The following is a 60,594-nucleotide window of genomic DNA, read 5'->3' on the forward strand; positions in this document are numbered from 1 at the left end:
TGAATCAGTTAAAATATGACACATCGATACATCAACCGGTATGATTGGAGATGATAAAAGGTAAAGATGAAAAACCATAGACCAACTTAAAAGGCATTGGCTGCAATTAAGTTTATTTATTTCCATAAACAAAAAGTGTGTGTAGTTGGCAAACATGTGACATGTGCAGCTTTTGCCTTCAACCTCAGACTTCCAAAACCACAAGTAATTAAGCCATAATCAATCATACCAAAAGCCCTTCCAGCTTAATTTGGAGTCAACCCCCACCATACCATGTAAAACAAGAACAACTTTTTGCATGTTGACATAAAATTCCACTTTTGCCCCCTTCTCAAACTATCATATGGGTTTTAAGCATTACACTTCCAACTATTCACTTTTGATTTTCTCACAAAAAGCATGCTTTTTACCATGAGTTTTTCCCTTGAAAAAAGGCCGTATCTTTTGTAGTGGACCTATTGAATTATGATAAAAGAAAAATATGTAATGTGTGGTTTTGATAATTTGAGATAAACTTTACAATCCTTGATAATTGAAGGGTACAAAGTGAGAATTATAATTTTTATTTGAGAAAGAAGATTAGAAGATCACCACGAGTAATTATTACGTAGTCTCAAAATACACATACGCATAATGATAGATATAATTTTAAGATATTCACATCCTATCACTCATTCAGGAAAAAAAATGATAGGATATTATTAAAAAAGTGATTTTCTCTCGTAAATTAATTTACTCACTTTTTTTTTTTTTTTAAAGAAACTACTTCCACACCATAAAATTAGAAATATTATTTTTCTATTATTATTATTCTTATAGGATGTCTCATTAAAACTATTTTCTTATGCAAGCAATTTAGGTTCTGCTTGGCCACTGAAAATTCTCAGATGAGAATTTTAAATTTTAAGATTAAATATTAAAATATTATATTTTAATATTATTATTGTATTGGGATTTGAAAAAGTTAAATTGTTTATTATATTTTATATGGAGATTTAAAAAAGTTGTAATGATGAGATGAGAATTTTATGTTTGAGATAAAAATTCCTTAATGTCAAGATATGCAATAATTGATCGAAAAGACCACGCTCTCTGTCTCTATACTCATGGAGCTGATCATGGAGGTATCATCTCTCTCCCCACCTCTGGACTTCGCCTAACCCAGACAAAGTATACTACTGTTGACTACCGAATAATTTTCTTGCGGATATAAGAGCGCACCATGGAGGTTAAAGATGACAAAGAGAAGACGGGGGTTGATTCATGATCGTCAAAAAGTTTTTACAGCATAGTGCGGGAACATTGAGTTGCGCAAGGCACCATACCTTTCGCTTACTTGCACTTTGGCCTTTTCCCAAAGCCCCATAGCCAACCAATTTTACCCATCACCGAGCCAGCTGACAGCGGCTGACACGCTCTCTCTCTCTTTCTCTCTCTCCTTGATTTCCTTGAAAAAACGATGCGGTGGAAGATACAGTCATGGTCCCAGTTAGTTCTTATGTAGCTGTACACACGTACAATTCCCGCTGTTTCGCATCTTCCAAGGTCGTATAGCTCGAAATCTTGGCCATTTGTTATCCGGGGTATGCTCTGCTTGCTTTACTTCGCTGTAAACGAGGAATGCAGGGATCAGAGTGATTGTTGCCATTTACTCCTGTTCTTTAGGATGGCACTCAGCTCGTACTCGTTCAAGTTTTTTCGTTTTGTTATGGGAATTGATTCTTTGATAAAGTTCTGATTTTCTTTCCTTTTAAGCAATTCAATCAGGGGTACTTTCTTGGAATGGCGTGCTTTGAATTTCTATTTCTTCCCGAGTATTGCTGTTCTTTTAATATTGAATTGGTTTGGGGGATGGTCTTGCAGATTTGGCAGAATTCAATAATGAATGCCAGAGTCAGAACAAAGCTTCAGTCCATGAAATCTCCTCTCAAGTATGAAAAAGTAATCAGCTAAACATCTTTAATTGTTCATAGTATGAACTGTCCAATTCGTACTGTTGGTATTTAATTCTATATTATATTATGTATATATTTGTTTTTCGAAAAACGGTTTCTACAGGAGAAGTTCCAACCTCTAAACTATGAACTCTGTAATTATTCGCACATGGGGAAACTGTTCTCATCTGAAAATAGGGCTTCAGTTTCAGTAAGGACGCTCCTAGCTCCCAGAAATTTCCCAAAAATAGAAATTTTTTATGAGAATCCGAGAAGCGTGTTTCTTGGAAGTAATTCAAGTTTGTCTTTTTAAAGTTATATGAATTGGGTTTTGAATCCTGTTCCCTCAAAACACTTTCCCGAGAAAATAGACCATTCCCTTTGTTTTGGAGTTTCCTATTTATCCACCACGAGCGGTAAAAGTTGGCTTCTCGATCAGTGTCCTAGATTTCGATAGATATATCCCTTTGCTTTCTTTTCCTTCCGTTTTTCCCCTGATGATAAGTAGTAATTATGACGTTGCCTTCTGAAGAAACTAGCTAGATTCATCTGAATTTAGCATTTCAAGATCATCAGCATGAGGCCGATTGATCAGGAAAATTATACAATAATATTGGAAAAATATATATATTGTAATTCTAAATTAATAAGTACTCATGATCGATCATCGATTAGTGGATCATCGGTCAGTTGAGTAGCCATATATAATCTGCCATTATTGACTTAATTTGTTGACTGATCACTATCTCAAAGTTTAAAGCACATGCGCGCGCGCGCACATATATATATATATATATATATATATATATGTGTGTGTGTGTGTGTGGGGATGATATTCAAGCTGTATCAGTAGTAGTACTCTGTCCAATGAACAGTATTTACTCACTTTTGTAACTATAATGACCGCATTCAAATATATATTAAACATTACAAGAATATATATATATATATATATTTATGATCAATTACTAGCTAGCTAGGAACACATGATGAATATCTTTGAGAACATGATGACTATATACCCATAGAAATGATCAGAAACATGCATAACTTATTTAGAAGTTATAGATTAAAATATGAAGGAAACATATATGTGTTCACATATGTTTTTAATGAACACATATATACTGTGGCTGTGAGTTGCTCTTATTTTTGCAATGATAACATAGAAATTTCTCATTGTGTTCATATCTTGTCCCCTTGTTGCATCCAATGCAAGACATAAAAAAAGACTTGATGGAGGTCGACTACAAAGATTTTTTCTCAAATCCAAAAGTTTGGTTTCTATATGAAAATGGAAAGAAATATGTGTGTAAAGTTGATGCAAATATTAGGAAAATTTGAAAGAAAATTATATTAGAACATAAAGTAGATAGCGTATTATATTTATATGTTTTTACATAAGTGTAATAATTTAATGGTAAAAGCATAATCTTACTGTCATGGATTGTAAACTCCTAAGGAAGCTAGCGACATCATCAATCTTGATTATGGAGTGAATACTAACAGTTGAAGCTGATGCTGATGGATCATGTAATCTTTTTTCAACAATTTCTTCAAGCGGTGAATCATTACCTTGTTCACTTGCAGAAAACTCTCATCTCATCTCATCTCATCTCATCTTAATCATTACAACTTTTTCAATTTTCCATACAAAATAAAATAAATAATTCAACTTTTTCAAATTCCAATATAAAAATAATATTAAAACAATATATTTTAATAATATTTTATTCAACTTTTAATTTTAATCTCTGAAAATAGTGTCGTCTTTAAATTTTGTATAGAAATTGGTCAGAATAGAGAGTACTAATAAAAAAATAATGTTATTATAGGATATGTATTTTGATATATGTTAATAGATTACCATTGCTGCAATGACATTGTAGCAGGACTAAGAGGTTCAATGATAAAAACACTTGTTGGTCGTGATGAAAGAGTGAGTCCTATATTGTAATGATATATTAGTAATGTTAAAGTATATAATATAGAACAAATGAAACTATTGTTGCTTATTGAAGATATCATTATAAGAACCAACTTTCAGACATGTTGCAAGAATTAATGGCTTAGCTCCAATAATGTTTGAATTTCAGGATGGACAAACCGGCCCCACATTGTAACAGGTCTAAGGCTGTAAAATTTAAATAAGAATATGTAAAACTTTAATATTGGGACGTAATATATGAAATATTCAAGTAAAGCGTTCAAAATGTTGCGAAATAGTTTTACCTTTGATCGATTATATATATTACTTGAATCAACAAGTTGGCAAGCTTATTCAACAAGTTGAGATAATGGCAGCAACCCATAGGTGCAAAAGTCTGTAGCTTATTCAAACTTTTGCAAGCAGCATAGCAGAAAGTGCAAGATCGTTGACACGCTGAAGAGACTATATCTGATTGGCAAAGCTTTCTTTTGTATTTAATCAATAGGATATCTGGATGATCTCCCAATGAAGAAAGCTTTCCATTTTCATATTAAAGCGAACACCAGGTGCACAACTCTGTCGACAATGAGTTTGTTTTTATACTGCACGGAACTTTGACCGAGTTTATATTGTCTTTAGGATAAAGTGGCAACTATTATCTTTGTCCACAAATTGTGCTATATCATGCTTTTTTGCATTGAAATTTTTTGTACATAAGTTATCAGAAAAGAAGCCTTTTATGCTCACGATCATATGCATTATTCTGTGACTTGCTTAGTTTTGCTGTCCACAAACTTGAATGTCAATTGTGGTCCCACAGATGACCTTTCTTTACAAGGACTCAATTAGAATCTTTCTAGGTTTTTTCTAGATTACATAAAAGAAAAAGAAAATCGCTCTATATGTTTGGATCTTGGTAGGTTTTGGCTGGAATTGAAGAAAAACAAATGTGTCTGATTTGATTCCCCCTGCCTAAACACTGGCAATATTTTTGACATTTCTTGTTATGCAAGGACAAAGGAATATTTGATTGATACAATAACCTTAAATTGCACCTTCATCCTCCCATAAGAATGTGATAGTAAGTGAGGTCACAGTTCCATGTCTCATATACTAATTTAAAAAATAAAAAATAAAAATAATTAATCTACACAAGGTGGTATCTGAAAATGGAGTTTGATCTTTTCAATAAATCTGATTGCAGCAGGGGTATATAATTGGTCTTTATTTTTAATGAAGTATTTTTTAATTGTTTAAGCGGCCTTATTAGTTGTTGCTGAACATTTGGAATATGGAAATTTTGCATAAGTACCTAAAGATGCTGCAGCAAAATAGATGCATCATTAAGAATTAGTTTATAGTTGAAAGAACTAGTTGTTGCTCATCTAATTTTGATAGGTTTACATTTTGGCATGGGAGCCAGAAGTTAGATCTTGACCTAAGGGTTTGAGATTTTGGTGATGTATCTTGGCGGCTTGTAGAGTGAGGTTGAATGCAGTTTTGGTGTTGCAATTGCATACCTGTTTTACACGCTAAAATATCAGAGGTTGATGGAGAGTGGTTTACATTAATTTTGTAAGAGGTCCTGGCTGAGTTTGATTCCGAAGAAATGGTTTTTCTTAATTCTTGGGAGCCAACGGCTAATTTAGTGCAGTAGAATCTACAGAGCATATACTTTGAAATCATCCCCATACCAGCAGTCAAGAAATGAGAGGTTTCTCAGTAATTTATCTGATTCTTTTTTTGTAAGAGAAGCTCAATCGTCTGCAGTTGCTGATGTAGTCTTGCTTCCCTTATTTTTATAGATGTTTTTTTAGTAAAACTCCTTATTCTCAATCATTTCCTGTGTTTTTTGGTTTTATATAAATGGTACATAAAGAAAATCCTATGCTCCACTCCTTTGGCCCCAAAGATAAAAAGAAACATAGTATTCTATGAATTGTATCTTATTTTGAGATTCTACTCTCTGGTAGGAAATGATGGGTGGGTGTTGCAGACACCCTTTTAGCTTACTTATGTTACATACAAATGGATTGTTATGCTTATAAGAGAATTACTGTATTTTGGAGGACTGCTCCCTCAGGATGGAGGAGGGAGTTTCCCTTGAAGGAAAGATGAGATCATGGTTAGTGCCCGTTCTGGTTGGTAGCTTGGAACTGTATGCCCAGCTTCCCTTACAGTGGTGAATGTCACTCCTTTGTACCCAATAACATATCCTCCAACCTGCCATCATCACCATGTGCAAAATATTTAGCCTTTTTATATGGTGTGTAATTTAGAGTTGCAAATGACCAGGATATGTTTACCTCATCACCAGAATACCACGGGCGCCAGTCGGTGCTGACCGGTAGCTTTAGTTTTTTTATTGCATACCTAGAGGAGGTTACTGGAACTCGTGCATCTGTGTCCCCACTGCAGGTTCATTTAACAGAATGTTTAAGGTGCTAGCTTTGCAGTTGGTTGCTTTTATTTTCTCTGGTAGTCCAATACATGAGAATATTATTTGCTCTATATTTTGAACTTGCCTATTGCTTTGGTTCATTTATGAATACAGAAATTCTAAGTGGGTTTTCTTTGGAATAAGAGTTCTTAGAGGGATTTACTAGAAAGCTCATTTAAAGATGAGGGCTTACCTGTATATCCATAAACTAACTCCACTAGATGTGAGCCACTTGATAATGGGTAGAATTGTGGTTGGCCCGTCCTTCCAACCAAGGAAACTGTAGCTAGTGTAGAAGCAAAATTTGTTAGGTTACACCGGGTTATATTTTTAGTCCAAGACAGTTTGTTTCTTTTATTTGCATTCATGCCTTGAAACAGAACCATGATTGCCAATGTTTATAGTCAATAGGTAAAAATACTTATATAGATAAAGTCACGCATACCTGCAAGCTTCCCATTTTGTATTTATTGCATGAAGAGCTGTTTGCACCTTGGCAAGATTTAGGTATGTATTGACATATTGGTCAGAGCAAGGATCAAAATTCTTGACCTATTTTGCAAGATCAAATATCATGTTATGCAGAAACCACTTTATTTCTCATGTTTTTAAAATGTTGTGAACCAATTTTTTTTCCTTTGGACCCACCTTTGGTTAGTAATGCAACTCTAGATGCATGACCCCACCCTCTAGAACTGGTAAATATGAGTAACTCAGGTCTAAGGTGGTATGGTTTCCTCAAATCTAAGGTTCAAATCTCTAAGGGCCATCAGACTGAGATATTTTTTTCTTAAATTACTCGAAGTGCACTTATAGAAAACTTTTTACCTAGGGCCTGTATATCCCTGGGATTAGTCGGGATGTTGTTCTTGAACATCCCGTGACAGTCAAAAAAAAAAAAGAAAAGACTACTGTGTGGAATCGAATTTGTAACTCCTCCTAAGCCCCTTCTTTTTGACAACCCTGATGGGTAATTATTTTAAAATTAACTCATAGGTAGTGTCAATTGTGACCAAACTTAGTGATGTTATTCTATTGAGATATGATGTTAGTTGTAAGAAACTACTAGTTTTATGGGACTTACCGAACCACTTGATCCGGAGTTGGGTGCAGATCCATTGCATAAAGGAGCATAGATGTTATATATATTGAGCTCACCGACCTCTTCGTTTCCCCGGCCTTGATATTGCTCACACTTGCTGGAAAAGTTACCGGTATTGAAATCGCAATACCTGTGAATTCCAGCATTGGTGTCGTCGGAGTTCAAAGCATGTGTCCAGAAATAATCATATATGCCCAATATACCTGTGTTATCATCTATCCAAGCATTCCCAATCTGCAATCCATTCAAATATTGCAGAGAAGCATTGGTGAGTCTTTTATGCTTGGACTACGAGATTCAATGCTAGATAGACATACAAACTGACGTGACATTGTCATGTGATGGTGACCCATCAATCAAGTACTTGATTGATGTGACACTAACACTATCAAGTTGTATATCCTTTAATGAAATAGATGAAACAAAACCCTATATGCATCGAGTCATCGTAACATGTCATAAACCCAAGGTAAAACTTCACAAGGAACTCACTGCAATCCCTTTGAGGTTGATTAATGTTTGATTTGTGATCTTATTCTTTATGAGAATGGTATAAGCAAGCTGAGGCACGTAATGACCAGCATAGCTTTCTCCTGTTATAAAGAAGTCTCTGTTCTTATACTGGGGAAATCTCTCAAGCCAGTTTAGAAGAAAAGTGTAGGAGTCCTTTGCTGTGCTTTTGTCACCGACATTGCTGTAGTCGGCGGAAGTGTTTGAATATGAAAACCCAACTCCAGCTGGGGATTCCAGAAAGATAACATTTGCCACTGCTAATTCAGAGGGAGCATTAGTTACAATTCCTAGTTCACAATCCTATGAATGAAGATTTGAGAGAGAATAGTGAATGCTTTTAGGTGGAAAGTGGAAACAGAATTTGCTCACCTTTGTTCCATGCATATGGATTTAGGTAAAGTGTTTTCCCATTTCCATGGACTCTGAAAGGTCCCAGTTCTTCCATGGCTCCATATCCGAGAGAGGAGCATCCAGGGCCTGCATATATTGATTTTCTCGTAACTTCTGCATTTGAATGATAAAAGAAAATGGGAGCTAGATGCTGGAAATTGTGGCTTTCTCCAGTTAATTGCCAAAATTGGTTTGCGGCTTTCAAGTTTTGGATTTGAATAAAAAAAATAAAAAATTAAAAAAATTAATTTAAAAAAAAAAGATTTAATGAATTCTTGATTTTTGCATAAATTAATCTCTTTCTCCATCTCATGTTAAATTTTTATTATGAGAAAATTCTCTCAAATACGTGACCTTTCACGTTCATTGTCATTTCATTACAAACAATAATAAAATTCATAAATTGACCTGGCTACATGTTTGGCTACAAATACGAGTGAGGCTGCTACCCACGGGGTAGCCACCGGTTGGACAGCTCGATTTGGACTGCCCGAGGGAATCCTAGTGGCGTGGCCACCAATGGTTGACTTTTTTTTTCTGTTCTTTTCTTGTCTTTTCTTAATTTTTTTTTTTTTTTTTTTTAATAAGGTAGTAAGGTCCAATGAAAGTATTCTTGTAAATAAGGATTCTTACGTAGTTTAAGTCTTTTTAGATTTTTGTAAAGAAATGTTTATCTTTTTGCGCTTCTTTTTATGAAAATTGAGAAAAATGATTAGATGGTTTTTTTTTAAGTCAGAATTATGCTATTATTATATAAATATTAAATAATTATTTTGACCAATCACATTAATTAAGTATATAAAAAGTACACAAAATGATTATAAATGTAATTTTTATTAAAAAATTTAAGATAAATTTTTTTCAAAACAACTGCATAAATCATCATAAAGCAAGCCAAATTTAATCTTAAAAAATGAAAAATATTGGACGGTGGCCAAATCAATCTAAGAACAGTCATTTTCGACCTAGTATTAATTTGGGGAATATTATATATGAAAAATAATAAACATACAATTCTTTTTACAATAATTTATACAATTATATTTTAAATATGAGACATTTTTATAAAGGAAGTTATAAAAACAATATTACTTTGCATAAATCAAGTTAATTAAATTATAATTCTTAAAAAATTAAAAAAAAAAAACAATTATGTCTGTATTATGTCCTATCATATGGGTAAGAGAATAATGTATATAGCACTCAAATTCACACTATTCGCAGTAGTAATCATGATGATGTTTGGGTCTGTGGGAGCTTTGAGGGAAAAGCATTAATATTGGTGACAAAGAGAGAATATGTTGGAAGTGGGGGGACCATATTCTCTACTTTTTTGCATTTTCTGTCTATAATTCCACTTTACTTTTCCCTGCAGAGGCTCTTTGTGTTTGTTAAAGCACATGGAAAATGTCAGTCTTCGTTGCAATGAAATCATTTTGAAATCAGTTTTGGTACGTACAGTTGTCACGTGTAGTCGGCGTACAGTCAGCTGTACGGAATGAATTATAAAAAATTATAAAAATAATTTTTTTTTTCATGTAAGTCCCTTATTAATTTTTTTTTATAGCTGACTGCACGCCGATTGCATCTCCTGACTGTAAAAAGTATTTCTCTTTTAAAATTAATATATATATATATTTATGAGATTGTGGGGGGAATGATGGGATAAGGCCATTATGACTTATAATTATTCTTTTACCATTTTAGAATAAAATAAAGATTAAAAAAAATCAATTTACACTCTTTTTTTACTCGAGTAATACTACTTTTTATCGTAAACTATATTATCTCTAGTCATACCTTCTATTGCAGTATATTTTAAGTAAATTTATATGGTTATCACTTAAATAAATAATCACTTAAAATATGTCGTATCATCTTGTGTGATTTAAGATGATAATATATTATAATATTATATATATAATATAATATAATAATATATATATATATAATATCTAAAGTTTTATATTTTTCATTTTAAAGAAGAAAAAGGTCTGGAGAAATTCCTGCATATATATGCAGATTGCTCGCCAGGGAGAATATCCAGCAATAGCATCTAATAGCATTTCCCAAGATCCTTTCCCTTTAATATATCATGTACAGATCATGATGATATATCACACGTAACATGATATTTGTAGAGCCCCATGTATTGTGGTTGTTTTCCATATTTGCTCTGTACATGGGCTATGACGATGATATATATAGAAAATGATAAACTTACGGCCAGTCTTTTACAACTATTTTATAATTCTATTTTAAATAAAAATTAGTTTTGAAAATTTGGTATGCATGATCTTTAATGAATAACTGCACTTATATCAGTTTATTGTAAAATAGATTATAAAAGAGCTGTAAGCGTATCGCTATCGAGTTATATATGCATATTAGTTGATACGAACATGCATCTGGATATGTATAAGTTTACCTCCATTTAACCATAGGAGGAGAGGTTTTGTTGCAGAGTTTTGAGAGGACTCCACAAAGTAATAGAACAGTGCTCTCCCAGCTTTAGGATCCACCGTTACATAGCCTGAATACTGATCAAAATCTACTCCTTTTGGTTGTCCTGGCAAGGCATCAATCTTGTCAGCTTGCATCAACCCGTCTTGGGGTCCGACGTACTCCGGCAAAAACTTTCCGGCATCATCATCTAATCCATCCCAGAATTCAGTATGAGGAGGATTTTGGGATTTTCGAGCTTTGATCAACTTGTAAAGGTTGTCTACCTGGCTGCCGTTGCAGGTGATGGGAAAAACTAAATGGTGGAAGGAAAGAAGCAGAAGCACGCTGCAGAGAAGTGAAAGCCTCATCTTCTGATCTTATTGCTTGAATACAATTACTTGGATCTTTAAAGGGTTTTTGGTATTTCTTTATATATAGGCAAAGTGAATGACTGTGGAAGCTGAGAATATGGACAACATACCGTTCTTTAGGGGGACCACTTTCGTCAAAATTTTGGATAATATGGACAAGATATGATTAGAAGTCAGAATGAATTCGATTCATGTGAAACACTAACACTCTTCAATTGGTATTTACAGTTTGGAATAGCCATATTATATAAAAAGAGAAATTGATTCAAATCAGATCTTAACTCATTTTTACAGTTTTCATAAGTAGAAGAGTGAGTTCATTTGCATGCATTTTCTCAATATTAATTACATGAGCGTGTAGGATAACATCACGAATCCCATGTTTGATCACCACAGAATAAAAATCCCCACAAAAGCAAGCAGAAAATATAAGGCCCATGGACTTCAATATACCAAAACTTTTAGCTCAGCTTCGTTGTGGATAAAGAACTTGGGAAGTACTATAGATTCCAAGGTCCTAGCCCAAAAGCTAGGTACACCAAGAATATGGGCATCTCTTCCCATAGTTTGTCCATACTGGATAATGAGATGTTTTTGCAATTGAATGCATGATGCAAGTTTTGGGTGTGCAAATTTAATGTCACTACAAGAATATCACTTATTTACGATAAATAATTTTTAGCAAAATGAGTATTTTTAGATAAAATGAGTTTGTTTTAATTGTAAATATACAGTCATTTTCATTGTAAAAAATTAGTCACAAATACTATTTTTCTTGTAATGTGTGTACAATCTTTTTGAAAAAAAAAACTAAATTTTACTTTAAAATTTTGAATTTTTCCATGCATCCTACGTTTTTATCAAAGAGATTGAAATAGACCTACATGCCCTAAACTTAAACAAATCATTTTCCCTTTGCAAAAGTTGTCGTACCAATAGTACTTTCCACTGCAGATTAATCTAAGGTCTCATTTGGATAATGAGATGAAATGAGATAATCTGTAAATAGTAATGAAATAATTTGTGAATAATAGTGAAATTCTTTTAGTTGAGATGTTTTATAGAGTTTTGGAAAATGTAAGAAAAAACAGTTGAATTAAAATATTATAAAGTTAAAATGTTATTATAATCCTATTTTTAAATATATTTTTTTATATTTAAAAAAGTTGAATTATTTTTTATGTTGTGGTTGAAAGTTTGGAAAAATTATAATGATTAGGTAATGATTAGATGAAAATGTTGAATATTTGAAATTGAAAAATATTTGTATTTATAGTATTTGGATATTAGATCGAGTCAGACACTGCATGATAGAATTTAGAAAAAATAAAAACACAATTTATTAGTAGTATGCATATATGTAAACACCAAAGATATTTATGAAATTTTATAGACAATATCCATCTCTGTTTAAACTAATTCTTAGTGAAACTCGTGTTGAGAATTGATGTAAACTCAATCTTATGAACGGAATTATATATTATAATATTTGTTTTTTGTGAAGGTTGGAACATGAAAATTATCTACTACAATTCTTTGTCTTTTGATTTAATCAACGTACATACGTACGAGAATGGACATTAGTTTCTATATATATATATATATATATATAATTCGTTCAATAGTACTACATTAATCTATTGTGCACAACTGTTTTTCCCCGGCCCCTAATTAATAAAAGCTTAAAAAAATTAAATATAATTTGAAACATCGTATAACTACAGGGACATTAGATTGCATGCATGCAACAAAGATCAATCGAGTTCTCAACAAAGGGAAAAAAAAAAAAACAATTAGGGTTTATCTTGATAGTTATAATTAAGTTTAACTGGAGTACTGTGGACTATGATTGCATGTTTGGAGAACCGGAAAAAAGAAAAAGAAGAGATGGATCGAGTAAAAACTAAAGGCATTATCGAAGGAATATATATATATATATATACACACGTACAATACGTGTGTACGTTGAAGAACACAAAGATACGAGGACGATTTTCCCGGTCATGGGAAAAGCTGGCAAAAACAAAGATTCAAGAACCGACAACGTCTATTGAATAGTCTGTCCCCCGCCCCCCGATCTCCAGTTTATCGATCTAACCTTTCATGTAATTGTTCTTTCTGTGGAGATGTCTCAATATTGCCTGTCTTTTATACTCAAGGAGTTTTTGGACTCTTCTTCCCGGACCTGGCCTCTTTGAGAAACCAAATCATCTTGGTCGATCTGTAATTCTTCGAGAATCATGCAGTCATGATCTATCTGTACGTGGTAGATTTCAATATTGTTATGTATGGAAGAGGTTAATTTGTAACTACTGCAGGGTCAACTTTTATTTTTTTAGCTATTTTTCTTGTTACTACCAATTACTCTTTTTTATTTGGGGAAGGTGAGGGCTGAATATTATGGTCCCCCTCGATCTATTTTTTTTTATCAATGTTATATGTATGTACATGTACATGGAGGCCTTCTAACCTCGACTTAACTATTTTATATATGAGTACTTCTCCTATTTGTGAGTCGATATATAATAAACACTCTACTTATTGTATGACCCATTAATTACAATTGTATTAATAAACATTACAAAAAAGATATGATCATTTGTGACGGATTATACGCGACAAAACTGGTTATTTGCGATCAAAACATACTCATTTAATAGAAAATAACTAGGTACAAATGAACAATTTTCTTATAGTGAAAATCTAAATACAAAATACATACGTACGGCACTGATATTCAAGTTAATTAAGTACGCTGCATGTTGTGTTTAATCTGAGTCTTTTTTTTAAACTCATGTAAAGAGTCTTGAGTACATCGTGTGTAAGTAATTATTTGTTTATATACTGACTTACAAGTAGTAGAACTTTAGATAGAGGATATGATGTAAAAATGTATTAGTGGGTTTCCCTATATATTATGGTATAATATAATCAATAACATATTGCAAGTGTGTAACTCTGGACATGCAAAAGTTAGGTCAAAAGATTAATGCCCAGCAAATTATTTATTCTGGAGGCACATTGATTAGAAAAGGTACTGGAGAGCTAGCTGGCGAACTTATTGTCATGTCTTATGGTCAGCTAACCAGGGACACTAAAATATTCTGCCCACCCAACTCAAAAAATATTTGTACCCAAAAAGATGATTCTTGCTTTCCTTTTTCCATTGTACCACCCAATTACTTTTTTTACATTACTTCAAAAAAAGAGTGACTTTTTTTAGTAGAGAATTAAGTAATATTTACAATTTTAAGATTTGTAATCCGATGAAAAAAAGTGATAAATTTGATATTCACGTTAAAAAAATTATTTTTTAACGGTCGATATCACTTTTTTAAAAAAGTGCATAAAACTTATAAACCCTAGAACTATATATGGCATTCCGATCCTCTTCTACATGTTAATAAATCCAACTATTATTCTCATTTCAGTGTATTTTCAGGTAGTAATGTTACTCAACATTTCAAAAGTGACCAAAAAATGTATTGAATCTTTTTTTTTTCTTTCATTTTTTCATTATTTATTATTCATTTAAAATTCAAAAACTTAAAAAAAAATCGGTAACAATTGTAATATTTATCATTCTAAGTAGACTTTAATTAATTTTGTGTATTTCTACAAATTAATGACCCAAAAGCTAGGGTACTGAATGATCATCTGCATGAACGTACAACCGACCAAGCTTCAGGATCGACTTTTGGAACCTCAATGCATGCGCATCATGTGCAGCTGCTTTTTTATTTTTACCTCTTAACTGTAAAAGACAGAGACTTTTCAGGACGTGGCTGCTTTTGCCCTTTTTTCAGGTTTGCATGCACCAAAGTTGAAATGTTTCCATTTGCTATATTGTCCTGAGACCCCACATGATAAAGTGATGCAGGGGGCATCAGAAAGCCGTGTTCCATCATCTTTGACGTATAATGCATCATTATTTGCTCAAATTGTTGGAATTTTTATAGATTTCAGCTTGGACGCACGTGATCATATACAAGTATCATGTACGTATCTTAATTAGCATGTTGATCGATGCAATATTTATGCAGGATCTACATTCATTTTAGTTCTTTTATCCTTTTACTTCTAGTGTAATTATCGCATTCATTAATCAGAATAAAGAGAATGTTATCAGTGTCTATTATGAGCATCAAGATCTTCCGAAGTTTCTTGTTCGGATTTGAAGATCTCAATTAAGTGTTTGAAATATATAGACACACAAAGTGTGCCATACAACGTCTCTCTTATATATGTGTTTAGAATTCTAATTTCAAAGTTCCCAATTAGATTGTGAAATGAGAATCTACCCCAAACACATGATGATATATATATATATACTGTCTCCCAATTCTCATCATTTACTTCATCATGCATGGTACTTTTCATTGCCATTTGATCATGCTGGCTAGCTAGGGTCTACATTGCCAACTTTTTGACATTTCTTGATCAGCAATTCATCAATGGTGTGTATATATATATATATTTGCATGGCACCCTCTACTACCAACAGTACTGATTGAGATCAAAGCATATGCATGCACGGATGTAAATCATTTCTTGATCTACTTGAAAAGTGTAATTAATTGGATGTGACATGAGGAGCATGCTAAGATATGGAAATTGGAAAGGAAGAAAAAGAAAGAGATCAGAAAAGAGGAATGATAGCAACTGTCGACAAGCTTTAGCCTTTAGCCAACTTTAGCAAAAAGGGTCATGAAATGATTGTAGTGGCATGCATGAGATCTACTTGGTTTCATTATCGATCACAAGGATCCACATACTGAAAAGGAGTTTTAGGTTATAAACGATGATATTAGGCTTTTGAAAGCCTTAAAAGGTAATATAAATTTTGCACTTTACAAAAGATCACATGCATATATAGATTATGAATAAATGCTTTTGGAGTAATGATTAGGTAATTTCGATGCATAAACATGTGGCCGCCGGTATTTCAGAATATAAATTCATAATATTATAAGAGAAACGATTCCCAGCGGTTGGGCTAAAAATCCCACAAAAGCAGCCCTACATTCAGCTAAATCCACGTAAGAAAATTCACTGTAAAAAAAAAAAAATACACTCACCACAGAGAATCACGGTCGTATATAGCCTTTTTGTCTTCTCATTTGCACCGCCCACCCCTCTCTTCCTCACTGCACCCCTTTGCACTGTCCTCAATCCGCTGGTTCTCCTCCTATTACTACTTCGACATCACCGAGATCAACGGAGTCAACATCAACGAGCTCTACAATGCCGTCCAGCTTTACCTCAGCTCTGGAAATGGATTAAATTGAGTAAATTAACTTTTTTGGTCCATTTTCATGGCTTCCCAGCCACAGATTCTATCAACTTTAATTCGATTTTTGTTTTCAATGCAAATTGAAGTTCTGGGTTTGAGTTCGAATCAGTCTTGAGAACTCTACCCAGTAGAACCAAAATAAAATCTAGAAAAATGAAAACGAAACCGAATAGTCTCACCCAAGAAAAATAAAACTAAGCCTGAAAGAAAAGTCTAGAATGAAGAAGAAGGAAAAACGGTGAAAGCCAAAAAAAATATAATATAAAACTGGAGCCAAATCATCAAAGCAAGGAAAAAAAAAAAAACATCTAAAGAGTTACCCAGCGTCCACCCAACAAGAAACTAACACTGAAAGGAAAGTCTCCGGCTAAAAAACTGAAAACCGAAAGAAAAGGCTAATGAAAGAAAATGAAAATTGGAAAAAAAATGAAGCCACCGCACCAATACACGAAAAGAAATAAAACTAAGGAAAACTAAAACTAATAAAACCAAAAAGAAAGTGAATAGAATGAAAATAAAACTCTACCCCAGCAGAATGAAAAAAAAAAAAAAAAAAAACTACCCAATGAAAAAGAAAAAAAGAAGAGAAGACGAAAAATGAGTTTGTCCTTTTTTGGTGTAGTGCTGCTTCAGAATAATTGTGGTGAAAGACCTAAATGTTAGCATATGATTGGCAGGCTATTATTTGGCTAATAGCAGCCGGACCGATCCTAAAGATTTCCCATATTATAATTATCTTAATATCATGTAATGTGATCGATTCAAATTGTTTACTCTGAGAATATCTAATAATTTTCCGTATGGCGGCCTACGTGCCAGAAATGGCTTGTGGGGTATAGGTCCAAAGGCCAGGAATACCTTTGATCAGAACAACCTTTTGTGAGTAGTCGAGATTAAGCTGATTCCAGCCCAGGTGATGGGTTTATACATAGTGAGGGGTCATACACTCATGAGTCACCACTCATTAATGATTCCTTTGGTTGCTCTATAGAGGTAAACCTTATTCAAATTTTTCTGAGTTTTTGAACTGATCGAACATGGACCTACCTAAACTTTTTGCCATCCCTTAATATGTTTCTAGCTATTTTCTTCTGCCATAACCCCACAAAAAGGAGACTCTCTCTCTCTCTCTCTCTCTCTCTCTCTCAAACACACACAAAATCAATACAGATTTTTATGCGGGAAAGGACAAGTACCTTGCTCTGTAGACTTTTATGAAAAATAATGGAGTTGCATGCAATTTGCAGACTAGCTTTTGCCATCCAAAAGAAGGCATATATGCATAATGCATGACCTTTTATTGATCTGCATGGAGTATACATATTCGGGAATATGAATGCTAGAGCTGCTAAAGTATTTACAGCATTACTATAAATTTACAAAATGGTCATGCATCATGTGTTACCAATTAAAAAATCAAAATTAAAAAATTAAATTAAATTAACAATTATATTTACAGTACTGGTAACGAGTGCACGACGTCGGTAAGATTTTTTTACTAAAATTTGTAAAAGTATCGAGTACTGCCAATAGATTACAGACAGCAATTATATATATATATAAATATATATATATATATATATATATATATATATATATATATAAATATATATATCTTGATGATCATACTTAAATGCAATAAAATATAGTCTTATAATAAAAATATTATTGTAAAGGTCAAACGTCGTCGTTTACTACTTTGTTCCTTTGTTTGGCTTCTGATTATTATTCATAATTAAGAGAGAGCTTAAACATAGTAAATGGACCACCTCATAGTCTTAAAGTTTGCCAAACTCTGAGAATATTCACCTTCCATGTCCTTATAGGTGAACTATTGAAGCTAACTGGAAATTACAAGGCCATAATCGTTGCTACAAGAAAAATTTTTATTCATTGCAACGTCGTAAATAAACTTATTTTCGTAATAAATTATCATTTCCGTCACAAATATTCATAACTAAGTATTACGAATAAGCATTTTTCTTACGAATATAGTTGAGCAATATGCCCTAAACCAACATATCAATATAAGAATGACAACATAAATTGAAACAAAATAGTTGCACAATTGATGGGGCAAGAAAAATGTCTGTGTAATTGGCCTATCGAGTTACGGTTTTGGAGTATTATTAATTAGTTTGCGAGAGTTTTTACTAAGACTTTGTGTAAGGTTTTAAATAGATCAGAGGCTCAAATCACATTTGAATCTATACTTTAAAATAACTAGTCAATGATATAATTATAGCCCCATTAATATAGCTATTATAAAAAAATAAAAATTTCTCACTTTCAAATAATATTATGAAATACTATATTGACACAAAAAAATTTATCGAAATTTTTTCAATTATTTTGCTCGATCATGCGTGTGTGTATATGTATGTATGTATGTATGTGTGGTTGAATATGCACGTAATATATAGAGTAATCAACTTTGTGAAAACTCCACATAATTGCCAACAAATCTAGCTGGCTGATTATGTCTCTCATTTTCACCATCAAAGGACAAAAGTACCCTTAATTTAGCTAGCTGCTAGCTGAACAATTAACTAACTTATAAAATTAAGGCATTAGGTTATACAATGAAAGTCATTGTCTGTCTATCTGTCAGTACTTGATCATTATAACGTGGTTGTGGGTGGCCTGTCCATTCCCTTCATATACTCGCATATTGTTTAAAAAAAAAAAAAAAAAAAAAACTCATTTTCATGCTAGCTTGCCCTTTCAACACGTGTCAATTTGTGAATATATATAGTGTGTGCATGAGATTATAAGATTCTCCAACATGCATGTCGATTATAAGATTCTGCATGAATGATTTGTTTTTGAAAAATTCTCTTTGTAATTAGAATAATATTAGATACAGTTATACAGTATGCAAATACTGTATAGTATATTTGAAAAAGATCAATAAGATTTATTACTAAAAAAATAATTTTTTTATATAGATTTATTATTTATCTAGTTTTTTCAACGGGAGTGTGCAGCGCTTACACATAACTTTATGAATATATCTAATAGTCTTCACTTATAATTTATGTTCACATAACAACACGTACTGATGTATGATCACTTATATATATCGATACGCTAAAATTACGAAATTTGAAATTTAAAAATTGAATTAAAAGCTTAAAAAATGGGTCTATTTTGTTTTTAGTGGTATGAAATGAATCCTGCAATATTTATTATTGTTAATTTTTCTTTTAATATTATTTTACGTGTTCATCTTTTTATCAGTTTGTGAACTTAAATACGAATTAATAATAGAGAATCTTAATCCAATGACATGCATTCATCACTTACTAAGAAATAAAATTACTAAAAAAATGATCAAACACCCACTGCATGCGCGTGGTTGCATCCTCTCCATTTCAAAGAGATTCTATAAATCTATATATATATATATATATAATATTATTTCCCCTATTTATGGAAGGATATGGGAATGAGAGGAGGGGAGGAAAAGGAAAGCTCAAAGGGAACGTCGGCAGACAATGCAGGCCATGTGGGGTTTAAAATACTCAGATTCCATACTTGAAAAGTTCAACCTTTTAACCTTTGGCCTTTCGAAAATACTTCTTCTATGGATATGAGTGAATGCATTAATTGCCTATCAAAAGACATGAGTCCTTTGATTCCATTTCTGTAGATGGGTTCCTTTAATTTTATCGTTATGTATTATTATTAATGATTATTTGGAGTATTTTTCACTCCAAATATTGCTTCTCTTAAAAGATATTGATGTAACTTAAAATACAACTCGTCAACTGGTATGCCTGCTTTGTAGATCAGTCAGATCAAAGGAAATGAGATTATTGATTCTTGTGGGGGGGGGGGGGGGGGGGGGGGGGGGGGGAGGGGGGGGGGGGTGGAATAAAAGATGATTGGGTTTCTTAAGAATTAGGAAACCTACGATAATAAAAGTTGAAAAAGAACGTACAAGATGAATCAGTTAAAATACGACGCATCGATACATCAACTGGTATGATTGGTGATGATAAAATGTAAAGGAGCAAAACCCATAAACCAACTTAGAAGGCATTGGCTGCAATTAAGTTTATTTATTTCCATAAACAAAAAGTGTGTGTAGTTGGCAAGCATGTGATATGTGCAGCTTTTGCCTTCAACCTCATACTTCCAAAGCCACAAGTAATTAAGCCATAATCATTAATCATACCAAAGCCCTTCCAGTTTGGAGTCAACCCCTACCATACCATGTAAAACAAGAACAACTTTTTGCATGTTGACATAAAAATCCACTTTTGCCCCCCCAAACCCTCAAACTATCGTTTTAAGCATTACACTTCCAACTATACGCTTTTGATTCTCTCACAAAGAGTCTGCTTTTTACCATGAATTTTCCCTTTGGAAAAAGGCCGTATCTCTTGCAGTGGGCCTATTGAATTATGATAAAAGAAACATATGTAATGTGTGGTTTTGATCATTTGAGATAAGCTTTACAATCCTTGATAATTGAAGGGTACAAAGTGAGAATTATAATTTTCATTTGAGAAAGAAAATTATTATTATTAAAACTATATTCTTATAGGACGTAATCTCATTAAAACTATATTCTTACGCAAGCAATTAATGTCAAGACATGCAATAATTGATCGAAAAGACCACGCTCTCTGTCTCTGTACTCATGGAGCTGGTCATGGAGGTATCATCTCTATCCCCACCTCTGGACTTCGCCTAACCCAGACAAAGTATACTACTGTTGACTACCGAATAATTTTCTTGCGGATATAAAAGCGCACCATGGAGGTTAAAGATGACAAAGAGAAGACGGGGGTTGATTCATGATCGTCAAAAAGGTTTTACAGCATAGTGCGGGAACATTGAGTTGCGCAAGGCACCATACCTTTCGCTTACTTGCACTTTGGCCTTTTCCCAAAGCCCCATAGCCAACCAATTTTACCCATCACCGAGCCAGCTGACAGTGGCTGACACGCTCTCTCTCTCTTTCTCTCTCTCCTTGATTTCCTTGAAATAACGATGCGGTGGAAGATACAGCCATGGTCCCAGTTAGTTCTTATGTAGCTGTACACACGTACAATTCCCGCTGTTTCGCATCTTCCAAGGTCGTATAGCTCGAAATCTTGGCCATTTGTTATCCGGGGTATGCTCTGCTTGCTTTACTTCGCTGTAAACAAGGAATGCAGGGATCAGAGTGATTGTTGCCATTTACTGCTATTCTTTAGAATGGCACTCAGCTCGTACTCGTTCAAGTTTTTTCGTTTAGTTATGGGAATTGATTCTTTGATAAAGTTCTGATTTTCTTTCCTTTTAAGCAATTCAATCAGGGGTACTTTCTTGGAATGGCGTGCTTTGAATTTCTATTTCTTCCCGAGTATTGCTGTTCTTTTAATATTGAATTGGTTTGGGGGATGGTCTTGCAGATTTGGCAGAATTCAATAATGAATGCCAGAGTCAGAACAAAGCTTCAGTCCATGCAATCTCCTCTCAAGTATGAAAAAGTAATCAGCTAAACATCTTTAATTGTTCATAGTATGAACTGTCCAATTCGTACCGTTGGTATTTAATTCTATATTATATTATGTATATATTTGTTTTTCGAAAAACGGTTTCTACAGGAGAAGTTCCAACCTCTAAACTATGAACTCTGTAATTATTCGCACATGGGGAAACTGTTATCACCTGAAAATAGGGCTTCAGTTTCAGTAAGGACGCTCCTAGCTCCCAGAAATTTCGCAAAAATAGAAATTTTTTATGAGAATCCGAGAAGCGTGTTTCTTGGAAGTAATTCAAGTTTGTCTTTTTAAAGTTATATGAATTGGGTTTTGAATCCTGTTCCCTCAAAACACTTTCCCGAGAAAATAGACCATTCCCTTTGTTTTGGAGTTTCCTATTTATCCACCACGAGCGGTAAAAGTTGGCTTCTTGATCAGTGTCCTAGATTTCGATATATATATCCCTTTGCTTTCTTTTCCTTCCGTTTTTTGTTTCGAAAAAGTTTGTTTATTTCAATTCTATCTGCATCTTGTTCTCTTTTCTTGTGGAAGCTGATTGATGTCTCTCTCTGTATTTTTTTCTTTTTAGCTGGATATGCAGGGGAGCAAGGTAAACGATGCTGCAAAAGCAACCGCGAGTCAACGACCCTCCAGCAAAGAGAGAAAAGTTGCCTTGCAGCAAGACGTATGGCTACAATTTTCTCACAGGCAGCCCCACTTTTATGTGGATATCATTTCTTTTTCTCTATTGCGAAAAATTCAGTTTGAAGTTGACTTTCAGGTCGATAAACTCAAGAAAAAGCTCAGACACGAAGAGAACATTCACAGAGCTTTGGATAGGGCTTTCAGCAGACCTTTGGGAGCTCTACCTCGTCTTCCCCCTTATCTCCCTGCTTATGTCAGTAAATTCTGTACCTCTGTGGATTCTCTGTCATTTTTGACAGACTTACTTACAATGTTCATAACATAGAGTTCAATTCAAGTCAACCAGTTCACTAATAGTTAGAATCTATGCTTGTAGTGGCAACACTATAGTTCAAGAAAGTAGTCCAAGTGGAAGTTATTTTCCTTAATGTTGGATTTTGATTTCATAGACATTGGAGCTTCTTGCTGAGGTGGCTGTTCTGGAAGAGGAAGTGGTTCGGCTCGAACAGCAAGTTGTGCATTTTAGACAGGATCTGTACCAGGAAGCTGTCTATATATCATCCTCCAAAAGGGGCGCAGAAAATTCAGCCGATTCATATGCCCCATACCCGGTTAAGAATCACAAACCAGAGCGACGCAAATTTTCAACCCTAAATGGGTGTGATTCATCAGTGTCCACAAGGAGGCATAAACCTTCTCTTTCTGGTAAAACTTTGCAGCTCAATTGGGAATGTGTATCGTGTATGGAAATAGGCTTTGAAACGTTGTTTTCATCTTTGATTCACAGATGATGTTCGGGGACAAGAGGATCAATCATGTACAAAGTCAGTAAAGAATGTAAAGGGATCCTCTATCCATAAACCCCAATCAGTAAAAACTCCAGTTAAGAGACCTCTCATATGCCATAGATCAGCAGAGAAGCGTTTAGATCATCAGAATTTACAGGTATGTAATAATATCAATTATTTATTTTGCATTATGTACAGTTGTTCCTATTCTAAAATGATTATGAGTTTTCAAAATTTCCAGGTAGAATGCAGATTGAAAGACCAACACAGTCTAGAAGCAAGAACCCCTGATGAAGGGCCAGGAGATGATGGCCCAAACAGAATTTCTGAAAATATAGTGGAATGCTTATCTAGCATTCTACTAAGAATGAGTTTGAAGAAGAATCAAAGTACTGCAGAAAATTTACCCTCCATATTGACCTCTTCAACTCGAGAAAGCAGTGAAGAAACAAATTATTGGGATCCTTATGGTGTTTGTTCAGTATATGGAAAGAGAGATATTGGTCCATATAAGAAATTGTGTCGCATTGAAGCTGGCTCAATCAATCCAAACCGAACAGCAAATTCTGTGTTTCTACTTCGTAGATTAAAGTAAGTTTGTTTAGGATAGTTTCTTGCTTTATCCATGATGGTAATTATAAATACGCTAGAAAGTCACAGCAAATTGTTTTTCTGAATTCTCAGACTCTTCCTGGAGAAACTTGCCTCTGTCAACTTAGAAAGCCTCATCCATCAGGAGAAGCTAGCATTCTGGATAAACATTTACAATTCCTGCATGATGAATGTATGTACATAAGTTTCAATATCTTTGCCTTTCATTTGGGAATAATATATATATACATATATATGTATGTATGTATATATATCAAGGTCCAAATGGACGTTAGTTACCTGATTTTGCTTAAATTAGTGATAGATTGTGTTTTGTACTCTCATTTCCTGTTCCCTTGCCAAGTGCAAAGAAAGAGCCATTCACTATCTCGTATTCTACAGGCATTCCTAGAACACGGAATACCAGAGAGCCCTGAGATGGTTGTTGCTTTGATGCAGAAGGTATGTAATATCCAGGAACTCCTCTTCTTGCTAGGATAAGGATATATTGTAATTTCATTTGCAATACTTTTATCAAATGTTTGAAGACCTCTATTTAAAATATGACTTAGCTGCAAACCAACTCGTAGCTTTTAACATGAAATGGATATAGGCAGTCATTTATGCACTTCCATTACTTGTTACTCAGGCAACAATAAATGTTGGGGGACACTTGCTAAATGCAATAACTATAGAACATTTCATCTTGAGATTGCCTTACCGCTCAAAATATGTAAGTAGTGTCCATCTCATGTCTACCACAAGAATGTTTCACCTTTAAGATAAAATCCTTTTTTCAAATCTCTTACTTTTAGTTGCACCAGACATTTGTAAAGGGTGCGAAAAATGATGAGAAGACTAGGAGAAGCATATTTGGATTGGAGTTTTCTGAACCCTTGGTGACATTTGCCCTATGCTGTGGAAGCTGGTCCTCCCCTGCTGTAAGTTAACCCAGACTAGTAAGCTTTGATTCAATTATCAGCCATTGTCCCACATCCATGATGAGCAAATCAAGTGAAGCTCTTCAGTGTAGTCCCACGTTCAACGAAACATTATAATTAAAAAGATATTCCCAAACACTAGATTATATTCAGTGGCACAGTTTTTCTTGACAGCTTAATGTGCTGCACATATTTCTTAATATATGATTGCTCCTGGGATTTATCTTGATACTTTCTGTGAGAATTATAGTTTGTTCCTGTAACTCATTCAGGTCTAAATCAAGACTCTTTTAAGTGCCCACAGTTGCTAGTGTCTTAGGGATTCCATGCAGTTACGCCATTGTTGATTTATTAACTCTTCCTTATGAAAGGTGAGGGTGTACACAGCTTCTCAGGTTGAGAAAGAACTGGAAGTGGCTAAAAGGGAGTACTTACAGGCTGCAGTTGGAATTTCAACTACCAAGTTTGCTATCCCAAAGCTTTTGGATTGGTATTTGCTCGACTTTGCCAAGGACTTGGAATCGTTGCTTGATTGGATCTGTCTTCAGTTACCAAGTGAACTTGCCAAAGAAGCAATTGGGTGTGTTGAGAGAGGCAAAAAGGAACCTCTTTCACAGTTTGTCCAAATTATTCCATACGAGTTTAGTTTTAGGTACCTTTTATACTCTCAATAAACTTTGCAATTTTCTTGTATACACAGCTATAGAATGCATAAGGAAGGTAGTTGTATATGATACCTTGTAAGTATTCGTGAGATGAATGGTCTCTTCACCTTGAGATTCAGCATGTATTATGCTCTGGAAAGAGTTTCAACTTCCAAATAAAAAGGAAACTGATTGAATCTTGTCCTTTTGCACTTCATGTTTGTGTGAAAGTCTTGTTATATGGAACAAGTTCCCATAAATGAACACCACAACAAACAACTCTGTCGAACTTGGCCATTTCTTACCAAAAAGTTAAAAACAACTCTACTTACATGGATTCTTCAACTATAAAAAATTCATTTGCCAGCCCGCGTACTAATACACCACTGATGTGTGAGCTTTTTTAACTATAGCAATGAGTTTAACTGTGTAAATAGTATGTTTACGCACCGCTTATAAGTAGAAGAATTTCTTCTTAAACATGAATTCTTCTACACATTAACTCAATTGCAAAAAGGGGGCTTGTGAACAAGGAGACAATGTTGCATCTCCACATAGTTTAGAAAAGGGACCAAAAAAATTAAAAAAAAAAAAATCAAGAATTGTAATTCAGAAGTTATGCTGCTTCAAGTTTAGGTGAGACTACCATTGAGCTCCCTTAGTATTGATTCTGATTAGTTTCTAAGCAATTGAGGGATGTCCAACTATATCCACAATTCAAACAAAAGCTAGTAATGAAAGTTCCATTAAAGAGCGTAAGCTCAAAACAATGACAGACCATTACTCCATCTTGCATGTTGATGGAAGATATCAAAAGGACAAAGCTTCTATGTGAAGTTATCCACTCCAGAATCAAAGAATGTCATTGATGTCGAAATGCGAAATGCCCAAGTCATGGTTCATATTCTGACTTCTGGCCTGTGGTCCTTGTATCATGAGCTATTTTATCTCCAGGAAAAAGCCCATTAGAATCAATTCTCGATACAGTTTCGTGTCGTCTTTTCGTCTACATATAGTTTTTCAATCATTTAATACCACATAAAAAAAATTATGAAAGAATGATGAATGCAATTCTCATGTTCATACAGAAATCTCAGGTTGGTTATCTTAAATAATTATTACAACATCGCTAAACTTAAACTCAACCTACTAAAATGTGCCCAAAGAGTACAATCCAAGACGAAGGTCCCTTATTGACAGAATAAAAATAGACAAGAATGGAAGGGAAAGCTTTTGGTAGCTTGGAATCTAAGCTTGTCTTTGTACCATGGTGAAATGGGCTATCTACAAGGTACAATTAATGAGAGCTAAACTCGATGTTTCACATTCTTCACTGCTTAAATGCAGCTTTATACCTACTTTTGAACCACTAGCAGTAATGAAGGTTTTTATTGACGAGCTCTAATAACTGCCACACATTAAATGGCTATGGGTAGTAGTGTTGGCGCATAGCTCTTTCAGATACAACAGAGTATCAGCCTGACTTTTAGGGTTTCGGTGACGGCGGTGGCGACCCTTTATTTTTGTGTGCATGTTATATAATAGGAAAACACAAAGGCCACCGCTGGTGGCTCCGCTGGCTTAAAATTTTTTTTTTTAATTTTTTTTTTTAATGATTAAGAAATTTTTTTTAATATTATTATAATTTTTTGATATTTTTTTAAAATGTTTAAAACTATTAAACAATGATTTGAAAAAAAAATAAAAAAACAAAATTTTTTTTTCTTTTTACCAAACGGTTGCACCGTCCTATATCATATCAATTTATAATAATTTTGTGAAGACCAAACATTTCTTTATTCTTCTTAATTAAATGTATAAATGGTAAGTAAATACTTCGAAAAGAGTGAGTTTATGTCAAGATCATATGTTATACAATTTTTTTTTTTAAGATCATATGTAATACAATTATTAAAACCTTTAATAAACTCAACATCAAAGTAATAAAATTATTTATATTATTAGGACATGTTTGGACACTACGAGAATTCTCAAGACTTCTCGTAATCTCATTTTCAAACTTCATTCAAATACAAAATACTTTTCAATTTTGAATTTTTAACTTTCTTATTTAATTATTATATAATCACTATTCAAACATAAATAAATACAACTTTTTTATATATTTATATTCAAATAATATTAAAAAATAATATTCAAATAATTGTTTAACTTTATAATATTTATATTCAACTTTTTTTCCTCATTTTTCAAAATCCAATCAAACATCTTCACTCAAACTATTTTACTATTATTTACAAAATTCTAAAATATTCCGAATATTCAAACATGCTATTTAACAATTGGACCGATGGATTTTGCTGTTAACCTCCTTTCTGCCTTTTGCACTCGAGGGTCAATCTGGTGTAAGAAAAAGTTTACATACATCCATTAGACCTTGTGGTTGATGATACGATTCTCACCATGCCACAGCAATTTGTCAATGACGATAAGTGCTTAAGTTATACGCAAAGAAAACCACACCAACCTGGGGGTCGTTTTGTTGTTTCTAGATAGGATAAAAACGCATCGTGACCATCACTCAAGACTTGATCATCCCAATCCGGCAAACTGTTTGGGGTTTTAAATTGGAATCCTGTAATTACTATATTTGCTTTCAGATCAAATAATTTTATACACTATACTACTATCTTATTATGTAAGATGTTACATATTTATAATTAATAGATGATCCTTAATTTTTTTATCATTCAATAATGATAAATATGCAATATCTTATATAATCAGATGAAAGTAGGATGAGAGTGTGGTGTATAACATTACTCTTTCAGATCAAGAATAGCATTACAGGCAACCAAATAGATCAAAATATATTATTTAAGTATGAAAATCTTCAAATATATACTACATTATCATCTCACATAAATCTCACTATAATGAGGTGTCATCACCCAACAACTTTTGAATTTCCTTTTTATTGGATAAAAAGATGATCCAAGAATGATAAAAAGTATCCCATTTATAAAATAGAATCAAAATATGATAGGAGTATGATATGTAACGTTATTTTATAAGTATAAATTCATAAATCTTTCTTTAGATGATCTTAAAAGAACCCACAAGGGGTTTGCTAGTTCCATGCTTCATTTTCACAAATCAATACATAATTTCAAAATCTTTATATTTTAGGCATCTATTCATATTTTAGATTACATATTATTTTCAAATTTGAGTCTTACAATTTTTTTTTTAAGTTTTTGTTTATCATTTTTAAAACCATCTAAAGGGATATTTCCCCTTGGGCCGGAGGCCCAGTGTGTAAGCTCAAATACGAAGGGGACCCAAGTCAATCAGGTAGCTCATCGGCCCATCAAAGGACACCGACCTTGGAGCAGAAGCCAGCCGACGACCTCAAACACGCAAGAAACCTACCATAATGTAAAGGAAGAAGGAACACGCCACCTTAGCATCTCTCTATAAAGCACAACCCCATATAGCCCTGAGTAAACAAGTGGGCGCAAATCACAGGGGGTCCATGATCTTCTAACAAATGGGGAAGAAAGAGTCTAACGGCGTGCATCCATAAGATGAACAGGGCAGAGAGCCACGTCGTATTAATTGTGCTATCCAAAATCCACGCTGCATTAAAAGAACTTGATTGAAGTAACTGTTGAGGGAACAAATTCTCCTAACATAGGGCATGAGCGTTTAACATAAAAATTGTGTATAAAAGGCAATCTCCATGTACTAGAAACTCTCTATAAACTCTTTATTCACTTGCACTAAACTTCAAGACGATACTAACTTTAGTATCAGAGACCCACTGACCACTACCACGGCTACCGTTTCACAGTGTTTTCTTTGTATTCACAGGCCCAAGACCAAAAACCTGAGTTGCTGAGAGTCCAGCTCAAAGACATGCAAAACACGACGTTAACACTATTATTATTTAAACATTTTTTAATGTGACATTAAATGATTGGTACATGAGTAAAATATTAGAAATAATTTTCGATTATTTAACACTATATTATGAGATTATAAGAAAATGATATATGAAAGGATAAGTTAGCATTACTCTATTTATGGACTCTTGTAAAGGAAATAAAAACCCAACAATATAGATAGAATATTAAGATTGATTGTCAAGATAAATAAAAGAAATATAGATAATTTAGAGTACAAATTAAAAAGTATTAATAGTTTGATGAGAACAGGGCTGGGCAACAGGGAACCGGACCGGGTATCCGGGTATACCCGGCCCGGAACCCGAATTCCAAATCCGGGCCGGGACTCCGGCCCGGATACACCCGGGTTATGACCCGGGCTGGAACCCGGATTGATCCGGGTTTTTACAACCCGGAAATCCGGGTTCCGACCTATACCCGGGTTTTTTTTTTTTTTTTTTACACAGCCTGATTATTAAATTTTTTTTAGCAAAAATATATTGTGGCACTCTTTTTTCTTTTTCAGATCTTGCACATAACATTCCTTCAAAATATTGTGGCACATACGTTTCTTTTTTTTTTTCAGATCTTGCACATAATCAGTGCGTGTGCTAGCAGGATATCAAAAAATGTCAAGGGTCTCGTGTACTCTACCATTGTTAGTCAAACCCAAAATCATGGTGTTCCAGGATATCAAATCCCGTACACCCAAATCAGCAAACATCTTCATGGCATAATTAACTGACCCAAATTTAGCATACATTTCCATGAGTGAATTAGCAACAATTGGATCTGACTCAAAACCCGATTTAACCAAAGCATGAATTTGACCACCCTGCTCTGCTGGGGGGAGTGTACAAAAAGAACTTAGAACAATACTGAGTGTGAACTCAGTTAGCCTGAAATTCTTCCTCAAGCTCCACTCAAAGAGTTGCAAAGCATCCTCAACACAACCATGTGCTGCATAGCCTGAAATCATGGATCTGATTCAAAACCCGATTTAACAACCAAAACAGATCAATAACAGCACTTGCTACAATGCTATTAGAATTAAATGGTTAAATATATAAACAACAGCACATAATTATATTCTGTGCATGCAAAAGCATTACCAAATGTATAATGCATGCATGGTTTAGGCATATAATTATATTCTTTCCAGTCAAAGATGAATGAGAATGGTCCTTCTAAACTAATTAGGCATACAAGTACACGACTACTTGTTCTTCTTTTCTCATTCACTACTCAGAGCTAACAGGCAAGCAGCATTGCTAATGAAGTGATAACTAGTAACAATATATGTGCTTTAATCAAAGGATAGAAATTAATTGCCAAAATGTAAGTTAGGAAACTTCATGATAGATCAAATCAGAATACCATGCTATATGAAAAAATCAAGAAAGAGAGAACTCAAGATGTACCTCTTTCATTTATTTGCAAAAAAACAACAAATTAATATGGATGGGAAAAACAACAAAAAAAATTTCAAATTACACGTGTTTAACACGCTTGGAGAAAAATTGCATGTTTGATGCATGCATCTACATGCAACATATCTTCGTCAGATCTCCAACATTAATTAAGACTAATGTTAAATTATAAATTTAGTTTTCATTTGAGCAAAAATAAAATTTACAATTAAAAGATAATTTTTTTTTTATATAAATCATAAATCATCTATTTACTTTTTTTCAAATGAAATATGTAAAGTTACACTCTTTAAAAATGTATAAACCATTTTTTATTGATCAATGACATTTATTTTTACATAATTTTTTTTACTAACTCGTTTAATAATTGATTAATCAAAATAAAAAATAGAAAATTAATTTGTTGTTTTCTTTCTAGATTTCATGTTTCCCATCCAACTTAAAGAACATGATGCAAAAAAATCTACATCCAATTTATTTGCAAGTAGCCCTGCTTATCTATTCTTTATTTGCAAGTCAATAATTTAGGAGTTTCTTACATCCAATTTATCTTGGAGATTGTAACACTCCTAATTATTTTAAATTTCGTTGAACTTAATTAAAAGTGGATGTAGATTTTCTTAGGGCATTATGCGGTAAAATCATATTTAGATGCAATACCATAACAATTAAAATCAAAGCCATTCTAAACCATTGTGGAATGAAAAATTAACAACCAAAAAAATGGAGAACGGGATTAGAAGCTTAAAACAAACTAGCCATAAGCTTAAAAGAAAAACAGAAACAAACCACCACTTTATACATGTTTAACAAAATAACAAAAAAAACCCAGATCTACCAAAGGTTCTTCCCCTTTTCATTTTCTACACAAATGTTACGAATAAATTTTTTTTTTTTCCTGGTTCAAAGAGTTCGATTCATACCTTTTTCTTATCGTAATAAAACAGACCCAAATCTAAAACATACCCAAATCACAGAGAACAAACCTTGAGGTCGAGGATGATAGCGAGTTGGCGACGATGATGATGGGTCACGGGATGACGGGGTTTCTTCGACCGGCACTGAGGAAGGGAGGCTAGGGTTTCTTCGATCGGCACTGAGGGAGGAAAGGAGAGCTATCTTTACTTCGATCGGCCGACGACAGTGAGAGAGGGAGGCTAGGGTTTCTTCGGATTGAGAGAGAGAGAGAGAGAGAGAGAGAGAGAGAGAGAGAGAGAGAGAGAGAGTCAGATTGTGGGGGAGGGGGAATCGGGATGCAGGGTGCCAGGGGCATATAACCCAGTGCCAAAACGGCGTCGTTTTGGCACTGGGTTTGAGTTTTAAAAGAATCCGGTACCCAACCCGGGTGTACCCGGGTTTTAGAAACCGGGTACCGGCCCGGGTGTTTTCCGGGCCGGTGCCCGTAACCGAAACCCGGTTATCCGGGTTCTGGACCGGGCTGGAAAAAAATCCGGCCCGGTTGCCCAGCCCTAGATGAGAAATGTTATAACCACAAAAATAAATCAACAAATTAACGTGGTTTCATATGAAACATTATATTTATTTTATAATAAAAATAATTTTATAATCTAATATATCATATCAAGTTACGCTTTGCGAGTTTTCTTTTATATAATCTTTTTTCTCTAATTTGATATATAAAATAATAATTAATTTACAGTAATTTGTTGGTGAAAAGTATAATTCTCACTCCCAAAATCAAATAAAGATACGCAAAGTTGTTGTTATTGTCTGATAATGTGGGTGGATGCATGACCAAACTCAGCCTAAAACAATTGAAGTCAAAGAATCCAGAAGTAATATTGAATTAGTATTAGGTCAATTCTTATTTTAAGCACATGCATGGCTCTATTTTCCACGATGATCAGTGCCATCGTCGACCCATACGTGGGAGCCAACTACGTACACATTTTTGGTAATTATCTGATAATTATGGGCAATCGTAGGGCCACAGCTGGTACATACTGTTGAGAGCTGTAGTTAGTTATTTTGATATTTTTTAAATTATATATATTTAACATTTTTAAATATATTTAAAAAAAATTCGTATCATTATTAAAAAACACTTCTTTAACCATAAAGTTAAAAAAAATTAAATAAAAAAAGGTCAAAAAAGTATAAAATATGCCCAGCAGTGACACCAACATTATTTAAGAATTATTTATCTATTAAGGACTTGTTCATGATATTACTCTATTTAAGAACTTTTTTTTATTCTATAGTAATATATTGAGGTGAAATAATATTTAAGAGATATTACTATAACTTTTTTCATACTTGATGTGACGCTCCCAAATCCTCACGCCTGGACACGGAGAAATCGAGACGTCCGGATGGTAACAACCCAGGTCACCATCCTATCGACGGGCGCCAAGTGTGTGCAAAGGCAATAAATGTGCACGAAAGAACACGCAGCGGATAACGAAAATCATAACTAAGTACCAGAATTTTTCTTAACGTAATACAAGCTGTTTAAAATGTACATAGATAAAATATTACAAAAACACAAATACAGTTTTAAACAAATATAAAACATAGCATCAGCAGCCCGGCAGAGCCGCATCCTCGGGCTCAGCCTCCTCCTCTTCGTCCTCTAACTCTGCACCAAAAGCTACGGAACCAAGAATGGTACCGCAGGTAAGTAAAACCCAAACACTACCAGATAAAAACACATAAAACTCAAACAAGATGCATGAAACATGCCCAATGCACAAAGCCCATAAAACACAAGTTTTCCACACACGCCAAAAACCCATTTGGCCCAAAAACACACAACCTTTCTAACTAACACGCCAAAAGTCACATTTGGCCCAATATCTCTCCAAAAGTCCATTTGGCCCAATACCACGCCAAAAGTCCCATTTGGCCTCTCAAACCATTATCCAATTTTAACCGCATGCACCATGACCTCCCCTAGGGGTCATCCGCACACCCTGACTCCAGTGCCACACCGCAGAGTACCACCACGCGTGTGACACCTAACAAGCGATGCCCAGTTCCGCGCCCCGCGCGTGCGTAGCCAAGCAGCCTCTAGCCCTCACCAGCGAAGGGCCACGGAGTCGGTGCGTAGGGCGATGCCCGGTTCCGCGCCCGGCGCGTTCGTAGCCAAGCAACCCCTAGCCCCCGCTCCCGTCGTCTAGCGACAACTCAGGGGACATCACTCAGTTTATTCCGCTCCCGAGTGACCAGAGGAGCTCCACCGGGATAATATCCCATCCCGGCTTGGGGTCGTGATACACATGCACTCGTAAAACCACTCACGCCAATACACAGGCCTTTCACACAATTCCACAAACACACATGCATGCACCATGCAATGACATAACAATGCATAATAAAATAATCAAACAACATAAATCAATTAAACAGACAACTCCGTCCTCCATCCATCCGACCCCCGAAACTCCTCGGACTCAGTCCGGAATCAACAACCAACAACAATAAATAAATTGAATGAGCGATACATATTTAAATCTGAAAATAGGGTTTGGAAAATACTTACAGCGCTATACGGTAATTTTAGAAAACAAGCAGCGTTGCAAACGGCGGCGGAAAAGCAACGTCACAGTGAAAATTCACTGCGGCCGTGGGTTTGAAAAATCCACTTTTGAACGGGGACAAGCTAGGACACGAAATTGATAGGGAATAATCTAAGGATGGTTGTGAAGCTATTGGAAGTGGCGAACGGCCGTGGGTGGCGGCGGAATCGCCGGAAATGGCCGGAAAGTGCAAATCGGAAACTAAGCTCGTAAGAGCTGTTCCGATGGTCGTTGGAGGCCGGAAATGGGTGGGTTAGGACAGCAAGGAGTCGGTGATGAAGTGGTGAAGAAATGGTGGCCGGAGGTGGAGCGACGGCGGCGGATCGGAGCAAAATCCGTGGAGGCTTTGGAGAGCTTTTTCGGCCAAACAGCCGGCCGGTTGGGGGTGGGCTTTGGAGGGGTGCTGCGCCGGAGGGAGGGGAAGAGTTTGGGACCGGTGGGGGGCCAAACAGTGGCCGGACGGCGGTGGGCCGGTAGAGAGAAGGCTCTGGCCGTGAGGGAGAGAGAAGAGAGAAAGAGAGCCGATCGGGGGGGTTCGGACGCGGGGAGAGAGAAAAGAAAAAAGAAAAAGAAGAAAAAAAGAAAAAGAAAGGAAAAAGAAAAGAAGAAGGAAAAAGAAAAAAAGAAAAAAGGAAAAAGAGAAAAGGAAAAAGATGTGAAAGGAAGTGAGGTCCAATCCTCACTCCGGGAAAACAAAACTAAACCGCCAAAAAGATTAAAAACCACAAAACAACTTAAAGAAATAAAACACAACATCAAATAAATTAAAAACCAATTTTAAAACGCAAATAAATTAAAATAAATAACTGATATATTAATTAAAATAAAAACAATTATTTCAGCGAAAATACACTCAAAAGCGGGTCATCACACTTGAAGTGGACAAATTTTGGAAAAATCACCCTTTTATCTCTTCATCTTTACCACTCATTTTTTAATGACCACCAAAATTATCAAAGAAAAATGATTTATAGATTCCTAAATATGTAAGTCTCGCACACTTGTTTGTTTTTTTTTTTAAAGGACAGTTATAAAATCCACATAAAAAATCTACTTTTTTTTTTAACGATAGATCCAATTTTTTTAAAAAAAAAAGATGTGCGAGATTTAAGCTTAATTTATCAAAATCTCAAATCATAATCTAACCCGTTAAGCTTAATCTATCAAAGTTTCAAATTCTAACACGACTTATTATATAACCTGTTAATATAACGGATCGTGTCGTGTCAACCTGTTTTGACCTATTAGTAAATATTACGAAATAAGTTAATATGACACAATACAACCTATTTCAAATTGTTTATATAAATTGGTTGAATAGGTGTAAAATTAATCTGTTTGACTTGATTAAATTTAATAGAATTTTATATAAATGTTAAAATCACAATATCTTTAAAAATTATAAAATTAACTACAAGTCTAAAATTACAATCCAAATAATAAAAAATTGAATTTAAAATTCTAATAATTTTTCTTTTAGGTATAATTGTAATTTTAATTTTCTTAACATGTCATAACGGGTCAAAACGGTTTGACCCGTTATTAACTCGTTAAGTAATCGTGTCTTAACGTGTCAACTTATTTTAATTCGAACCTATTAAAATTAAATCCTAACTCACTATTATCGTGTCTTGTTTATTTTAAATTAACACATCATGTAATATATTAGTACCTCTAAATTTGACAATCAAAATATGAAAAGAGTGGTAGCTAGAGACTAGAGGTTACGTGAAGTGTGGTTTTCAGTAGCTAATGCTTTTTTTCTAACTTTTTCATATATTATTACAAAATTCAAACGCTAGCTGTTTGAAAGGACTAATTGGACATTCAATTTCGTGCCTATCATGTCACCTTAAAAAATGAGGATTATGTATTTTATGCCCACGTTTATCAACGTGTTTAGACTTTAGAAGCTTAAACTAATGACACTTTGAGGTTAACAAACATTAAATAGACTAATCACAATAAAAACAGACATCAAGTGGTTTTAATTTTTTTTTTTTTTAAATAAAAGGCGGAGGCAACCAACATAGTAATCCTCCGTAGATGTGATCATAAGAGTCTCTTCCTGCTACATAATATTCATTATAAATCATAACTACTGGCCTAAAGGCGAATCCATCACTAGATTACTTTCAAAGTATTCAACTAGTCTAAAGTGGTTTAACTTATGTTCTAATTTAAATTCCGATTTCAAAACCATAAAATATATACAACTATATTTTTGTAACCATTTCTTGACATTATATCGTGGGTAATTAAAAATAATGATTAAAATAATAATAAATTTCATTTTCATGAAAAAAAAAAAAACAAATTAGAAAGATATGCTTAAAATCATATTAAAATTTCAATTTTTTTTAAAAAAAATAAAAGAATAAATCCTAAAACATAAGAATAAAAATAAATAAATAAAAGCTCAAAGCATTTTACAACAAATTAAACATGATTAAGAAGCATAAGCAAGATAAAGACAAAGGTTATCTGTTAAAATCAAGTGCATGTACGTGGTGAGCAAGAAAGGCAATCCTTATTACTATTTTCCATCGCTCTCATACCTCTGACTCTCTTCCCTTTCCACAAATATTCAAAGGTACGGTGGTTGGAGCCCCCAACTCTTAAAATTAATTAATTATCAATATCGTTGTATATGTCAAATGAAGCCTAGTAATTTTATAACAAGGTTAGAATGAGCTGTAAATTCACGTATCCTAAATTCTAAAATTGCGTCTTCTATTAATATAAACATTGTTATACCCATCAAGGTGAAGCCTAGACATCAAAAACAAACTTAATATGATTTGATTTCGTATTAACAATTGAGAACTATTAGATCTACATAGAGATCTTATAAAAAAAACAAGTGATATATTATATCTATTTTACAATCTAATATATAGTATCAAGTTATGCCAGTTTGTAATATTTTTTGTAAAATCTCTATGTAGAAGGCCAAGTGTTTCTCTTAGGAGTTAATCCGAGTCCTAAAACTATACTCTTAATGAATTATCTCCTATAATCAAGAGTGTTGTATTGCAAGGGGAAGCCTAGAAATAAAAGAATGAACTTGGAATTAATATGAACTTTGATATTCTAGATTTCATTCTGTATCAGAGTATTTCTAAGTGCTAATAGGTAGGATCATGTATTCGAAGGTGATTGGAACCTACAAGTCCTAAAACATCATTACCAAAACATCGTTTTAGTAACGAATTTTTTTTTTTTTTAAAGGGATACAATGTGTAGGGATACAATGTGTTTTTTTTTTTTTTTTGGGAAAGGGAAAGGGGGGGATAATTTTAACCTAACCCCCCCTCCCCTCGGCAGTCTCTCTTCCTCTCCTCTCTCTCTTTCCTCTCTATGGTGCTATCCTCTTTCCGTCTCGCACATCGCCGCAGTGGAGCGGTCTGCGTCCTCTTCTTCCCTTCATCCTCCTCTTCTTCTCATACCCTTTCTCCATTTCTCAATTGCCATGAGCCTGTGGTGGTGGGTTTGCGATATCTTTTCTACTAGTTTAGGTTTTTTTTTTTTTATGTTGTGGATTTTCATTTTTCTTTGATATTTTTTTTTTTTTTTTTTTTTTGGTTATGACCACTGTGAGTGGGCAGTGGATAGGGGCTAGATGGACGAGGGGTCCGGCCCCACACCCTGGCACATGGATGGAGACCCCAACCCTAGGGGTGCTGTGGCAGATTCCGAGGAACAAAAACCGCCTGCCTCCCATGCAGAGCTAGGGTGCGGGAAGCGAGGTTGTGGTGCAGGTAACATCCCTAATAACTATCACGGCAAAATCTAGTTGCCAACTAACAAAGTTATTATGAGTTGTAAACTCCTACATCCTAGCTTCGATTCCATAAACACCTGGAGTCATATATTCCAAGGTAGTAGAAATGCACACATTCTAAGACTAAACTCTTACTTCCAATTATCAACATTCTTATACTCACTAACATGGAAATTTGTATTCGTGAGTCATATTCATGTCGTGTCAAGTTATGAATATTAGACTAAATGAAAACTAGAACCTAACTCATTTAATCAATATTAATATCACATAATTTTCATTAATAAAAATAGATATATAAGACTAAACATTTATAAAATCTAAAAATAGAATATAATCGTGTTATATGGATTGACGGTGGATTTCACAAGTTGTCTTGCATACGACCCGATTATTAATTGTCTTATTAGATCAATCCATTTTAATCCAAACTCATTCATATCAAACCCAAACTCACTTATTTCATATCGTACTCGTGTTCGGTTCATGAATTTTTTTATAGGAAAATGATACTTTATTCAAAACAGAAATTTCAATTACATCATAGAATAGACCAAACAATTTGTGAAATACAAGTTGGAATTGAATTCCACCAAACTGAAATGTCTTCTAGACTCCATGCATGCTTAGCCAATTTATGTGCAGCCTCATCAGCTATGCGAACTGTATGCTGTATTGAGCATCTTGGTATCTTCTTCATCAACTCCTTAACATTATAGATCAGATTCTCAAGTAAAAACAGATGCCCAGTAGCAAGCAGTTCATTAACAATAAGAAGTGAGTCACTCTCAACCACAAGATCATGTAATCCCAAAGGAAAGCATAACTGTAATTCCCTTAAAATGGCTATCAGCTCGATTCCCATGGGATCATTCACCTCTACTTCTTTCTTACTTGCAGCCATTAAAACCGTTCTCTCAAAATAATCCCAACTCTTGGCTCTGCATTGGTCAGTGAAGATTGCTCCATCAACAAAGATATTCTGAATTGTATCATATACTTTCATTTCTAAGGTCTAATAACAAACATATAAGCCGTTATTCGTTAACTTGGATATTCTGAATTCGAATTCATACTAGGAGTTGCTCACAATTACAATTCTGACAGATGGAATCGTGTATTCGAAATTTAATATAATAATAATAATAATAATAATAATAACACCTGAATTAAAAATAAGAATCAAACTGACGAGAAAAATAATAATAAGAAGAATCAAACGGTCAAGAAATCGAAAAGAAAGTATGAAAAGGCGGCTCCTAACGTCGTGTCTTTTTATTAATATTAAGTACGAATAATGAATGAGACGAAACGGTCAACAATCTCTGCAACTGTCTCACTTCTTCCCTCCTTCCTACCATATGCTCTGCCGTTTTAATCCTCATCTTCGTTATACTTTTCAAGCTGTCCCAGCTTCTCCTACCAAACTCCCAACAATCACTCAAGTACAAAAAGCATTCGCGAGGTACCCGATAATGGAGATCGTTATTCCACCGACTACCATGGATTTCGAGTTCAACAACAGCAATTCACGTCCTTCTTCGCTTTACATGAGCGCTCCTTCTACCCCTAAACGTTTTGGCGAGTTCTACTTCAGTGCTCCGACCAGCCCGTCGCGTGGCGTCTCCGAGTTTTACCGGGATGAGTTTCCGATGCGGAATGAAAGCAGAGCTGGTGGCACGAGGGACGAGGCGGCGGCGGAATTCGCGTTTGATTTTTGTGAAGAATTAGAGAGGAGCTCGTTGCCGGCTGATGAGCTCTTTGATGGTGGCAAAATCCGGCCTTTCAAGCCTCCTTCTCGGCTGCAAATCGGCAGAAAAGCGGAGGCGTACACCACTCCGAGCAGTCCTCTTTTGCTGTCTCCCAAATCGCCCAGATCACAGGGGAAGAAGACATTTCTGGGTGTGTTCTCGCCTAGACGTAAGAAAGACTCCGACACGTTTGCGATGGAAGTGGAGAACACTCGCAGGAAAACAGAGCATGAAAGAGGAAGAGAAAGAAGTACAGACATATCATCTTCAAATTCAGGGCACAGGGTTTCTAGGTCGCTCTCTCCTTTCAGGGTCTCCGAGTCTCCATGGGAGGAACAAGAAAAGACCCAGCAAAACACCAAACAGCCATCACTGAACTCGAAGGCTTCATTTTCATCAACTGCTGTTTTGTCTTCTTCTTCTTCTTCTTCTTCTTCAAAGAGTTCTTCTAAGAAATGGAGTCTGAAGGACTTTCTGCTGTTTCGGAGCGCATCGGAAGGAAGAGCAACAGACAAAAAAGATCCTTTCCGCAAGTTCTCGCCGGCTTTGCACAAGAGGCATGAAGATTTCAAGAACTCGAGCTTCCTGTCACCGGACACTTCTGGTTCAGTGGGCAGATCGAGAAGAGGACCAGTTTCAGCCCACGAACTGCATTACACCGTGAACAAAGCGGTGTCGGAGGACTTGAAGAAGAAAACCTTCTTGCCATACAAACAGGGAATTCTGGGCAGACTGGCATTCAATCCGGCAGTCCATGCACTCGCCAATGGCTTTGGGTCATTCACACGTCATGAACCTAGATAGATTCTTCATAGATTTTCCTAATTTTTCACTTTTTTGTTGTAAAAAATAGTTACTTGTTCCTACAAATGTAGAGACTCACATGAACAACTGAATTTGTGGTTCATAAATACCATGCAGAGAAAAAAAACAAACTGTAATTTTACCAATGTTCATTAGTTTTAGAGGATAATCGATGGAAACAAACACAATCAAAACTTGTGTCTCCATCTTGATCATGTTTTACCATTTCCCACCGGCTTGTTCTTACACTAATGTGTGTACAGAGTGGCTAAAGTCTTTGTTTTTTATTTTTTTGAATTACTGTAAAATAATTATGGGAAATAAAAACATAGATCTTCAATAGTCCTACTTACAATTTTCTACCAGCTTGTTCTTAAGCCATCAGCACCAACAATCATCCTATAATTTTGTTCAGATGGAACTCAAATATTCTCAGCAGATGTGTTGGAATGAAGACAATGTGGTAGTTACTAGTTACCCATTTTTTCCATCATAATTTGCTGATTTATACATTCTTGATTAAGAACCAAGATTTTAACGGTTAAGATTGATGCAAATTTGATGGTATAAAATAAAGATTGGGTGATAAGTTGTGGGTTAAACGGATATTTCCCCAAAAATAGTTATAGAAAAAGGTGGAAAAATAATTCAATAATGTTGGCTCTTATTGACCATTTACTTGCTCAGCCAACACCAACCATCTAGAAAGTCAAAAGATGTCATAACATGAGACAAGTACGCAGCAATCTTTGGAGTAAATTTCTTGGCTTATAATTTATGTTTAGTAAAGAAAAGGAGCACATTATATAAGAAATAAAATAGTCAAAGATAATACATTTGGATATAAGAAATATTCTATTTATAAGCCAATGTAAATAACACACAACATAAGTTGATTTAAAAGAAAAACTTGTAAATTTAAATTTTATAAATCAAATCTTATCTTATATAAATAGTTCACTCTATGTACCTCCTTGAGAATAAAATAACCCTAAATATAAATAGAATTTTATTAATAGGGTTGTCATGTTCCAATAAAAACAGCTAGTCCAAGAAAAGATTTGTCAACTTCTAGAAGTGAGAAGGCTACAACTACTAAGCCTAGTTGAATGAGGCCCATGAGGGTATACCAATGCCACACCTTCCACACCTCAAATGCAACTGGGAAGGGAAGGCTACCAACCCTCCTCCCTCCCTCAGAAATCATTAAAAAAATTACACCAATAAGGATCTTGTCCATTTTAAGTAAACTGAATAATATCCCTTTCATCTAAAAGATATTTTGGTCATTTTACTGAGTTTTGCTACTTGCAAGACTAGAGCATCAACATACCACTTCTTCTGACCCCATTTATTGTTATTTAAAAAAAGTTATAACACCAATATTTTTCATCATATGAGACCTATTTTAGCTGTGTATAAAGAAAAACTTGTAAATAGATTTTTTTTTTTATCTTACTTGTAAACATAATGTGAAAGCACTAAAATATCTCATATTTTACATTAAGTCTAGTTTGGATTCGGAAAGCGTTTTATCTTATCTCATCATTATAATTTTTCCAAACTTTCACATAAAATATAATAAACAATTTGACTTTTTCAAATCTCAATTCTAACTTTTTCAAATCCCCAAAACAATAATAATATTCTAACAATATTTTATTCAACATTCATCTTTCATCTAAAACCATCTCTTTTCATCAATCTAAAACCATTTCAAATTAATACAATCCATTTGAAATGAAATGAAGAGAATAGAGGATCTTGTTCTAAACATACTTCTCCTGGCATGGATGTAAAGTATGTGATAATAGGTTATTAAACTCACGTGAACAGTGGGTAGAAGAGCAAAACTCTAATTGTTCAAGAATGCTAAGACATTTGGCTATGGAATAATGATATTGGAACCAAATTGTGACCCTACTAGCTGCATTTCAGGTCCTAGGGGGAAAAAAGGCCAAATTGTATGGACTGGCAAGGGCGTAGGTAAAAGAATCGCTAAGGAAACTCCCACATCAGAGAAAATTTAGAAGTATTGAAGGTTTTTAGCTTGCTTAAAATTTTGCAACAATCAACATCTAAATTCAATCCCACATGACCTAAGATACGGTAGAAAAAACCTTGCTGGATCTGCTAGGGTTCTGCATAATTGCGCTTCTGGCAAGTCTGAGCTGTCTTTTCTTTTCTTTTTTGATCGGTTATCTGAGCTGTCTTTTCTAATAACAAGTCATATAATAATGTCATATGTTTGAAATGAACATCGAATCAAAGGAAAAAAAAAAAAAAAAAATCCTTCATTAGAAACTCAATCAAATATATCATATAATTGACCAGGAACAATAATCTCTACGCTTATTTGAAAGATAAAATTATACAGAACGTGATGCGTAGTCATTTTTCAGGTTTCTGGAACAACTGGTTAACAAGATAAGGGGATTGAGCACGCCTGTACTCACTTTCAAGACCCAAAGCTTCAGCTTGTTTGGTGTAGTAAAAAATTCAAGCAGATGAAAGCTTATTGAAACCAACAGATTGATTGCTCCTGTCAGATTGCAAATATTAGACTCTTGGCCAGTAAATTTATGAAATAGGGATGCAAATACCAGATATTCTGGAATGCTGTACCTTTTCACTCACAGCTCAGTCAAAGTTATCAATTTTAATTGGATTAATCTCGTCTGCAACATCGAAGTGTCCAACCAATCGTGCAAAGAAAACCATTTGTTGTTCCAGTGTGAACTTAATGTTCTCAGCCTGTACACAGCAGTAGATCAATCTTACTGTTTCCCTGACAGTTTCTTGTTGGGTAACAAATAATATTACATTATGTACCTTGCGAAAACCATGTTGTTCTCCTTCATACTCTACAAGAGCAACCGGTAGACCCTTTTCTTTCAATGCCTGGTAAATTTTACGGGCTTGGTCAGGAGCTACAACCTGCAAATGAGAACATATGTTCAATTCATCTTATCCCAAGTTTGTCCATTGTTTGAGCATGAGGACTTTGGATGCCAGTCTTTAACTCATCTATCACAAGTTTGTCAATCATAACAACAAAAAACAAAATAAAAGAAATGCGAAGGAAAATATTTATGTACTTTGTCCTCCAATCCTTGGAATAATATTATAGGGCAGGAAAATTTATCAACAAAATTAATTGGAGACCTCTCGAAGTAATCCTTTTCACTTCCTGCAACCAGTTAAGAACCGCCTCAACATAAATGAGGTAAATAAAATCAATGAACAAAAGGTGTCAAATGTAATCTTTTAACTTACCTACAAGATTATCAATATAATGAGATTCAAATTTGTGTGTTTCTGCTCTCAACAAGCTCAAGTCAGCTACCTGTTCATAGAGCAAGAAGACATTAGAAACCTGTCAGTTTCCTATTTCAGGTAGAGCTCTTTATATTTTTATTATTGCCTTTCATTTCATGAACTAATTGCTTTATTTCCTAATTCAACATTAAATAACAAACAATTTTTTATTAGTAAACCAATCACTCAGTGAGAATTGAGCAATGATAATATCAAGCAAACGAACACTGATCTAATATCATCAAACAAGCCATATATTTAAAATGGTTATTGTTTCATACTAAAAATGTAAGAGGGAAAAATTCATACAGGAAACAAAGTTTCTTCCACCGAAACACATTTGATTACAATGTAACACTTCCATAAAAAAATCTTGAACTGAAAACAGCTTCTGGTATTCGTAGGAAATAAGAAACACAATACAGACAGGATCCTTCAGCAAAAACTTATAGAAGTGCATCGCATGGTAAACCAAAGAAACCAATGAGTTGATACAGAGCTGTGTTGACCAGTGGCACAATCTTGCTAACGGCTGTTTGTAAAACTACCAGAAAACAATATCACAGTCTGTCAACACAACACTTACACCATACAAGGAAGCTCCAGCCTTAAAAGTTTCTTTAAAGGCAAGAGCTGCTAAGGTTGTATATCCACCAGCAGAGCCCCCAGTTATACATAGTCGTTCCCCATCTACCTTTCCAGAGTCCACCTAAACAAAAATGCATGTTACCATAAGCTGATAGGTACACATGAATCTCATTCTAGAGAGGAAATTAATTATAGAACATAATTACCAAAAATCTAGCACAACTACAACAGTCATTAACATCAACAATTCCCCACTGCCCCAAAAGCCGATCTCGATAGTCTCTGCCATAACCTTCAAAATAAAGTCCATTCACCTTAGCAACAGGTATGCATATTTGTAAGGCAACAAAAAGTTGAAGATTGAGCAGAATTAATCCAAACCTAGAGCTAAAATCCATTGTTTAATAGTGAAATCACATAGATATGGAATCCAAAATTTAATAATGATAGATTAGGAAGGACAAACCAGTGCTTCCACCATAGTTGACATCAACAAATGCCCAACCTCTACTAGTCCAGTACTGAATGTTCAGATTTAACGACCCATGTGTTTCAGATGTGGGGCCTCCTGCAATATTTCATGACATTTATGATAGATATATATACATAGTTGGATGAGTATCAAGTTGCACTTGGAGTAACACTTATACAGGCTAACACCATTCAATAACTTCTCATTCAATCGATGTTTTGACAGTCCTGCCATTAGTTACATGATCTCTACATGTTGATCTTGCTCCATAACAACAAAATGATTAAGTATACTTTCTTATATTTTACAAAATCTGCCAAACTAATGAGTTTCAGATGGGATAATAAATGACATCTGATGCAGTTTTTTCAGTTGTCAATGTTTCGCTAAACCCACCATTGGTTACCTGATCTCTACATATTCATCATACTTCACTGATATCAATACATAAGAAAATTTAGAATAATCTCATCTAAAAAAGTATGTGAATTTACTTATATTTGAGAAAACTTAAAAGCGTGTTTCAGACAAGGCATGCAATCCTTTTTTTTTTTTTGTTTTTTTTTTATTTATTGGTAATGCAAAACTCTATTGAATCAAAGTAAATAAGCATTGCCAAAGTACATAGGAAGTATGTGAAAGAGAACACCTAGTTACAAGTTAGTTGCTAGAAAATTATACAAGAAAGTCATGAACTCTTGTTTCATTGAGTACAATAACAGAACCACTAAGAAATAAAGTGATCTTTGATACGACTCATGAATCCGACACAAATACAACTTAAAATAAAAGAGTTAGAATGAAACTTAATAGGGTTTAGTTTGACAGGAATTGACCTGGTTAATTATCTGGCTCTATTTTTGTCATATTGTTGGCAAACATTCACAATTCTCGTGTTTTTTTCTTTTCAAAACCTAATCCTTTCATGCCTAGCGTTCTATGGTTTTATATTCCTTTCATATCGACACTACATTGTACTGATGTATACAAAAGAATGTCAAAGCAAATGAGGAAAGATGTTGTGAAGAAGTAAATGCTAATGATATGGTTGAAGTAGATTAAAAAAATGTGTCTTTGTAAGATCCAAAAAGGAGTTGGCTCAAGTGATAAAGTCCTTGGACTTGGGGGTATGCTCCCCACAGGTCTGATGTTCAAATCCCCTTGGGAGCAAACAATCTCTAGGGCTATCGGACTGTAGGATTTTCCCTTTGAATTACTAGAGGTGCACTTGCAAGAAACTCTTTGCCAAGAGCCTGCGCACCCCCCAGGATTAGTCGGGACACTGTTCCTAGACACCCAGAGCCAATCAAAAAAAAAAAAAAAAGACCCAAAGAGGGCTCAAGCCACATCTAGGTTATACTCCAAATCGATCAGTCAATGGTACAATTGGAGCTCATTGGAATCATTATAAAAAGCAAGAACTTCTCACTCACAAACGATGTGGGATCTCATTCACACCCTATAATCACTCAATATGGGGTATCACATTCCTCCCTTCAATTCCCAATGTCCTCGTCAGACCATTCCATCATAGGTGACATAGCTCAAATCCCACATTTATGATTGGGATAGGCTCCAATATATTTGTAACAACCCAAGGAAGACCCAAGCCATATATGGGTCATACTCCAAAATGACTAGTTAATGGTACAATTAGACCCCATTGGAATCATTATAAAGAGCAAGAACTTCTCCCTCCCAAGTCATGTGAGATCCTGCTCACCACCCATATCACAAGTATGGAGAGTGATAAAATGGACTAATTTGACATAAATCCAACTAGACCGTTTAGTTATCTAGGTCGGATATGAGTTTACTCATTTATGATCTAAACCCAACTAACCTAACATGAAACTCAATGACTCAACACGAATTGTCATCCCAAGTTCCAGATTCAATAGTAAATGGCATATGATGAAAAGTATTGTAAAGAACGACATTACAAAGAGTTACACTGTATAACTTGAACTCAACCTTGTGTGCACACGTAAGTGCAAGATTTTGGGTACAAAATAAAGTCCCCATTTTTTACATACAAGTTTTAAGTGGAAACATTAGATAGTATGGATTTTGAAAGCCAATCCTAGCTTCTTCTTCTTCTTCTTCTTCCTTTTCTTTTTTTTTTTTTTTAAAGAAAAGATTAACCATAACGTACCATGGCTTTTCAATAGCAATGGGGGCTTTTCTCCCGAACTACCTTGGAACTCAGCATTAGATGGTGGATAGAAGTATGCATATGCATTTTGACCAGGCACTTCTGTTGGGAATTCTATGAACTCAGGCACGCTAAAGTACGACTTGTACTTTAAAACATCAGATGAAGAACACCAAATAATCTCAAATTCAGCTGCTTTTGTTTTATGTTCATCTAGAGTCACCTGAAAGACAAAAAAAAGTGAATATTACTAGACATTGAATTAACTAATCATTTTAATCCATTGACAATTGCCTTTGCTGGTAGGTATTGAAAAAACAATAGCCTTCGAGTATTTCTAGCTATTAAGTAGCAGAAACCACAATAGAGGGTACAGGAAGCAAAAGTAAGAGGCATTCCTTAGCTACTGATGGCAGATGAAATGCAGATGCTCCCTCCACATACAAGCATTGTTTCCCTGAACTCTGCATTCACAAATAGGCACATTTTACAAAACCATCACCTTCTTAACAAATTTTCTCATCTCAGCAACATATTGAGGATCAGGATTTGGAAAGTACGATATTATCTATATCTGTGAAAGGAATATCAAGCAGAGATAATGAACTCTGAGCATCATCCAGAATTGCAAGATATGATGTCCCATTCTGCCTACATGCACAATATTTTGATCAAAATACAGGAAAGAAATCATAAATTACAACCAAAAGCAAGATAAATCCATAAAATTAATCATGTTAACCAGTAGCTATGTCAGGGTTACCTATAGCTGCAAGCAATTAAATTTTTCTGTTCATTGCTCTGAATGAATTCATAAGAATTCATGCCAAATACCCATAATGGTCTGGCAAACTCGGCATCCAAAGAATAAACTGCTACTACCTTATTCTCAGACTCAACCTGCCCTCAAGGAGGAAAATATAAGATAATCAGTACCATACAATGCCATCTGACCAAAAGACACAGCCGAGCAATGTAAATCTGCATGAGGAAAAACTACGCTCGAGATTTTGTAGACAAAGAATCGTTTAGGGAAAATGAAAATAACTAATCACAGTACAATTGTGTTTGCACCGTAGAGTTGTTCATTGTATTGCATAGCAGTCTTCTCTACTGTGCAGTTGTACAGTTGTCCTTTTTAACTTCGTGTTCTCTACCATGCAGTTATACAGTTGTCCTTTTTAACTTCTGTCATTTTTCCTTTTGCGCTTTGTTGTACTTTATCTCGCTTTTGTACTGTATACAGCCCTTTAAATACATTCTATGAGATTATATCAGATTATTGAACTCCATTTTTTGACTATCCACACAATTTTATTTGCTTTCAAACTACCTGTCATAGTATCAGAGATTTTTAGCTCTCAATAATCAGTTCAAAATTATAAAAAAAAAAATAATCAGTTCAAATTGAAAGGTACGTGGTTTAAGTTCAAATTATCATTTTGAAGAGTAATGTGGCTGTGTATGATCACTTTTGATCCTAGATTTGGGAAGATCATTCAGCTTTCATCTGAATGGTTGATCAAAGTTGTGGTCTCACATTTGGGAGCAAGTCATTGGGATTGCTGATGCATTCATAGATTTGAGTTCAATGGCATTAGAGAAAGCAAACACATCTCAGCCAAATTCAATGCATCTAATTATTTTGCATGAAGTTTCACTTTCAGTTCTTCTCCAAATGTACTATGAACTTACTAACCTAATGATATATACTATTCAATGTAAGAAATTTACCCATTTGTAGATATTCCAGAAGCCACTTTTTCTATCAGTAATAAAAAATAGTTCCCCTGCAGAGATTCAAACACAACAGATTATTTTAAGCAATCAAAGCCACTAAAAATTTAAAAATTAGGTAACTTATAAATATTTCATAGCAACCATTGATCATATATATGAACCATTTTGTTCTATAAGCCAGCACAAGACCCAAGGAAAAAAAAAACAAGCCAAGAGAATGGAAGAGGAACTCGAAGGCATTTCATAGCACAAAGTAGTTTTTCATAAGTAATTTTTTTATAGGTAGTTTTTTATAAGTAATTAGTAAAAACATTGCACAAAACAAGTAGCAACCAATATACACGGTATGTGTACAAGAAAAACAACCAAAAGAAATTCCCTTGCAAAAAGTAGGCCAGGAATTTGCCTTAGAACGAGGAATTATATATTGATATCATAGAATTTATTAAATGGTTGTGCAAGCTCATCAACATCAATCCAGTGAAACCATACACAAATACATCCATGAAGTTCAGTCCCATAGGTGGAACATGTGTCCACATCATGAATGGCCAAGACCATAAAATTCCTCAGATGAATGGTAGGGGATACATTCAAACTGTTGTTGATTCCATAAAAATTATCTGAATAAAATGGAATTTATTTGGGAAAGATAAAAGGATGCAAGTGCAACCTTGCCCATGATAAAAGTGGGTTTGAGGAATTTTGTTTGTACATATATAATGAGATTTACTAAATAGAAAACTTTAACATGAAATTTGGCAATTTAGTTTGTTCATCAACCAAGGTGATCGGTAGAGTACCATTAGGGGACCACTTAGGTTCAGTTGGAGACTCCACAAGCGTAGAATCCGAGCCAGCAACACAGATGCGCTTGTAGACCTCTCTACATGACAGCATACAGAAAGTTAATAGTAACAATCTAATGATAATAAGATTTATGTTAATATGATATGCAAAAATAATTTCAACACAGAAGTGTTGATAAAACTAATACATTGAGCTGTCGGTAAAACTAACTAACTAATGGTACTGCAGAGTGTGTGGGAGTGGGACTGCAGAGAATTAGGCTCTACGCATACAGCTGGGGAAAGAAAGTTCCTGTCTACATATAAATGCAATGTTTACATCATATGTGGAAAAATATCTCCAACCATGAAGCCTAATTATTCTCTTCTATAAACTTAATGTTTTGAATGCGTATACATAATCAATGTAACTTGAGATGTTGAAAAAACATCCAACGATTTTCAACAACTGATCTCGATGCCATTTAGTTTTGCCTCTACAGATCTTCTGACTTTCTGCATGACAACAAACAAGTGGAAATTCCTGCAAGCGCCTACCAGCAGGTTTACACATAAAGTCCATGTGATCAAGAAGGGAAATTTAACACCTAGCACAAAGATATTTACTGAGATATTAACCTATGAAGGGAATTGTGCTCACCCATTTTCAGAAATATAACCAACCCAGAGTTCTGATTTATCCCATGGCATGTTAGGTTGACACCATTCAATCCATGCCATTTTTTCACCCCTGGAATCCAAGCGTGGAAAAGCATAGAAATCGTTCCCGCCTACTAATACTTCTGGCTCTGAATATAATACGATCCATTAATAGAATGCAATAAGCATCAAATATTGAAAACAATAGATAATAAAAGATTGAATGAAAAAAATAAAAATCAACAATTCTAAACCTCTCGCAGACTTGGTAGCATAGGACATAATCTGCAGCATCTTAATTATTTAATCATTTTCAATACATAGACACACAAATGAAAATTAAACCGTTAGTTGTGCCCCTGCTGGTGCAGTTTCATCTTACCCTGAATATCCTTGCCACCAATCCCCATTGTCACAATTGTCGTGGTTGGATTCAAACTACTTTCACGATGGTCTGCCAAGTGATTAACCAGCATATAGATTAAATACTTAGTGCTGTTTATAGAAAATGGTGGTCTACTAGAACAATAGCAACTCCCAATTTACCTTCCTGTACAGTGATATAACGATTAAAGCGTGCATCAAAGACTCCATCTGCATAACTGACTAATGGTCCGCCATAATCTGGGGTAAGTGGTAGAGGAGTAGAATCTGCTTGGAACCAGTTAATAACATCAGTGACTTGCAATTGAACATTTAAATCAGCAGTCTGTTTTCTCAGAACTTAGAAGACAGGTTTTAGTGCCCTCATAAAAATAACAAAAATATAAGGGAGATTACTTACTCTTTGCAGGGTCAACTAAGGATTAATAATCAACTCCCTTTCCAAACTAGCAAGATAATACTTTGTATGATTACCAAGAAAACGCATGAACTAGAAACCCATTAAAAGTGTCGTTTGACGATCAAATCCGCAGTAATGCTATTCTTTACAACAAGAATGACATTGTTAAATAACAATTCCATACCCAACCCATATAACATATACATCTGCTCAGGTATGTGCTCACATGGAGCGAACAGGTGAAAGAAAATAGAAAGAAGACTTTAAGGTTCGGCAGAGTATATGCTAGTGATCAAATATACCTTTAGAATTTAATGACTGCTTGTATAGTCGTTGATCCTTGTAATTCGAAAATATGACCGTATCACCAGAAACCCTGAAAGCTCCACCACCATATTCTTGAGCAACTGTCCTTACCCCAAACTCCTTAGGCGTGATATCAACAGGTTCATCCCCCGGTTTCCCCGGCTCCTTCACCAGAACCCCTCGTCTGAATACATTACAAGAATACCCCAACTCAATTACTTGATTCCAGTTTAAGAAATGACTCTAGAGTTTAGGAAGGAAATGAGAGATAAAAGAATCGCGCGCACACAGATGCATGTATAGTTCACTATATTTCACATGTACGCACCCGGCTTCAGTGGGGCGCGATTCAAGCCAGATGAGGCTGCCGCGGGCGTCAACGGCAGTGCCTCCGAGTCGCTTGGAGGAGCCAGAAACGACGTCTGCGGTGATGGGGGACTTCCAAGAGCCGTAAGGAGCAGGGATTTTGTCTTGCTGGGGGAGTGAAGAAGCCGCCATTCTCTTACAGCTGCAGTGATGCCTTCTAGTGGAGACAGCCGCTATAAGTCTAAGACCGATTTGGTTCAAGCGGAAAGCGGAGTAAGAAGATGAAGAGGAGGCAGAAGTGACGTAGAAGCGAGCGATGAGACTGACCGCCATGACTCGGAAGATTGTATATATTATCTTTATTCGAGGACACTGATAAGCTCAATTGACCAATTTTTGCTGATCATCATTCCACGTGTCATACATTACATTTATCTTTTAATTTTTATTTTTATTTTTCATAAATTACTTGAATTTCCTTCACTCATCACCTATAGACTAATTAAAAATAATGATTATAATTTTACTTTCTCAAATTAGATCTAGCGAGGTAACGTTCATCTCTTGATGATAAAATGTTTGCCCGTTATATGTATAAAATAAGGAAAAATTTAATTATAAGTACAACTACGAATTAATATATATACTAATCTAATGTGATTAGTTAAAAAATAAATTTTATTAAAAATAATATTAATTTAAATTTTAAATATAAAAAAATTAGTATTAATATACAGATTAGTACGCGACTTTACTTATACATAATAAAACTCATAAAATAAACAAGTGGCGTGCTGAACAAAACATCTTGTTATGATCAAAAAAACATTGCATAAAATATATGTACAAAACAAATGGGCAATAGAATCAAAATATTGGTATACGCCCGTATTGTTGGCTAGGGTTGAGAATAGACTAAAGTCGGAATCGGATTCGACTTTTCCGACTCCGCTAATTAAGTCGGAATCCGATTTTGATATCTAACTTCGCATCTAATTAGTGCAAAATCCAATCTACTTGACTCCATTAAAACGGAGTGGATGTCTGATGTTAAGTTTGGGCCTCTATATTGAGCCATATATGTTTTGGGTTATTTTTTAGTTGGCTTTGTTTTAAACTATGATTCAACGGAATTTTTAACTCCAATTTATTGGTCAATGAGATGGGCTCCTTACAAAGCCCAAACTAACTTTTGAAAACCTACATAATTTTGAAGCCCATGCTGTTGGGCTCATACAATGGGCTCTATATAGTTTTGGGCTTAAGCCTTAGGAAGACAAATGAATAATAATAAATTTTGCAAAAACGATCAAGAAAATATTTTGGGTTCACGTCGACGTATAAAATCTGAAAATAAATACTTTTTAAATACAAATAAAATAAGTATGATTAAAAATACAAATTCCTTATCAAATTTCAACGTAAAAATCGAAATTAAACTAAAGTCTCCAATTACAAAAGAAAATACTAAAATGCTTAACAAAATTACATTAACGAACCAAAAAAAAAGACCATCTAAGCATTCAATAAATAACATAAAAAAGAACCATAAACATTAAAAATACATTAGATGAACAAAACAAAACATACCAACAAAGCTACACTATGTAGGCATTCAATACATAACAAAGCAAAATTTCAAAAAAAACACATAATTTCCAACAAGTACCAAAGGCCTAAAGCAACACAGCTCCAAACACATTCCACAATAATAACACAAATGCAACATGTTCCCAACTCAATTCTAACGAAATATCAACACAACACAACTCTAATAAGGACAAGCACAATGAAAATGTTGTTTCCAAAGATAAGAATGAATAAAGAAATAATCAAATGTGACTGACGATATGTAGAAATCTTGCTAGTTGATGCCTCCGAATTGCTTCTCTCCACGTGTTCCCTTCTAAGTTGTAGTTGTTAGAAGTGAGAAGAGAACAAAATTAATGACAAAACAAGAAGATGCCACTAAAAAAACATGACAATATATAAAATCATCAAAGGTGAAAAACTTGACTAATGCAGCTTATTCACGTCACCGAGTATACTCACTATATTGGTCATTAATTATACAATTGAAAAGGTTAAAATACATTTCATGGTATAAAAAATGACGAAATAGAAATATATATATATATATGAGGTGCTAATGATTTCAATAGTATTACCATAGCCTAACTTATAGTTGTTCACATCATCAAGTTTATTCGAATAATTTTGACTCAGACATATGGATGTAGATTTTAACCAATTTTGAGTGCACATAAGAGCCTCCACCATTCTAAGAGCCAATGAACTACTTTGAAACAAATCCAACACGCGAACTCTTATACTAATTACTAACTCATAAACTACAATAGTGATGGATACAATTAAGGTATATCTTGCCATTTGAGCAGTGATTGGGTATTTGTTAGTGTTAATCCTACACCAAATTAATATATCAAATGTATCTGTGGAAATCTCAATATCCTCTAATAAATACCGCTTTAGCTCTAATTTACAATCCATCAAATATGCTGATTTTCACTCTTAATGGAAATTTCTCAAAAACGTTGAAGGATCAACTAAACAACTACCATCCTTCAATGTATTACCCTCACTATAAGAGTGAGAGATAGCTTAACTAAACCTCCAAGAGTGCCCACCACCAAATCTACAATATTGGTCATTCAATAGTTCAAAGTCCCTCTTGAGGATTTTAACAAATTATTTATCTTTTTAGGTGTCCAATTTTTTATTAGGCCCCATTTTGATAGTAAAAATGATTCATCTCATTTCATTATTACAAATTTTCTAAATTTCGACACAAAATATAATAAATAATTCAATTTTTTCAAATCTCAAAATAATAATAATATTAAAAAAGAATATTCTAATAATATTTTATTCAACTTTCATTTCAACCCATCTCATTTTAACTCACTATCCAAATGACACCTAAACCAATATGCTTGAGTAATCAAGTTATAAAGGAGATTATGAATAGTAACAATAAACAACAACCTATTGATTTTGTGATATTATCCAAATTCACAAAATCAGGAGAGCCTAAACCCTTCTTTCCTAGGTCATCCTCAGACAAGTAATGATTAGGTATAGATCCTCATTAACTATAAGTTAGAAGGCTTTATAATACTTCTCAGTCACATCCAACATAAGATAAGTCAAGTTCTATCTAGTAAGTACATCAAGACACAAAAAACAAAAATATGAAACTTTTGACCTATGATGCTAGACTTGAAAGTGGCAAGTCTTTGGAGAAACAATCATTCATATACCGAATCAAATTGTGGACCCTTATGATTGAGTCATCAATATCTTTGAATCCCTTACTAATAATAAGGTTCAAAATATGTGCTCTACAGTTCATTTATATGAATTTATGGTCTCTAACACAATATGCACTTCTAATTTTCCTTTTTCTCAACCAATCAACTACATAGTTATTAGAGATAGTATTATCTACTGTGATTGTAAGAATTGTATTAGTATCAATGCCCCAATCAAGTAGACACTCCTTCAATCTCCCTCCCAATTATTGCACTTTTTTTTGTATCGATAATCCGAGTAAATGAAATGATTCGTTTATACAATATCCAACCACTATCAATAAAGTAAGTTATAATACAGATGTAATTAATATTTTAGATAGGCATCCAAGTGTCGATGGCCAAACACTCCTTGCCTAGTAGTCAACAATATTTTATTCAATCTTTCATTCTTTGTCAAGAATAGCTTCAGACAGGACCTCATCACTGTAAAATAAGAAAGAATAGAAAAACCAAGATCAAGGGTTTTAGTGTAGTCTCAAAACCCTTGGCCATCAACAATTATAAATGGCAACTCATCCCCTATCATCATCCTAACAGTGATAGCCCTTATTTTTTTTCTCATTATACTTTGTCATCCTAAGATTCCTCTCATCTTCCCTTCCTCCACATTTTGCTACCGGGATGGCATTTTCACAACCTCCCATGATGGTTACAAGTTCCTTAGGTTCATCGGGATCACTATCAGGCACTCTTATGAAAAGGATCTCATACCCCAAACCTATTCTTAGAGTTTTTACTACCTCATGGAGGGAAATGATAGAACAAAAGGTAGTGGGAGTGCCTATCACAGATGTAGAGAATTCTCATTGTTTCTTTGTCATAAATATTACCAACACCCTAGCTGCATAAAGTCTCGATTTTTTCTTTGTTATAAGTATTACTAAAACCCAAGTTGTCTAATAGAGAATTCGTGTATATATTTCTTATCAAATTAATTAGATAATATGATCATAATGGATTATGCATCATCAAATATCCATTACTAAAAACTAATAGTTAAGGTAATGCAACACCTCATATATAGATCGATGCTTAATCATATATACAAATCAAAACCAAGCTTAAAACAATCTTCTATTAAAAAACTAGAGTCACTAGACCTGAGACCATCACTAAAGATAAGTTTACAAGCTAACCTAATATAAAATAGAGAGAGAGAGAGAGAGAGAGAGAGAGAGAGAGAGAGAGAAATTTATTCAAATCCAACATTTGGCAAAAGAGATGTTACCGAGAGGGGAGAGATGACATTGCAATGCATGGATAAGGAGGAACTGACGACAAGGGGGCAGTGGAGGCCGTCGAGTGAAGGTTGAGGACAACCTGGACAAGACACAAGAAAGGAGCTGCAGACACATCAAGGGATAAGAGAAAGGGAGAAGGGAAAGATAGGTAGTCTAAGGTTGCGGGGCTTGGGGTTAGCTTTTAGGATCCCATATCTAAACGAGTCTATTGAATTTTAGGGGGCGGGGGGGACACAATTTTGGTCAAAATGGCATGGAGCACCAAAATTTTTATTAAGGCAATGCCTTTTTTTCAAATCCAAATGATGTCATTTTGTTTGAAATGAACTGGGTAGTGGATATACTAATCAAAATAGCGCCATTTTAACCCTAAATTTGGGCTTTGACTAGGTTGATTCGGTTTTGAACTTCATTTATTTTCTAAACTCTACGTTTCTTCTATGCTTTTTTAAACCCTAAATTTAATCTTTGTTTTAACCTTCCTAAAGTTTTTATTTATTTATGAATTTTATAATTTTTTTAAACATTGAGTTTAATTGTTTGTATTGATTATTAACAATGACTAATTTACTAATGTCTAGTATTGAGATATGAGTATATCCAATTACTAATTATGTGTAATTTATAACTATTAAAAATTGCTCTATATATAAAAGTAACACCATTTTTCTAATTACATACTATTATACATAATAAATTGCTACTATTACAATATAAATGGTACATGATTAACTATTGGCTATGTATGCTAGTGAAATAATATACTTGACTGTGTATGTTAGTGATAAGTATGATGTGTACATGTACTAGACTATTAGTCTATTAACATTAAATACTGAATACTATAAGTATATTACTATAAAATAATTATCACATACTAGTATAGTATTGAATATTATAACTATATAAGCTATAAAATTTCAAAATGAGTATATATGATCATTATATAAATAATACATATTTTTCTTGTCAGAAAAATAAATATAATACATATTTTTATAACCTATGCATACTAATATCAGAGTCAGAGGTATAAGTCAGAGGCAAATTTTGGTGTGAAGTCGAAGTCTAAACTCGAAGTTGAAGTTTGTCAAAAAATAGATTCAGGTCTGACTCTGACTCCTTCAAAAAATACAATAAAACCACCATGTCTAACTTTGTTTTCTCATATTGAAGAGATGATCGCTAAACTGCATTATTTGATGTTGTGGCTTTATAAGGTAATAGTAGATAAAACTATAACATAGTGGACCACTTCAAGGACATTCCACATCCTAACCTTCCATGGAAGAAAAATGTTAATCTCTTCTTTTAACATAATAGAAACCAGAAATTTTTTTAGAAAGGCAAGAAAAAATCAGGAAAAATTATTGAAATGGGTGGTGCGTGGATCCCATGTACTGCCTCAAGCCCTACAAGCCATGTGGTGAAAGAAGGTAGTTTAGTGAGCCTCTAGTCTACAATCAGGTGCGTGCCCGTGGTTGGTGAAAGTAATAGGACAAAAGATTGAGGAAGAACCCTACAAAAACACAAAAAGGATCAAACAAGGCGTAGGGGCATTGTGGGTGGGCAACATGTAAGGGACATATGCTGGTGGACTGGTTTTTTCAATGGCAGGGTGTGGTGAAGATCATGATTCATGAAAGAGATCCTCTATGATAGAGCCTGTGCTTAGCTAACATGGATGAAAGATAGTAAATCTAGCCTCCAAAGTTTGAACCAAGATATTGAAAATAAGCTAAAACCCAAAACGAGAAAAAAAAAAAAAAAAAAAAAAAAAAAAAAAAAAAAAAAAAAAAAAAAAAAAACAAGGAGGAGTAGCGTAATTGTTGAAGATGAAGTAGAGGGAAAATTTGAGGAAGACAAATGGTGTAGAGGACATGGAGTACTAAAGGGGCAAGGAAGGGATAAGAGCTCTTCTCCCCTCCTCTCCCATTTCAAACCATCAAGGGAGTTTAGAGAGAGGGAGAAGGACCTTCTACACAATGAGAAAGAACGTGATACTAAAATAGATGCCTAACTTGTTAGCCAATTGCATCTCAGTGAATCATGGTTTTTTAAAATTTTCTATCGTAACAAGTTTTAATTTATAAATTTACTTTTATAAAATTCTTTTGTGCATCTAACACTTCTCATCGGTATATATACATGGGGAAATTCTTCTTTCTTAGCATGTGCGATTGCTAAAAAGAGGGAAATAGTATATAAGTTTATAACTAAAAAAAGTGAAGTGCGATTCACAACCACAATATATATACACATGTACACAAACACACATAATTCCAAGGCAAAGACGTTGAAGCTGCCTAAAAAATAATTTCGAACTTAAAAAACTATGCACACACTACATTATCCTCCATTGATCAAGTTTTGCTAGCCAATCTCTACTTGTCTACTATGATCACCAATTGATTTATAGTCCCATTCCACTTGATCGACGTCTCACTTGAAATGAAACTTCAAGCATAGCCTTCTTTTTTTCCTTTTTGATGAAAATTTATGTCATTGACTCATTAAACATATTTGATTTGTTTATGTGTCTCGAATATATTGTGATACTTAATTGAGTAATGCTAGATAAAATCCAAACATTACTCAATCTTTTTATATAAATGTGGGGTTCAGTATTGAATTTTTTTTTTTTTTTTTTTACATGAGTATCGTATTTACTTACTTTTGCTAAAGAGATTTCATGATATTTGTGCACTTTACGACTACAAATACCATTTTTCTACTTAATTTATGGGAAAAGTATGTATGTATGTATTGCACCCTCCAACTACATGCTAGGAGTTTTACAATTTGTATCTTGGATTTTTTTACTACTAACACCTCCAACTACCAAAAGTTTACAGGTCACAATTCACACCCCAGTTGAATTATGTTTTCTGATCGATAGAGAAGAAAAAATACATCATGTCACACAATCTTGACCGTCGGATCTCAATGAATGGTGCAAATGTCAAATTTTTATAGTTTGAGGTTACCATGTATCAATTTTTGGTAATTTGGGATGTAAAATGCTAAATCCAGAAAAGTTTGAGGGTGCAAATAATTGTATTTTTTTTCCTAATTATCTTATTTAATTTGAACGGTCGTGACTCATAGATCAAGTACTTTGAGATATTTAAATGATCACCTTGTCATGAATACCTATTTGCTAGTAGCTTTGGTGCATGCTTCATTTGGCAGTAAAAGGGTAAAGCCAAGCTGTAAAGGCAATACTGCTCGGCCCACGTGTCCCAACCAGACCATGAATGATTCCATAATATATATATATATATATATATATATATATATATATATATATATAATAAAAAAAGTAATGTTATATATAATTATAGAATGTATAAGTGTTGTATAATTATTTTAAAAATGAATGAGATATATTATTAAAAAATTAATTTCTTTTTATGTAAGTCTGTATTTATTCACTTTTTTTAAAATGATTATACAGCACTTACACACTCACGATTGTAACTACGTATCATTTTTCTATATATATATATATATATATATATATATATATAATTTGAAGAGATATCGACATATTACATACATTCCATAATATCATATGTTGTATGTAGTGAATAACGTGGAATTCTAATAATAAGTATAGCTAGAAGGAAAATACTACGTTGTCCACTAATTTTGACCTCTAATATCATTAAAAAAAAAATCAAAATACACCAACAGTCAAAATCATGAAACAACAGGATATATCCAAATTCACTTGTTTTGTCTATATTTCTACGAAGAAGGGTTATATTCCTTAATTACAACAAGGGATGCTAATCTGTCCCAACGTGCACATAAGTCTTGTCTATGAAAAGACTTAACACTTTCTTCAACATACTAACTAACATAATTTGCCAACTTAATTAAATGATTAATTAGTTATAATATCAAGGGTTATGATCACTCCAGCTAGCTAGCAAGACTTTGACTGTTCTCTATCTGCCTGTTAATTTGCAGGCCGTACTGATCCTTGGTTGGAACAAGGTGTTTGAAGAATGAGATGAGATAAAATTTTATAAATAATAATGTAATGATTTAAGTTAAAATATTCTATTAGATTATGAAAAAGAAAAGAGAAGAAGTTGAATAAAAAAAATTCTAAATTCAAAATATTGTTAGAATATAATTTTTTAATATAATTTTTATTTATTATGTTTTGTTTG

General features: G+C 34.1%; 5 protein-coding genes and 1 long non-coding RNA gene across 18 annotated transcripts; 3 read left to right on the plus strand and 3 right to left on the minus strand.

The window, feature by feature from the left end:
• Positions 1–1,079: 1,079 nt before the first annotated feature.
• On the plus strand, positions 1,080–10,869 carry LOC122295382. 2 transcript variants are annotated; one of them, XR_006237984.1, is made up of 3 exons: positions 1,080–1,583; positions 1,864–7,674; positions 10,774–10,869. It is a non-coding gene; the product is annotated as an uncharacterized LOC122295382 (long non-coding RNA). The 2 variants fall into 2 exon arrangements; XR_006237985.1 differs by lacking the exon at positions 10,774–10,869 and adding an exon at positions 9,877–9,909.
• LOC122295381 (serine carboxypeptidase 1-like) lies at positions 5,778–11,122 on the minus strand. Of its 6 annotated transcripts, none has more exons than XM_043104391.1 (8): positions 10,738–11,122; positions 8,289–8,396; positions 7,899–8,173; positions 7,389–7,640; positions 6,750–6,856; positions 6,498–6,584; positions 6,171–6,276; positions 5,778–6,087 (listed from the first exon to the last, which is right to left on the minus strand). In XM_043104391.1, exons 1-8 carry the CDS (start codon positions 11,120–11,122, stop codon positions 5,944–5,946), a joined length of 1,464 nt encoding a protein of 487 aa, XP_042960325.1. In that variant the 3' UTR covers positions 5,778–5,943. The 6 variants fall into 6 exon arrangements, with proteins under 6 accessions (XP_042960325.1, XP_042960324.1, XP_042960327.1 ...); XM_043104390.1 differs by having other exon boundaries at positions 6,498–6,590; XM_043104393.1 differs by having other exon boundaries at positions 6,750–6,796; positions 8,289–8,423.
• A 9,901-nt stretch (positions 11,123–21,023) lies between these two features.
• Positions 21,024–25,704, plus strand: LOC122297693. Of its 6 annotated transcripts, none has more exons than XM_043107832.1 (12): positions 21,025–21,543; positions 21,824–21,901; positions 22,485–22,580; positions 22,677–22,793; positions 22,990–23,245; positions 23,328–23,485; positions 23,570–23,919; positions 24,013–24,112; positions 24,322–24,381; positions 24,569–24,652; positions 24,744–24,860; positions 25,232–25,704. In XM_043107832.1, exons 2-12 carry the CDS (start codon positions 21,842–21,844, stop codon positions 25,532–25,534), a joined length of 1,701 nt encoding a protein of 566 aa, XP_042963766.1. In that variant the 5' UTR covers positions 21,025–21,543; positions 21,824–21,841; the 3' UTR covers positions 25,535–25,704. The 6 variants fall into 6 exon arrangements, with proteins under 6 accessions (XP_042963770.1, XP_042963766.1, XP_042963771.1 ...); XM_043107837.1 differs by having other exon boundaries at positions 25,133–25,376; XM_043107834.1 differs by having other exon boundaries at positions 21,026–21,543; positions 21,824–21,891.
• A 4,330-nt stretch (positions 25,705–30,034) lies between these two features.
• On the minus strand, positions 30,035–39,171 carry LOC122296668 (pentatricopeptide repeat-containing protein At4g32430, mitochondrial-like). The gene is made up of 2 exons (XM_043106471.1): positions 38,739–39,171; positions 30,035–30,381 (listed from the first exon to the last, which is right to left on the minus strand). The coding sequence occupies exons 1-2, from the start codon at positions 39,169–39,171 to the stop codon at positions 30,035–30,037; spliced, it is 780 nt and encodes a 259-aa protein (XP_042962405.1).
• Positions 39,172–39,469: 298 nt separating this feature from the next.
• Positions 39,470–41,068, plus strand: LOC122295972. The gene has a single exon (XM_043105266.1). It carries the CDS (start codon positions 39,527–39,529, stop codon positions 40,718–40,720), a length of 1,194 nt encoding a protein of 397 aa, XP_042961200.1. The 5' UTR covers positions 39,470–39,526; the 3' UTR covers positions 40,721–41,068.
• A 1,925-nt stretch (positions 41,069–42,993) lies between these two features.
• Positions 42,994–52,185, minus strand: LOC122295971. Of its 2 annotated transcripts, XM_043105265.1 has the most exons (19): positions 51,860–52,185; positions 51,528–51,715; positions 50,988–51,092; positions 50,824–50,895; positions 50,443–50,590; positions 49,797–49,879; positions 48,988–49,043; positions 48,017–48,153; positions 47,814–47,904; positions 47,652–47,717; positions 47,254–47,476; positions 45,093–45,194; positions 44,833–44,918; positions 44,625–44,747; positions 43,997–44,066; positions 43,819–43,910; positions 43,553–43,657; positions 43,346–43,474; positions 42,994–43,262 (listed from the first exon to the last, which is right to left on the minus strand). In XM_043105265.1, the coding sequence occupies exons 1-18, from the start codon at positions 52,168–52,170 to the stop codon at positions 43,361–43,363; spliced, it is 2,172 nt and encodes a 723-aa protein (XP_042961199.1). In that variant the 5' UTR covers positions 52,171–52,185; the 3' UTR covers positions 42,994–43,262; positions 43,346–43,360. The 2 variants fall into 2 exon arrangements, 1 of the variants encoding a protein (XP_042961199.1); XR_006238341.1 differs by lacking the exons at positions 42,994–43,262; positions 43,819–43,910 and having other exon boundaries at positions 43,352–43,474.
• Positions 52,186–60,594: the final 8,409 nt, after the last annotated feature.

The sequence above is a fragment of the Carya illinoinensis genome, chromosome 15 (genome assembly GCF_018687715.1).
Source record: "Carya illinoinensis cultivar Pawnee chromosome 15, C.illinoinensisPawnee_v1, whole genome shotgun sequence".
Taxonomy (NCBI): Eukaryota; Viridiplantae; Streptophyta; class Magnoliopsida; order Fagales; family Juglandaceae; genus Carya; species Carya illinoinensis.

Coding starts and splice junctions, on each gene's coding strand:
- LOC122295971 (XM_043105265.1), bottom strand. CDS start 52,170: ATGGCGGTCAGTCTCATCGCTCGCTTCTACGTCACTTCTGCCTCCTCT. Junction 51,093..51,527: donor GCAGTCATTAAATTCTAAAG/GTATATTTGATC, acceptor GGTTCCAAGCAG/ATTCTACTCCTCTACCACTT. Junction 50,591..50,823: donor TGGTGGCAAGGATATTCAGG/GTAAGATGAAAC, acceptor TATTATATTCAG/AGCCAGAAGTATTAGTAGGC.
- LOC122297693 (XM_043107832.1), top strand. CDS start 21,842: ATGAATGCCAGAGTCAGAACAAAGCTTCAGTCCATGCAATCTCCTCTC. Junction 23,246..23,327: donor GCATAAACCTTCTCTTTCTG/GTAAAACTTTGC, acceptor TTTGATTCACAG/ATGATGTTCGGGGACAAGAG. Junction 23,486..23,569: donor TAGATCATCAGAATTTACAG/GTATGTAATAAT, acceptor CAAAATTTCCAG/GTAGAATGCAGATTGAAAGA.
- LOC122296668 (XM_043106471.1), bottom strand. CDS start 39,171: ATGAAAGTATATGATACAATTCAGAATATCTTTGTTGATGGAGCAATC. Junction 30,382..38,738: donor GTGGAATTCAATTCCAACTT/GTATTTCACAAA, acceptor CCATGATTTCAG/GCTATGCAGCACATGGTTGT.
- LOC122295381 (XM_043104388.1), bottom strand. CDS start 11,122: ATGAGGCTTTCACTTCTCTGCAGCGTGCTTCTGCTTCTTTCCTTCCAC. Junction 8,174..8,288: donor TCCATATGCATGGAACAAAG/GTGAGCAAATTC, acceptor CTGAATTAGCAG/TGGCAAATGTTATCTTTCTG. Junction 6,591..6,749: donor ACAAAATGGGAAGCTTGCAG/GTATGCGTGACT, acceptor CTTCTACACTAG/CTACAGTTTCCTTGGTTGGA.
- LOC122295972 (XM_043105266.1), top strand. CDS start 39,527: ATGCTCTGCCGTTTTAATCCTCATCTTCGTTATACTTTTCAAGCTGTC.